This window comes from Aplidium turbinatum, chromosome 18, assembly GCF_918807975.1.
Source record: "Aplidium turbinatum chromosome 18, kaAplTurb1.1, whole genome shotgun sequence".
Classification (NCBI taxonomy): Eukaryota; Metazoa; Chordata; class Ascidiacea; order Aplousobranchia; family Polyclinidae; genus Aplidium; species Aplidium turbinatum.
In genome coordinates this window covers 16,912,790-16,984,878 of record NC_137489.1, presented here as the reverse complement: position 1 = coordinate 16,984,878, position 72,089 = coordinate 16,912,790, and the positions used below count along the sequence as shown (strand labels likewise).

At 38.3% G+C, this 72,089-nt stretch overlaps 2 protein-coding genes and 1 pseudogene across 2 annotated transcripts; 1 reads left to right on the top strand and 2 right to left on the bottom strand.

Moving 5' to 3' along the window:
- Positions 1 to 20,083: 20,083 nt before the first annotated feature.
- On the bottom strand, positions 20,084 to 20,686 carry LOC145787219 (protein CFDP2 pseudogene; annotated as a pseudogene).
- Positions 20,687 to 24,800: 4,114 nt separating this feature from the next.
- On the top strand, positions 24,801 to 65,728 carry LOC145787302 (cadherin EGF LAG seven-pass G-type receptor 2-like). The gene is made up of 36 exons (XM_082599022.1): positions 24,801 to 26,193; positions 26,541 to 26,737; positions 29,630 to 29,798; positions 30,191 to 30,578; positions 31,189 to 31,358; positions 31,930 to 32,060; positions 36,152 to 36,327; positions 37,173 to 37,292; positions 37,964 to 38,157; positions 40,089 to 40,231; positions 41,688 to 41,937; positions 43,870 to 44,074; positions 46,159 to 46,334; positions 46,692 to 46,970; positions 47,179 to 47,368; positions 48,565 to 48,762; positions 49,271 to 49,387; positions 50,107 to 50,287; positions 52,675 to 52,937; positions 53,232 to 53,393; positions 53,960 to 54,225; positions 54,819 to 54,982; positions 55,416 to 55,682; positions 56,355 to 56,477; positions 57,178 to 57,271; positions 57,717 to 57,881; positions 58,336 to 58,467; positions 59,151 to 59,337; positions 59,629 to 59,774; positions 60,163 to 60,296; positions 60,654 to 60,883; positions 61,148 to 61,276; positions 62,017 to 62,079; positions 62,402 to 62,609; positions 62,980 to 63,085; positions 63,316 to 65,728. Exons 1-36 carry the CDS (start codon positions 24,863 to 24,865, stop codon positions 63,338 to 63,340), a joined length of 7,479 nt encoding a protein of 2,492 aa, XP_082455148.1. The 5' UTR covers positions 24,801 to 24,862; the 3' UTR covers positions 63,341 to 65,728.
- A 2,796-nt stretch (positions 65,729 to 68,524) lies between these two features.
- Positions 68,525 to 69,121, bottom strand: LOC145787218 (protein FAM200C-like). The gene has a single exon (XM_082598942.1). The coding sequence runs from the start codon at positions 69,119 to 69,121 to the stop codon at positions 68,525 to 68,527; it is 597 nt and encodes a 198-aa protein (XP_082455068.1).
- Between the last annotated feature and the right edge of the window lie 2,968 nt (positions 69,122 to 72,089).

Here is a 72,089-nt window from a genome sequence, read left to right as displayed (position 1 = left end):
GATGCTTTTCCTGAAGAGGTCATTTCAGATCGCAAAGTGGAAGAATACAAAGACAAATTGCAAGAACTACCTTAGGCCTACTGAAAGATTTCCAAGCCAGATTTCAGGATTTACAGGATTGATTGATTGATTTTATTTCGTTGTAGGTAAATATAATACAATAAATACAGCAATAAAAATGGAATTTCCAGCAACGGGAATCTGCGAAGAGACCATGGGTCTTCGAGTCAAGCAGATAGGCTACCCCAGATTCTAATAGAAGTTCTAAAATTGCGATAAGAATAATTCAATAACGAAAATTGAGACAAGGTGTTAGAAGATGGTCACAGAGAAATATATTTAGTAGTCTATCGGTAGCATAAAGGTAATACAAAATTAATCGTGCTAATATTTGGCGATGAGTGAATATTTGTGTTGTTTTTTAAAAGAATAAAATGACAATTTACGCAAGCTAGTTGGTAAGGAGTTCCAGACTCTTCACACAGGAGCTAAAGCCATGCATTGTAATCCTTGTAAATCCATTCAGTGATGGCTGTCTAATTCGTCAACCTTTCGCTATTTACATGTCCGCTGTTGTAAGATATTTTCTCTTCACTTTTCTAAGTTTTGAAGTTCACGTGTTTACGAGTGATAATATATTGATAAATGCCCTTCTTTGACGGCATAGTAGCTTTCTCCTGGCGATTGTTCTTTGACGGCATAGTAGCTTTCTCCTGGCGATTGATCAACCGCAATTGATGTACTGGAAAGTTGCTTAGCTTAAAACAATATAGAAAAAACACTTTATTTTGGAAAACATTTTGGTGATTTCATATGCCCTTGCAAAACACGGTGGCTCCAAGTTTATTGTGACGTAACAATTTATTGAAATCATCGCCCCTTGGGATCTTAGTTTATCGCGTACGGAAACAACATTCCATGATTCATCGAAAATATTGTGTTCGATTTGTTGCTTCTTTATTATAATTTGGGAATATCAAAACATGTAAAAATTTATCTTAAATAGGCGCACTTGTGCCTGAAATATTATCAGACAGTTTGTAGCCAATTGTGGGGCAAGAGTTCTGTTCAACTGTGAACTTGGGTTTGTGACTACGTTTGTGTCAACCAGTTCGGACTTATTTAGTAAGTCGAGATTTGTAGAATTCGGACAAGCAGCTTTAAAGAGATTGCTTTGATGTGAGTACAGATTGTTTGCTTATTTGTAAATTTGACTATTGCTTTGTGTTAAAACGTCTGACATTTCAATCATTCTTGTACGCGCTGTGTTCACTTAAAGAAGGCTTGCTGACACAGTTTTATTGCGCATTATCTACGTATCGTAACGCGTTATTTTCATTTGTTATAGCTGAATTGTAACCGCATTGGAATCCTGTGTAAAGAATTTCAGACTGTAGCTGTTGCCGAAATTCACCGGCTTACTTGGCAAAAATTGGTATGGACAATTGGACATTTTAATTATGTTAATTTTATTGCTGGTTTAATGTTGTTTACACTATCTGTTTCGTAAAGCTCTATCGACGTATTCACGATGGATGTAGCAATGTAAAAACTCACATTAATCATTATTGCCTTGTAGTTTTAGGCAAATGCGTGATTTGTGCTTTTATGTTATTTCAGAAAACGACTTCTTTGATCACTGTTCCTGTTCTGATCACTCGGAATTGTGGTTTGAGGGACTGTTGACAAAAACGTCAAGTATCATTGTAATTTCGCTCCAATTTAATAAACCATTTCCATCTAAATTCGACAACAGTCGGATTGCCTTTGCGGTCGAGCCTAGTGATAGAGGATAATATCACAGCTGTAGAAATGGAACTGACTTACTGACTGACATGCAAGAAGATGTGGTCCTAAAAAATTTCAGTTAGTGCCACTCTACCATATAATTGAGTTCTTGCGACAGGTTCCAGAGAAAAAATATCCAGAACTCAAAAAGACCAGTGCACGACTCATTTCTGTTTTTTCTACGACGTATTGTTGTAAATCTTTATTTTCTGTAATGAACTTTGTAAAATCGAAGCATCGTGCAATCTTGACAAATGAACACTTGGAAGAATTAATCTGCATTAACAACTTATCGTTCAAGTTTTCAGAGATTAGCAAATCAAGTACAAAACTGATATGGCTAAACAATCATTGTGTTTTTATTGCTGTTATGGTATTTTGTGTCAACTGATTTTGCAGCGCACTGGTGTTTATGCTTTATCCACAAGCGGCTTTTCTTTCTTTGAACAAGTTTGCCCATCCCTGCCATACATCAATGCAAGTCCCTTTTTTTAAAATAATTTTTTGGCAACTTAGCGTTCAAACAAAATGGAGGATTGGAATTCTCCATACAGAACGGTGACAGTGTTTCAGGTTTTCATCTTTGAGAGTTCGAAGTATCATATACAGTAGGCTACTGTACTTCAAAAGCCCATTATCTTAAAGGTTTTACTTTGGTGTGCTATAATAAAGAGAACTAACTAATAATATTCAACTAGTGTAATTGAGATCAAAGATGAATTGATTTGTGCTTGAAAACTGTATTTAGAATAGCCTATGTGTATTTAATACGGTACGGTATACCGTACCGTATGTGATACTATACTGTAGCCTATCCTATAGGCCGGGGTTACTCAACTAATGTTAACAAAGGTTCAGTTTGACACGTTGAATATTGTTAGCGGTTTAGTGAATAAGTAATTTCACATGGAATCACGAAAGTTATACTATCAGTAACTAGTACCGGCAACAAACCATCTTATACATAAAATGTAGGCTACCTCGACTTGGATTTTTGACAAAGTGTTGGAGGTCTGGGGAGCGAAACCCCCCAGCTACTAGGATAATCACAGAAGAAATTGCTTTGTTGCGGTAGAAATCTATTTGAAAGAGCCCTGAAACATTGCAATGAAGTTATTCTTTCATAAGTTCGAGGTTCACTACACCCTGGTCCTGATTTGGATCGCGGTCTGGTAGTTGAGTAGCCCTGTTATAGGCTACAGCAAATGGTCACTGATTGTATTCGGTATACCACCTTATAGCCTATACTAATGCGATTAAAAATGGGTGCAGGTTTTTATTGTCACTATTCAGATGTTTTCAAAAGAAATCAGTTTAATGTATTTTTAGCAAGGTTAACTTATGTGTTATAGCTGTATAAGATAAAGGTGGTCCCAAACTTGATTCAAGTGTTGGGTATAAGAAAGGCTGTGGCTATATTTACACTATATAGTGTAATAATAGCCTGAATAGTGTTGCCAGATAAGGAATTCTGCCCTAATTTGGGAAAAGCTTAAAGCTGGTAAAAGCAAAAACTCGTATTTTGGAATTTTTTTTAGTCCTGGTAAGATCAAAACCCTTATCTTATTCCTAACTCTAACCCTTACCTTAACCCTTCCTAACTTTAATCCTAACTCTGGCAACACCTGATTGTGGAAAAATAGCCACTTCCAAGAAAGATAAGATTCTCATTGTACTCAGCCTTTGGCACTAACGAGAATAGGGTGTGTTTCTCGGCAGTCGAGTGTAGCAGGAACTCAGTGATAGACACGTGTATCACCCATGAGGCTGGGCTCATCAGTACCGCACCACTAGTTCCTGCCGCATAGCTCTCAACCGCTGCTTTTGTCAGTCAATTGAATTCTTACCTTTGTGGAAAGAAAACAACTAAACCAACTGTCGCCAAGGATATGCACTGAAATAGCGAAACACAATGCTAGCTGTTCTATAGTGAGTAGTCAGGTAGTGCTGACGCCAGGAAGACTGCTCCTTTTCAACAGAGAATAAGGGGGCCAGTTCCTTTCTCTCCGCTGCCTTTCCTGCAGCAATTATGCCCACCCAATTTATTACACCCTAGGTAGAGGTGAGCAGTGTTTTCAACAACCAACTGAAGCGAGAGTCGAACCAGGTTTGCATAATTGGAAAGCCAACGCTTTATCCATTGCGCCATCCCATAGCCGTGTAGGACTGTAGCCTAGGTAGCCTACACCTAAATACTCATTGTTACTTTTGCAAGATGTTTTTAAATAGCTTAGCCATAAGCAGATAAGGCCTAGCCACGACACAGTATTTCACAATCACATAATACAGTAAAATAAAAGTCAACGTTTTCGGCTATTCCCATGTTAACCCTTGTCAAGCAATAAAATACTCAGTGGCTATTCTTACCATATGATTGTAAATATAGCCTTTGAGGCTATATGCACTGCACACGTTTAGTCGTCCACTCAAGCATGATGTATTTGTTTATTTCATCCCTTTTAAATAAAGTACGAGAGAAGAATAATAATAAAAAAGTGAGTACCGTATCCGTATATAACTTCTAAACTCAACATTTTTTTACAACTGCATTGGTGGTGGGTAGTGTTGGGCGATATATCGGATTTTCGATACGATACGATATCTTTTCAATATCGATGTTTATTTCAATATTGGGTCATTCCGTGTCAAAACACCGAGGGCTTCCCACCCGACCCTCCCAGATTTTACTCAAACTTTATCAGAATGTTGGTAAACATAATTAAGCAACATATGCAACATTTTAGCTCTTCATCACTTTTCGTTTAAAAGTTATGCCCCCTCAAACTTTTGCATCCCCCCGAATCACTCGTTTTCGTCTCATTTTATAGCGTTTTTGAAGGATCATATCTTCGAATTGAAGTGAGCTACAGTACTGAAACTGGGAATTATGGTAGATATTTTTCCACTGATTTCAGACATGTATTAGGTAAAAACGTAGTGTGTTACAAATTTGAGTTACATTTCTTTGAAAATGGCCCTTTCTACACATGAGGACGTATTTTTTGCAAACTTTGGAGACCTGTATCTCCTGCAACAAGTATGACAATGCAACGAAACTACTGTTGGTTTTCACTCATATATGTAAGATTACTCTGATAAAGTTTGAGGCTTCTAACTGCAGTGACTTTGCAGTAATGAACTTGAACAAACCAGACATTTTGCGAAAATGGTGAAATTGCGCCATCCTGTGTGGACCATTTCATAATGTGGGCAACATTTCAGAAATTTGAAAATTTCACAAGAGTGTGTCTTTGACCCAAACTTCAGCATAGAGATGTACCGATATATCGGTATCGGTATCGGTGATATCGGCCATTTTTTGAGTATCGGTATCGGCATCGGTATCGGCAAAATTTGGCCGATACTAAACATGTAAAAAAAGGCGTTTGCTGCGGATTTTTGCAGAAGCAAAGATATTACATAGATTTTTTAAAGTAGTTACTAACACCACATTGATATAGAAAAATAAAAACCTGTTCAAATTTTTGATACCTCACACTCCCATGACTTCATGTGCGTACCTCTTGGCATTGTTTGCTTACAGTGATTCTTTCACTCAAACAAAACGTTTTGTTTCAGCAGTTTTGCGTTGTTCGATTCTTAAGTTGTGAAGGAGACTCAATTTCTCCAATATTTATCATGCTTTTCTTTGTGTTTCTTTTTATTTCTCAGCAGAGGATAAAACCAGGCCAAGACTACCCAGGTAGCAAAAATGTATACTTTTGCATCGTTTTTACGTTGCTAAACGTTTAAAAAACCATGTAACTTGGTTGTTTTTAGTAAGCTGGTTTTATCAGTTTGTGATTTAATATCCACATTTCGTTGTAATAAACTCACCAAGCTTAAACAATGTCATGGCAGAGTAAGTAGACTTAAAATGATAGCAATGGGACTACCAATCCTCACTAAACTAATCAATAAATGGTCTTGTTGCGCCTAAGATGACAACCTCATTGTGAAGAAAGGAGCGTTCTTCCCGGCTATCAGCACAAGGCTGAGCACTCATTAGTACAGCGAGCTGTTGCGATTCGCTAACCATAACGGTGTAGCTTCCACGCTAGCCATTTAGACCATTAAATCAACTATATGTTTCTCGGCAGCCGTTTTGTAGCAAGAATTGACATCGACAAGAATTGAAATGGCTAGTGTACGCCCGGACAGCAGAATAACTAAGTGTTATGATTTAATTTAGGGTGCTTTAAACAGAACATTTTTGCACGTAAAGCATTAAATTACCACTTTGGGCCCATAATTTGCTTGCAAAGCACTCGCTTACCTTTCTGGGCCCTTTTGCTAGATTATGGGCCCCCAGGACTAAAGAATAACAACTTTAATGCTTGAAATCAGTCGTTTAGGATGGTTTTAGCCAAACATTTTTGTGTGTAAACTATAAAACCACAATTTTGGGCTCTCCCAACAAACACAGGCTTGGGCCGTCAAGGGTACGCCGTACCCTCCGTACCCCCTCTCATAGGCCTTGGTCATTTTAGGCGCAACAAGACCATTTTGATTAGTTTAGTGAGGATTCGTAGTTTCATTGCTTTCATTTTGAGCATACTTATTCTGCCATGACATTGTTTAAGCTTGGTGAGTTTATTACAACGAAAGGTGGAAATTTAATCAGAAACTGATAGAACCAGCTTACTAAAAACAACCAAGTTACACGGGTTTTTTAAACGTTTAGCAACGTAAAAACGATGCAAAAGTATACATTTTTGCTACCTGGGTAGTCTTGGCCTGGTAAAAGCTTTTCAACCGAACGACAAGCGCCATTAGGTTGCACATTACTTGTCGAATAGTTTTTGTACGACTACACAAATCACTTGGTTTACATTTTACATCTTATTATCAATTATGATAGCCTAGCCTATTTGGAGAGTTTGCGCAAACACTTTATTAATTTTTCAGAAACCCCAATTATGATGTAATGTTTCTTCCCTTATACCCCAGTCCTCAATTATGGTGGCCTTTCATTACTAAAACCTACTATTATGACACAACAATGCAGTTGAGATTGGATTCTTGAATCTTTAATAAGTTATGCCAATTGAAAACTTTTTTCAATAGTTTTATGCAAATAAGGTAAAACTTAGCATTTGATATGATTCCTTGCAAATACCAAAATTGCTTCTTTTTGTAACACCAAAGTATCGGCCAAAATATCGGTATCAGTATCGGTATCGGCCTAAAAAAGTGATATCGGTATCGGGATCGGTATCGGCCAAAATATTGGTATCGGTACATCTCTACTTCAGCATATACAAATTTTAAGAATGTGTCTCAACTATAAAGTTGTTTTTTGAGGTCATGAAAGTCCACCTATTTTGCAGAATTCGCTTGCAAATTTTCCCTAGCAACGACACTCTGCTTGCTGTAAACCCCCACTATAATTACATTTTTGGAATTTATATTGAAAATTCAGCAACTTGCACCTGCTATGAAGCAAATTCTCATCAAAATGAACAAAATGTCCGTTCCCCATAGCTCAATTGGTTAGCGCGTCACTTCTGGAACGAAGAAGCTTCAAGATCAAGCGGCGCTGGTTCGACTCTCGGGGTGTGCGCTTGAGCAACACATTTCAGGACTGCTCTCCATTCAGCGGCATCTAATGGATGGAATAGTTCCCCGGCAACAAGACTTCAACAATCGGAAACTTCACTCTGTCAATCTCGGTGACCGGGCCGCAAAATATTTTTTCCTACGAGATTTTTGTCTCATTTACATATTTTGGTAAAAGTTTGTATTAAAACCGTGTGGAATGCAACAGTTTCTCGTTGGCACGGTTGGTTCAGTGGTATCATCCTCCGCCTAGTAATCGTGAGAACGAGGGTTCGACGCCCGTCGAAGTCAAACTTTTTTTTTCTTTAAATTAATTTTTGCGGTGCACAAGAGCTTTTCAAAAAAGTAGGGTTAGGGAAAGCTTATATTTTATTATCATTGCAGAATTTTATTGGCAAATAGTTATTTCGCAATCTGAATCAACCAATCTCTCAAACACTTTCGGAAAATCTTACTTTTAAAGTGACTAAAATAAATGAGACAAAAATCTCGTAGGAAAAAAAATTTTGCGACCGGGCCTGCGTCAGTGATTCAAAGCCTCTACAAGTATGCGAAACTGCCAGGATTAAGCTCTGCAAGAAGCTTTCCCAGTCCGAGGATAAAGATTCAATCAATCAATCAACAACATGCATGTACAAGTACAACAAGGGGAGGAAGTTAACTGTTTAAACCAACAGTGGGCAAACTGCGGCTCGCGAGCCACATGCAGCTCTTCAACATAAATTTTGTGGCTTTTGTATTGAATCGTAATATTACAAAAAATTAAGATTATACATTATAAATATGTCATCTCACGCTGTCGACTGAGCAATGGCATACCTAGGGTATGGTAGGCATGACTCGCATTGATAGGGGCGCGAAAATCGGTTGGTAAAAATTAATATTTGTTACCTACACTTTCTTTAAAATCTAATTTGCACCCAATACAATACAAAGATCAAAAAGGAGTCTCTCTTTTACTGGTAGCTATTGTTAAACAATGGAGTTGTGACGTTGTAAAAGCAACATTGTGCCTCCCCTGGCTCATTTTGTGTTCAGTCAGCAACAATTGAAAGTTTCATAAAATCGCTAAGCAGCGATTAGTTGAAGCTTACAAGTAGCACTAGACTTTTCTTATTCATTTTTATAAGAATTTATAACTTTGTAAAATCAAAACATCGTGCAACCTTGATAAATAAACGCTTGGAAGAATTAATTCGCACAACATTAGCAATTTATCGTCCAAATTTTCAGAGATTAGCGAGTCAAGTAGAAAACTAATATGAATAAACAATCACTTTTTATTGCTGTTATGTTATTTGGTGTCAAACTGATTTTGCGGCTCATCAGTGTTCATGGTTTATCCGCAAGCGGCTCTTTCTTTGAGCAACTTTGCCCACCCCTGGTTTAAATGTTTGCATGATATTGAACAGCATGAAGCATGACAACAATGCAGTTCATGCTTTTATCCAAATATCCATACAGCACTTCAATACATTATCGAAGAACTTTCTTTAACGTCGAAAGTGATTTATTTTAGTGATGGTGTTGCAAGTCAATTTAAAAACTTCAAGTATCTGCTAAATATGTGTCACCATAAACATGATCATCATCTTGAAGTGGTGTGGCATTTTTTTGCTACCAGCCATGGTAAGTCACCATTACAAAATATGCAACAGTGAACCATTATCTTGCAAGATCTCCACCATGAGATGGAACATGTTTGGACATATTCTGAGACTTCACCAGGACTCACCTCCCCAGAAAGCCCTTGAATTTGCGATAATTGGCAGCAAAAAGTACCAAGGCCGAACCGGACGTCACCGTACCGACTTATTGCAACTGCTGAGATCTGACATCAGAAAAGCTGGCCTGGGATCCCTACTTAGCAAATCACATCTCCATCGATTGCAAAACATCGCAAAGGAAAAAACAGAATGGAGATCCTATCAACCTTGTTGAAAGGCTGATCGAAGCCAGTGGCTGCCAAACGATTTGGCTACACTGGCGGCGGAGACAGTTACAATAATAATAAGTCACCATGCGATAGTTTGGTTGGTACAACCAAACGGCTTGTGGCAAAAAGAGCAAGCTTGCACTTGCAGGCAATAGAATTAAACCAAATTTTGACGCCCTTTCAAATGTTTACATGGGTTGGTCAGCAACAGCATATTACTGACATAAAATACATATTTATATGTCAGTGGAAGTGAAATCACAAGCAATTCCCGGGACTTTGACCTAGAAGAGCATTATTGTAAATGTAACATCATCCCTGGAACTCGTTCACATCACAGTTTTATCTCTGTTTCTGAGTCTGTCATGGAAATGAAGAGACTTTCTTCTGATACTGCTGGAGTGCTGGTACCAAAGTTTTACTTGGAGAAGTTGAAAACGCAGCAGCATGCTCTTCTGGCATAAGATCAACTCAAAATAATATCAAATTCCAACCTTCACAGTATGTAGCATGCACATATGATCAAGAATGGTATGTCGGAATTATTACAGAGCGGTGTGAAGAGCAAAATGATGTATGATATACATTAAATTTATGCATCTTGACCAAAACAACATATTAGCATGGTCCCAACATGCAAGAAATGAATGCTGGATACCATTTCAAGAATATTATGCATTGTGGATGCCCTGTACTTCAACATCAAAGTGGTCAATGCTACAAGCTGAGCAGCGCAGATCAAAGCCGAATAATTTGATTATTTAGATCTGAATATTTTTTTCATACCAGTTGGAAGATTGAAAAACGCCATGATTGATCACAGAAACCGTCAGACTTTTATTTATTGTTCTATGTTATACAGAACTAACTGACTTTAAGTGATCATATGAGAATGTTGTGTTTCCGGTATGCTATTACCTGAGCTGCAATTCAGAGACTATGCGAGAGTAAGAATGGGTTGACACATGATGATTAAAATAATGTAGCAAGAATAGCTAATCAGTATTTTATTAGGCTGGCAATATGATGAGGGGCTGAGTTTAATGCATACTGGGCACTGGCATTGAAGGGATTAATTTTTGCATATTTATATATATATAATAACCGGAATGGCCCGTTTTGGTGAGTCCGATTCGGTGAGTCCGATCCCTTAACGGGGGATTTTTTAATTTTTTTTTTAAATTATTGGGTACCGTAGCCTAATTATTATTGCCGTTTTAGGGTTAGGGGTTAGAGGTTAGGAACTCACCGAATCGGACTCACCGAATAGTAGCAGACCCATATATAACGGCAGACAGTGCACACCGTTTCGACCTTCTGGTCTCGTCAGTACAGTGTTTACACTGGAATGGCCATGAAGGTATTATATATATATATATATAAACACAAATGTAGTTATTACTATCTGAAGCCTTTACAAATTGTTTCACCTAACGGATCATATATGATATAATCATATAATGATCCGTTAGGTGAAACAATTTGTAAAGGCTTCAGATAGTAATAACTACATTTGATTTAATTCGCTCTGCTTTGCCTTTTTGCTTGGCATTGAGCACTTTTTGTAGTATTAACAGTTTTCATTGTTTTTATATATAAACACAGTTGTTTTCAATTAATATGAATGTGATGCTGCAATGCTTGAGTTTAATGTTTACATACAACACAAACTAGAATGCCAGTTTTGATCCTGCATAACATAGTGTGCAAGCCTCCAGGTTATGTTTGGGGTATAGGAAAACAATCAGTATATACATACATGTTGTTCATTTTGATGAGAATTTGCTTCATAGCAGGTGCAAGTTGCTGAATTTTCAATATAAATTCCAAAAATGTAACGATAGTGGGGGTTTACAGCAAGCAGAGTGCCGTTGCTATGGTCGTTGCTAGGGAAAATTTGCAAGCGAATTCTGCAAAATAGGTGGACTTTCATGACCTCAAAAAACAACTTTACAGTTGAGACACATTCTTAAAATTTGTATATGCTGAAGTTTGGGTCAAAGACACACTCTTGTGAAATTTTCAAATTTCTGAAATGTTGCCCACATTATGAAATGGTCCACACAAGATGGCGCAATTTCACCATTTTCGCAAAATGTCTGGTTTGTTCAAGTTCATTACTGCAAAGTCACTGCAGTTAGAAGCCTCAAACTTTATCAGAGTAATCTTACATATATGAGTGAAAACCAACAGTAGTTTCGTTGCATTGTCATACTTGTTGCAGCAGATACAGGTCTCCAAAGCTTTCAAAAAATACGTCCGCACGTGTAGAAAGGGCCATTTTCAAAGAAATGTAACTCAAAATTGCAACACATTACGTTTTTACCTAATACATGTCTGAAATCAGTGGAAAAATATCTACCATAATTCCCAGTTTCAGCACTGTAGCTCACTTCAATCCGAAGACATGATCCTTCAAAAACGCTATAAAATAAGATGAAAACGAGTGATTCGGGGGGATGCAAAAGTTTGAGGGGGCATAACTTTTAAACGAAAAGTGATAAAGAGCTAAAATGTTGCATATGTTGCTTAATTATGTTTACCCACATTCTGATAAAGTTTGAGCAAAATCTGGGAGGGTCGGGTGGGAACTTTTTTGAAATTTCGGTGTTTTGACATGGAATGACCCTATTGTTCGATATTTTAACTGTCACAGCCCTAACTCGTAACTACATACCCCTACAAAAAAGAAAAAAAAGGTGCCTAGCGTTCCTCCACCTCCATCCTGTACCGCTGTATCACGAATCCAATGTGCTAACCACTACGCCAACGGCAGGTGATCATCATCTACCGTTAATGGACAGTTAAGTGCAACGTCATGCTGTAACGATCATACGATTGACCCGCAATGAAAGAGAATAAAGAGAAAAAGAGAAAACCACCCGATAGTCTCCCATCACCTGCATAGTCCAGGCAGAGCGTGTTAGGCATGACTGTGCAGGGACCCGTGCTGAATATCCATTGTTTTCAATCTCGTGCAAAATGCTTTTCTCTTATAATATTTGCGTTCCTTAAAAAACTCAGGTGTTGTGAACATACTTGATAAATCGTTTGCCACTCAATAACCCAACGTAGCTTTCACCAATGATTTTGTTCAATAGCGATTGATGGCTTTCCAATTTCTCTGTTTTAGCAAAACGTTACATTATGACGTCAAATCAATGATTTCATCAACAATAACTTTTAAGAAATAGCTTCAGTTTCAAGTTGTTGTGAAGTAACAACTATTCAATTATCTCCGCAATTCACCTCAATAAAGAAATCTTACCATGAGTTCACCCTTAAACATATTGTTGTGTTGAAAATGAATTCCTAGTTCCGCCCGTGAACTCACATCCATAGATGAGAAGTATTGGCTAACAGAAATGAGAACTTTAATGAACAAATGATACCACCCAGTTATCGTAGACGTGCGAAAATAGCAAGACAGTCTGACCCTCGTGTCGTTATCTTCTATCGTTGATCAAGGTCTTTCTGTAAACGAAAAAACCGTGGCTACTAACATGAAATAATTGCGCATAGAATTATGTTATAAACACGTTCAAATCAAAGCAATCCATAGAACGTTAAACAAATCGACAAGAAGAAGAAGATTTTTTATTTTGCAAATCGATGTTACGTCAAAAGAACCGAATTATTTAACATTTTATCAAAAAATGTGCTTTGTTGATCAATAATTAAAAAAGAATAATGAAATAGCTATATACATTAGGGTGCGGCTGATGCCCCGACCTGATGCAAAACACCCTAACTTTTTTTTATAGGTGACACTTGGTACAAAAACAATATTTATGAAGTTTAAGACCAATCTATAAATGTTTAGGGGGTCCAGATTTGAATTGAAAATTGAGAAATTTGGTACCTAATTGCCGTAATCGTGTAGTTTTACAGTGCTACATAGTCCTTCATTTATCATGGTAAATTCTGTATTTAAGGTGATTTTTGCTCCACAGTTGCAATGTTTTACACAGTAGGCTATTATTATGTTCCCATACTATTTTTTAACAAGTAAGGTTTTACAAGCAGACAGCCAAACACTAATTTGAGAAGTTACGTGACAACCTATTGCAAAATATGCTTGATATGTACTTGCTGGAGAATGCAAGTATTAAGCAGTAGAACAACATAGTCTGTGTATTACTATTAGCCAGTACAATACACAACTTTTATTAAATGTGAGTGACTGAAATCTTCCTGGTCACTATTGTCAGCTTTCCCTTGAGAATCGCTAAAAGTGAAAACATGCCTATGTGATGTCATAATACCTTCAAAATGACTTACCACTGTTTAGCTCAGTCAAATACCTCCAGTTTCAGTCTAGTAAGTGCAGATCATTTCTAAGGCATTGTTCCCAGGTTCAGAATAAGGTTAAATGTAAGTTAAATGTAAGTAAGAATTCGGTGCTGCAGTGCAACACCGAATTGGCTTAGGCTGGGCAGCATTTGAAAAGAACAAAAAGATTCTAACATCCAATAGACTCCCAGTCAAACTGAAAGCAAAAATTTTCAACACCTACGTTTTATCAGTCGTGCTGTACGGTCTAGAATGCGTAAATTGGACATCATCAACAATGAAAAAACTCACTACCTTTCAAAATCACATCATGAGAAGCACGACCAACAAAAGGTTACTTGATTACACAAAAATAGAAGATCTTCTAACTATGACAAAACTACATCCAATTGCAGCAATAATAAAATCAAAAGTTTTAAAAACTGTTCGGCCACACTAAAAGATCACAATTCAGAATCAGCAAAGTTTGCACAGAAGGCAAAGTAGAAGGAAAAAGAAAACGTGGCAGACAACCAAAACGATGGCAAGATAACATTCAATCATGGACCGGACTCCACTTGACGACACTGGGCGAGTTGGCTCAAAATCGCCACTTTTGGAAGCAAATAAGCCATGTTGATGCGCAATCTGCCGCAGGCGGAGATAACGACTGATGATGAAGGAGTCGTTACAGAGCACTTCTCCTATATCAAGACAAGGCTCCTAACCATTTTAATTGTGACAACTTAGGAATGGTGAATTACCTTAGACATTTAGTATGCTTTGTGGTGAAACATGCATAGAATCATATTTATCAATTGCAGAATGCAGTCCAGAATCAATACGTGTAGTTTGTATTCAGTTGGTAGGCTATTTAATCGAAAAAAAGTTTGCTAGGCTATGTCTTCTTATGCACAACATGACCCTCGGTATGTTCTACTTGCTACGGTTACCACAAAAGCAGATCAAGGTATCAAACGTAGCAAGTTACCAACCTACAAGCAAGTGATTTTCAAATTAATTCAAACAATTTTATCAGGAAGGCAGGTAATTACAGTACAGTTTCAAGAGCAAGTTTTTACGTTTTACTTGTGAGCTAACATTTTTACAGTTGCAAAGCAAAAAATGTCAGAAAAAAATAATTTCTTTTTACAAGCAAGAATTTCAAATGAAGATTAAGAGAGACAAAGGCAAACCACTAAAAATATACAAGAATTTCAGAAAAAGCTTAGCAAAACCTTACCTTTCTGGCCACGCAATGTAATGAAAAAAATAGCAATGAAGAAGACATGCTATTCCTTATCAGTATACAAGGCAACCGGGAAGCAAGTATGGCTGGAAAAGATAAAGTGTTAGAAGCAAAAGTTAAAAAGATCAGTACCAGGCCACAACAACAAGATAGACGAGTAGCAAAGCCGCCAAAGGAGGAGACCCGAGTTAATGGCATAAATAATGCTATTCATTTAGAAGATGAGGATGACGTGGACAACGAGCTATGCACATATTCAATGATTTGTGAGGTAGAGGAAAAACACTCTCATGAAAGAAGATCAAAAACAGGAACAGCCATGTTCATTTCTCATGACATAATGAAATCTCCAGGATTAGTCTCTGCAGCAATCAGAAACAGCATTACACCAACTGCCTTATCTCTTACTCTCCATTCTATGGTTCAAGCTTGTTCTGGAGATGCTTTGAAGCTAAATCTCCATCCATCTCAGTCACACAGACACAGAGTTGAAACAGCGCAACATATCTCATAAAAAATGCTCTCCGCATGGTCACCACCTGCTGTTGGTGCTGTACGTTGGGATGGAAAGCTTCTGGAGACTTTAACCAGCAAGATGAAAATCTCCGAGTTTTGATATCTGGCATTGGTGGCATTAAATTGTTGGGTGTTCCAATAATTCCAACCCATTCAACAGAAACAGCGGGAGCACTTGTGTCCAAAGTTACTATGCAGTTGCTTGAAGATTGGAATTGCAAAGATTTTGTTACATCTCTTGATTTTGACACAACAAGCTGTAATACAGGGCATTAAAACTGGTGCTTGTATACAACTTCAAGAAGATATAGGTCGCCCCTTACTTTAGGCTGCGTGTAGGCACCATGTGGGTGAAGTAATTCTTTTTAAGGTGAAAACCTGTGGTGAAATGATATGCAATTATGTATTATAGAGTACTGAAATACAAATGTTAGAATGTCACTTCGTAATATCTAAAGTTTAACTCAAAAGCAATAAAGGAGTGTTTATATTAAATTTATTATGGTTAAAGCCTACACAGCGCTGTGGTAAACGGCATTAAAAGTATAAAACACTGATTTTCTAGTGTCAGTTATGGTATGTTCTGAACAGGCTATTCATTCAAAGAATTTGCAATCCAAAGACACCATTTTTGAAACTTTTTGCAAAGTATGTTTCACAGATTTGCCTAAACTTAGAACGTTTGCCATAATTCTGCAAAAATTTCAGAAATTCCATTGCACAAAGTATGCAAAATTACCCCTAAATTGACACACTTGTTCTAAGTGAAACCTAAGCTTCTGTTCACAGCATAAAAACTATAATTTGCAATAATTTACAAAAAATCAGCTGGTATCACATGAGCAATGAATATACAAAAATCACTCAAATTTTTTTTAAACATAAATCACTCAATTTAATGTCAAAATTGAAATTTGGGAAAATCGATAATACTATAAAAGTTTGATTGCAATCTGGACCCCCTAGACCTTATTCTATTTTGCTGAAACTTTATATTTAAGCTTTGTAGACCAAGCCTCACTTCCAAAAAAGAGTTAGAGTTGCTACAATCAAGTTTTAAATTTTACGGGGCATCAGCCGCACCCTAATATACACTCACCGAAATTTTGTGGGGCGATCCTTATAACTATTAAATAAATTCTTGACAGAACTGGTACGTTCATGTACCGTACTGTAGTTAACGAATGTTACATTAAAATTATGAAGTTAGCTACAAACAGACGTCATTTATAGTACGAAAAGAGAAATGATTCGAATGATAACATCATACAGAAAAACGTACAAGCTGCCTTTGCTGGCGCAAACTTCTAACTACGTTGATTCAACGTCACGAAATACAGAGTCGACACAATGTAACATTTTGTTGAAGCTGAAGGACAAATAAACGACTAAACGAAGCGGCATTCACAATGTAACACAATTGGCATTACGTAGCTGCTTTAACATCAAAACAAACCAGTCAGTTGAGGTCAATTGCCCAAAAACTCTATTTGTGGCACAAATTATCCACAGGGGTTATCAATCAGTGGGGACATTCTCTTTAAACGCTCGAAACAAAGGAAATAATTTGTTTTTATTGTTTAGACATCGACTTACGATTTTGAATCTGGAAAACAATGATGTAATAAGGGTGCGAACAATGAACATAACACATATTGTTGAAAAATGCCAATTTTAAATTATGTAATTACTTGCCTTTTCTTTTATTTTGAAAGAGCTTTATATACCTCCGCACAAACAAGTTTTACACACATTATTTTATTTTAATTACTGCACGCTTTAAAAAATGGCATCAGGCTCAGGAAAGGCTTCGCGTTCAGCAATTTGGAAGTATTTTGAATCAGTAGAAAATGAAAATGCGTCTGTTGTGCAGTGCACAGTATGTAAAATTAAAGTTAAGCGTGGGAATAACACTACGAACATGTTTTCCCACTTGAAAAACAAGCGCCCAACACAGTACTCTGAAGTGTGTAAAGTATCTGCTAGCGCAAATGTAACCAGCACGACATCTGCAGTCAACGATCAACGAACACTAGATTCGCATTTCTTTAAGGCACAAGTGTATGCCTCTACTAGCCGTCAGCACAAGGCAATTACAGATGCAGTGACAAGATTTGTGTGCAAAAACTACGCACCCCTGTCTAACACCTCTCCGAATTTGTGTCCACTTGCTCAGCTCGCCATCTATCCGGACTGCTGCTGATTGATCCCAGTAGAGATTTCTGAGAAGTCGGAGGTCTTTACCATCTGTGTCTAAGCTGTCAAGCATCTCCATGAGTGGCTCATGTCTAACGCGGTTGAAAGCTTTGCTGTAGTCCATAAAGCAGAGGTACAGGTCTTCCCTGTGTTCTATCGACCTCTCAGCAAGTGTTCTGATTAGGAACATAGGCGCCGACTTTTCAAAAAACCTTGGGTGGCGAGAAAGGTGATGACGTCATAACCATAACGCTATTTTACTCAATTAAAATAGTCTTTGGTTAAGCTTACTGTCTTGTTTATATTGACACCTAGGTCGCAAACCGAATTTATTAGAACCGCTGTTTGAAACGAGTAGTTTTACGCATGCAGTATGCCTAGTCGTAAAAATCTTGATATTGTTAGCTCAAAATTGGAACAGTTGGAAAACAAGCCCATTCATTACCTTTTCGTGCGAGTGAATAACAACGATCAAGACAGTGAAGTTATCGAAATAAAACGATAAAAATCATGATCTCAAGCAGAGTGGAAACCCGCTATCAGTTTTATTAAACTCGTTTCGCTCGTTTTGCTAATTACTTACCTTCAAAGCATTAACAACGGCGAAGTGTTTTCTCTTCTGTTTTTTATCGAAAGTCTTTATAGTCTTTTATCGAATATCGTATATTCTCGAATATAGATCGAGATGTTCACAAGTGATTTTCACCTAAAAAAACAGGTTCAACTCATACACGGGACAAGCTGTTGTCTCCAGCTCGGCAGTTTTCAAAATGAACACATGTTTGCTGCGGTAAAATCATTGCCGAGGTAGATTATGGAGTGTGAAATGGCGTCGGCCGAAATAAAAGTTTTGAATGGGTGTATTTGCAGTGCTTCAAACTTAATTTTCAAATTTAATGTTTTCTTGTCAATTCTAAACTTTATGCACTTGTTGAGCAATATGCAAAGCTCACGAGACAAAACAGCGGAAAGAAGCTGTTTTAAGAGATCAATTTTTTTTTGTTTTTGCGTGTAGGATATAATCGTTCTTATTACCTAACATTCCATGATCGTCGATGTCAAACTTTAGCGGCCACATAAAACAATGATGTCAGGTTGGCTAGGTGACAATAGCGGTAAGAGACGTCGTTAATGCAGGCAATATCTGCGACCAAGACCTTTTCTTTTATCGGTTTTCGATTTAATTCTCACACTAGCGAACAAAACAATGCGTTCTGTTGAATCATAATTGACCTCACAACGAGAAGACCTCATTGAAAATAGCGCGTTTGATTTCGCTGGTTGACTTAATATTGCAGTGGATAGTTACGTGACTATTCCAGCAGCGTAAGTTACTCTACTACTTTGAAATTTCCATACTTTGAATTTTCCATGAGAAAGCCATGCGATCAGCAGCTGCTGTTTTGCGGGCAAGAGCAACGTAGGCTATTTTTCGCTTTCGAAACATTCAAACAAAACACAAAGCATTCTTTAAGTCCGTTCAAATGATCTAAATCTCTTTCGCAAAGTGTTTTATCTTTGAAACACCACTTGTAATAACCATTTTTGTTGCCCCTCAACCATAAATTTACGGGGGGCGCCGGCCCCCTCGGAAGTCGGCGCGTATGATTAGGAATGTGGCATTTCTAGTTCCTTTGTCTTTCACAAATCCACATTGCACATCTGAGATTTCGGGATTGATGCATCTGCGTAGTCGATGGAGTAAAACGGTCAGAAAAATTTTGGTGACATGACTCATTAGACTGATTGTGCTGTGTAGTTCGCAATCAATCGCCCCGGGTTTCTTCGGTAATGTGATGACGATCGATTGTAATAGGTCCTCCGGAATTTTTCCGCTGTCATAAATCTCATTTGCGATTTCAGTCAACTTTTTTATTCCAAAATCATCTAAAACCTTAAGGGTTTCTGTATGCACAGCATCAGGACCTGGAGCTTTTTTCAATTTGGCTTTCTTTATAGCGTGACGTATTTCACTTTCTAGAATCGGTGGTCCATCCATCTCTCGATATCGCAGGTTTGTTTCCACAAGCATCGTCGAACAAGTCTTTGATATATTCAGCCCATCTCTCAAGGATTTCATCTTCAGGATTTCATTGATATATTCAGCCCATCTTCTCCAGCAAGATGTTACCGTTCTTGGCTTTAATGCAGCCTGTGCAGGAGTGCACAGAGTTCTTTTGCATCTTCTTCACTTGGATGTGAGCAATGGATGGTCTACGCTCAATCTCGTCACACTGTTGGTTCCACCATCGTTCTTTCAGTTGCTTACATCGAGTTTTGATTTCCTTATTTAGTGAGTTGAAATTTTTCAGATCTTTCTTCGATTCTCTTCTCTTATCCATGAGCTTTAGAACTTCGTCGGTCATCCATACTTGATTGGCAGCTTTTGCTTTGTGCGGTATAACTGCTTTGGCTGATTCTGTGATGGCGGTACGAAGAGCTGTCCATTTTGAAGACAAGTCGTCAGAGCTTTCTTTATTCATAGTTGAGTCACACAGGGCAGCGTACCTGTTCTTGACCTCTACGTTGTAGTCGGATTGTAATTGGGAGTTTGACAATAACTGCTCCTAGTCTAATTTTGGAAAGTTTTGTTGTTTGTTTATTGAGTTCTTGCATAGTTTTACCCGGAGCGTGGCTACCACGGGGTTGTGGTCGCTGTTACAATCTGCGCCCGGGAGCGCTCGACAGTTCGAGATAGTGCTTCTGAAACGCTTGTTTATAGTGACATAGTCAATTTGATTTTTGATATTGCCTGCGGGGCTTCTCCATGTCCAAAGTCTTCTCGGGTGATTACGGAGCCATGTGTTCATTACAGTCTGTTTGTTCGCATTGCACCAATTTGCCCAGGTTTTGCCAGGTTCATTCATGATACCAAGGCCATACGGCCCGATAACATCTCCGTATCCTCTTTCGCCTACTTTGGCATTCATACCGCCCATAACGATCGTAATTTCTCGATTTTTACACTGTTGTTTGGCGGTGTCTAGCTGGCGATAGAATTCTTCAAGAACTTTCGGTTCTGCTGATGATGTTGGTGCATACACCTGTATAATTGACAGATTGAAGGGCTTTGCATTTAATTTAACGAGTAAGATACGGTCAGAAAGTGCCCAGTATCCCGCAATGCACTTTTCTATTGCTTGGTCAATGATCATACCAATTCCGTACATGGCCTTGTTACCTCCGGAATGAATGATGGTGTATCCATCCCAAATGCTCTTACCAGCTCCTTTCCAAATTGTACTATGCTTTATTGTGTACCGTAATTAAATTCTTTTCTTGCTTTCCTCTTCGTCTTACTTTACTACTATCGCATTTAATTAGGTCGCAGAGCACCATGAAATTAATGCCACACAAAACAATGGCAAAATTTAGATGTTTGCATTGATTGTCAGTTTGCCCGGTTAATACCGGTTAAAACCTGGTTTAAACCAGGCAGTTTTGACCACCTATTACTGGTCAAAACCCCTTTAGTGTATGAACCAAGTTGCTTTTCAATTGAATTAAAAATATTGCCCTCCATGTTTGGTAATGATGTTCAACTATATTTTGTTTTGATCAACAATAACCTAAATGCTGGATTTGGAACTAAAAACATTCAATTTCTCTGTTTATTTTTGATATTTCAATCAGTTGGTTATTTTAATTATTGAGAAAATTCAAATTCTAAAAATACGTTTCTGATGAACCAAAAAATGCTTGGTAGAACGATGAACCATTTGCACAGCCAACTGAAGTACAAGAATTTATTCCAACAATTTTTTTTTATGAAAAACATTTGCCATAAAATTTGCGCAACATTTTCCCTCCCGTCGCGTAGCACATAAGACGTAGCACAACATGTAATTAAGGTAGTAGTCTTAACGCTGTTTGAAGTCTTGTTTTTGGCGGTGCTGAAACAAAATTCAAGATAAATATAATCTTTTGTACGAATTTTACAGGCAGCCATCTGTGGTTGCCTTACAGGTCGGTATTGGCGGCCATTAATGAAAGTTCAGGCGGCCATGGCCGCCAGCTATTTCGAGGCTTGCATATCAAAATGGTCACCATACGCGCCGACTCCCGGGGGGCCGGGGGGCGGCGCTCCCCGTAAATTTATGGTTGAGGGGCAACAAAAATGGCTATTACAAGTGGTGTTTCAAAGATAAAATACTTCGCGAGAGATTTAGATCATTTAAACGGACTTAGAGAATGCCGAAAGCGAAAAACAGCCTGCGTTGCTCTTGCCCGCAAAACAGCGGCTGATCACATGGCTTTCTCTGGAACGTGAATTACTACTGAGATGCGCACCGCACGCACGCTCACAGTCACACATTGCTTATATTCCCGCGCGTGAGGAGCAACTTCAAAGTCCAAACGCGTGGTAGCGAAAATGCGAATGCGAGGGTGAATAATTATTCTCATTTCACGAGTTATCCAAACGTCCGTTAGATTTTTTGTGACTTCAAACATGAAATCGATTTTAGCAAACTCTATCGAGTTGAAACTACGACACACCGAACAATTACGTGAATACAGCTTGGAAATCATACCGTATGGAAATTTCAAAGTAGAGCGTAGAGTAACTTACGCTGCTGGAATAGTCACCTAACTATTCAGGGCAATATTAAGTAAACCAGCTAAACTAGACGCGCTATTTTCAACGAGGTCTTCCCGCTGTGAGATCAATTATGATTCAACAGAACGCATTGTTTTGTTTGCAATGTGTGAGAATTAAATCGAGAACCGATAAAAGAAAAGGTGTTTAATGGTCTTGGTCGCAGATATTGCCTGCATTAACGACGTCTCTTATCGCTATTATCACCTAGCCAACCTGACATCATTGTTTTATGCGACCGCTAAGGTTTGACATCGACTTCAACGATCATGGAATGTTACATAATAAGAACGATTACATCGTACACGCAAAAATAAAAAAAATTGATTTCTTAAAACAGCTCTTTTTGCTGTTTTGTCTAGTGAGCTTTGCATATTGCTCAACTAGTGCATAAAGTTTAGAATTGACAAGAAATCATTAAATTTGAAAATTAAGTTTGAATCACTGCAAATAAACGTATTCAAAACTTTTCCTTCGGCCGACGCCATGTCACACTTCCGTAATCTACGTTGGCAATGATTTTGCCGCAGCAAAAATGCGTTAATTTTGAAAACTGCCGAGCTGGGGACAACAGCTTGTCCTGTGTATAAGTTGAACCTGGCTTTTCGAGGTGAAAATCACTTGCGAAAATCTCGACCTATACTCGAGTATATACGGTATTCGATAAAAGACTATAAAGACTTTCGATAAAAAACATAAGAGAAAACACTTCGCCGTTAACGCTTTGAAGGTAAGTAATTAGCAAAACGAGATTAATAAAACTGATAGCGGGTTTCCACTCTGCTTGAGATCATGATTCTTTGCGTTATATTTCGATAACTTCACTGTCTTGGTCGTTGTTATTCACTCGCACGAAAAGGAAATGAATCGGCTTGTTTTCCAACTGTTCCGATTCTGAGCTAATAATATCAAAATTATTACGACTAGGCGTACTGTATGCGTAAAACTAATCGTTTCAAGCAGCGGTTCTAATAAATTCGGTTTGCGACCTAGGTGTCAATATAAACAGGACGGTAAGCTTAATCAAAGACTATTTTAATTGAGTAAAATAGCGTTATGGTTATGACGTCATCACCTTTCTCGCCCCCCAAGGTTTTTTGAAAAGTCGGCGCCTATGATGGTCACAACTCACAACTGCTTTTATATTTCCTAAATAGCCCATCGCCCAGGTAGCCGACCATTTACTACATAAAAATATTTTTTTGGGTTTTGACCGGTTTAAACCTAGTTTTCACCGGTTAAAACCAGATTTAAACCACTTAGTGGTCAAAACCAGTTTTGACCACTTAGAGATCAACCCTGCATTGGTCGTCAGTTCGCGTAAGTCGTCACTTTTTCTGTTCCCCCTGGGGTGAAAAGGTATGATGTGCAATGAGTATCCAGATTCCAGACCAGCTATCATTATTGTTACAGTAGGCCTATCCTTGGAAAGATCTTTGTGATTATGTAGTATTCTATCTAATTTACAGTTAGTACCTGAGTTCTTCATTTGATCATGCAATATGTTTTCATCATTATCATCAAATTCTTATGGTTTTTCAGTTCTGTGATAAACTATTGATGATGCTGTTTAGATGGTTACAGAATTAAGTTTTTTTTGTTATGTGAGCCAGTGGAGATGAACCGCTCACAGTTACAGTTCATCATCATCTTTACGTCTTTCTCTTTGTGTTGGAGCTATCGTTTAATTATCCCACAAACCCTCCCACATGGTGTTTGTGTTTTCAATTTTGGTAATGCAACAAATCGAACATTTTATGAAAGATACTCTGTTTCATTACATTATTCTCATGAGTATCATATGAGAGGTCCATTCGAGTTTGACGAACGAAGAGGATGTTTAAAATATGTCCCCAAAGAGACCTTTCACCAAAAGTCTGAAATTGATAAACAGTATAAATTTAACATCACTTGGAGAAATGAAGATTACCAAGCAGTCGTCCTTTATCCTTTTGAAATAATCATCATTTCTCAAAATGCATGGTTAAGATTAATTCACTTTGGTCCTGAGAATTCATTCAAGTATACAACATCAGCTAAAGTTGATGCCATACGCTTCAACACATACTCTCCTGTCAAAAGTGCAGTGGATTTGTTCAATGTAGGACATTGCCCAAGTATAATATTGCCAGAGGAAATCTGCAATTGCAGGGTAAAGTATGACTTTTTATTGTCCTCTGAAAAGACTTTGGATATACACCAAGCTATTTTCAACTGCTCCGTGTCTAATGTTTACATCCCAAAACAAGTTGTTGTCGTGAAGTTTAGACATACCATACCGCAAGTGAAAAAAACCTATGATCAACATACTTTGCATCGAACAAAAAGATCACAAAATTTAATACATTTCAATGCGACAACGTTTTCTGTGCACGTTAAAGAAAACCTGCCAGCAAACACTTTGGTTACAACGATTCAGTCATTTGATGCTGGAGGCGAAGTGGCATCACGTGTCGCTTATTCTTTATATGCTATGGCAAATCGTCAAAGTCTTACAATGTTCAAAATCAAAGAAAGCACTGGAGAAGTTAGAACAAAAATTTCTTTAGATCGTGAGAAATTTCAAAGACACAAGTTTGGAGTGGCTGCTTCCCGAACAAGATCAAATCAACCTCAGTGTATACTCAACATTCTCGTTGATGATGATAATGATAATACACCCATTTTTCAACAACCGCAAGGTTACGTTGCATCTGTGCAAGAAAATCAACCTTCACAAACTCTAGTTGTAAGAGTTACAGCGTATGACATGGACAGTGGAGAGAATGGAAGAATCAATTACTATATTCAAAAGAGTATTCCTGCTATTGGGAGAAGACTATTTGACATTACTGAAGATGGAATTATTGAAGTAAAGGGGAAGATTGATCGTGAAGTGCAGCAACAGTATCAGCTAACAATAGTAGCAAAAGACAATGGTCATGTATCAAAATCAAACAGTGTGATTGTCAAAATTAACATTGATGATGAAAATGACAATACTCCACAATTCACCAAACCTCAATATGATTTTGATGTTCATGAAAACATAGAAACTGGTGAAGTGATAGGAAAGGTTATAGCCACAGACAAGGATTCTGGGTCTAATGGAGAAGTTACATACAGTGTGCTCCGGGGAAACAATAAATTTGCCATTGACTCAAAAAGTGGTGCTATTTCAGTACGGTCACAACTGGATTTTGAGGAAGCGTTCAGCAGGTATCAAGGTGTTTATACATTAAATATCCGGGCATCTGACGGTGGCGGAAGATCTAATTTTACTGGTGTAGTAAAAATACATGTCTTGGATGACAATGACAATGCTCCTCAATTTTACCAAACTCCTTACCATTTTTATGTGTCCGAAAGTGCTGGGATCAATACCGAAGTAGGGCAAGTTGAAGCTTCTGATCCAGACAGAGGAGAAAATGCTAAAATTACATACACTATGCTACATGTCACCAGAAATCGGGATAGAATACCTTTTCGTGTCAATCGTCAAAGTGGTAGGATTACAGTCATTCATCCACTTGATCATGAAAAGCAAACTAGATACGAGTTCACCATTCAAGCTTCTGACAATGGTGAAACAAAGCTATCTGCCAGTACTCCTGTTACTATTGACGTTCGTGACGTAAATGATAATGCCCCACAGTTTAATGCAAGTCGATACTTTGTCAGAATATCTGAAGACAAGCACATTGGCTCTAATATTGTGGCAATGAAAGCAGATGATCCTGACAGAGATGCAACTGTTGGAATCAGTTTTATGATTGTTAGCGGAGACCCCGAAAAGAAATTTAGCATAACAACAAGAGGGAGTATTGGAGTAATTAGACTAAGCAAGCAATTAGATTACAATCACCAACGTAGCTATAAATTGAACGTAACGGCTTCAGATGGAACTTTGAAAAACTCCACATCAGTTGACATTGAGATAACAGACACAAATTCACATCAACCAATATTCGACAAACCCAGTTATCCTGTTTTCATGAAGGAAGATGCCAATATTGGTGCATTGGTTGTTAATGTCCATGCAACAGATAATGATGTTGGAGATAATGCAAGAATAACTTACTGTTTCACTGATCAGATAAGGTTTGTACAATAATTTTTTTTGATTCTGCAATCGTAGGCTACTGCAATTTTAATAGTTGTTTTTAATGTACAGTAAGTCATAAGTCGTCAATTGGTGGAAGAACTACAGTTTGTGTACACTTGCAGTTACATCTTAAGTTTGCATGAGATAACGTTATTATGCAATGTCATGGTAAAATAGTCAACTTGAAGTTGTAATAAATGATTTACAACAACCAAGCAGTTGTTAGCTTCCTTAATCTGCTTTAAATCAAAGTATTTATTGTTTACTCATGCATCACAGCAAACTAACAACTTCCAGTAAGCATTCATTGCTCATTTGTCTATCTCAAATTGTTTGTTTTCAGAGATTTCAAAATTGATGCAGAAACAGGTAACATAACGGTTGCAAGAAAGTTAGATTATGAAAGTGAAAAGATCATCATTCTTAGTGTGCGTGCACATGACAACGGTCTACCACAGAAAGATGATATCACGCAAGTTATAATTAATCTGCAAGACGTCAATGACAATCGTCCAAAGTTTGAAAAACAGAAATACAGTGGTAAGGAATAGTAGCAACATTTCTGGATTAGCTTTACATTGGCAGTGCTATTGTTGAACAAATGAACAAAATTAAAATACAATTTGTTTAGTGTTTATAATACAGACTAATGTGGTTATACTGGTTATGATAAGTAATCAATGTTAGCCACTCATGTAGTTTTCAAAGCTGACAAGTTGAGCCAATACAGTAAATTTGTTATGGTGCTTGGTCATCTAAAGAACATATACGAAGACCAAAATGCTGAAACTAAGCCCATGGTTAGCAAATGTTTTAAAAACGTTTCATCTGCATTGCTGCAAGTCGAGTCACTGAATAGTGTACGGCAAATATATGCGAAATGGCCCGTTTCGGCTAGTCCGATTCGGCTAGTTCCCTATTCGGCTAACAGTCCGCTTCGGCTAGTCCGATTCGGCTAGTCCATGGCGATCCATACTACTGGTCTTCCCAATGTGGCAACAGCCAAATAATGTGGGGGCCTATTAAGTTTTGGCAACTATCAGGTATTAGGCGTAAAAAAGGCGTTTTTGCATGAATTATTACTAACAAACAAATACTTCTCAATCAGAAAACGAATTTTTAACATACTGAGTGTTTTGAAAGTTGGGTCACTCTTGATTTCGTCTACCTTGATTCTGTTGATGTCTTGATTCTCATGGTATTCTTAACATGTAGCTATTGTCCTGCTTTCTTGCCACTTATTTAATAATATTACATCTTAATTACGTTTTGGCACTGTATTTACAATTTTTAGGCTAAAAAACATTACTTGACCAATGAAAATTGCTGATTATATGTTGTAACACTTATCAGTTGGTAAATTGAATTTTCGTATAGGCCCCCCATTATTTGGCTGTTGCCACGTTGGGAAGGCCAGTAGTATGGGCTAGTCCCATTCGGCTAGTTCCCTATTCGGCTACAGTTTTGAATTGTATTTTGTATTTTATTCCACAATATCGTTTCTTTTGCATTCCGACAAAGAAAAATAAATTAAAATGAAATTTAGCGCAAAATGTTTGTCCTATTAAATTGAAATGTTTGCTCACATAAAATCGACATGTATCCTACGTCACCGTCTGTATGCAAACTTAGAAGATATTAGAATCCTCAACTATTACAAAATTCTAAATCCAACGACGCCTTCTGTTTACTTAGAGAATGTTGTATTTTATTCCACAATATCGTTTCTTTTGCATTCCGACAAAGAAAAATAAATTAAAATGAAATTTAGCGCAAAATGTTTGTACTATTAAATTGAAATGTTTGCTCACATAAAATCGACATGTATCCTACGTCACCGTCTGTATGCAAACTTAGAATATATTAGAATCCTCAACTATTACAAAATTCTAAATCCAACGACCCCTTCTGTTTATTTAGAGAATGTTGTATTTTATTCCACATTGTCGTTTCTTTTATAGTTGAAATTATCGAAGCTTTAGATGAGTGGGGTTTAGACCTAACCACTGAGATCTTAAATCATATTTATGACACCGGAAACATTCCTAGTAATATGGTAGTACGTTCCATACTCATAACTTTACCAAAGAAAACCGGAGCAACAGAATGCTCACTCCACAGAACAATTAGCCTTGTGAATCATCTAACAAAGATCTTACTCCGAATCATGATGATGAGAGTGAGACCAAAACTAAAATCGGAAATTTCAACAGCACAGCTTGGATTTGTTCCAGACAAAGGGACCACAAAAAGGAGTTTTTACATTAAAAATGATAACAGAGAGATTTATGTCTGATTCTTCTGTTTATTTAGAGAATTTTGTATTTTATTCCACAATATCGTTTCTTTTGCATTCTTGCATTTTATCCACTGTTTACCTTTGAGTGCCTTCCCAGACGGCAAAATTCGTCATTTTTACATTGATTCAACGTCTGAATCAATGTAAAAATGACGAATTTTGTTGTCTGGGTTCGTTCAAAATAAGTGTTTTACATCAAAACAACATTTTTCATGATTAACAATAGAGGTTAATGAGATAAAGTCTCAGCGAAATCGTATCAACGAAAAAAGTACAGTTGCCAAATAGCGTTTGACATAAAAGATGAAGTTAAAACCTAAGTGGCAGTTTAGAATAAACCTGGGTTTCGGCGTTACATGATCTGGAGTTCCTTTGGTTACTTCCTTCGTTAGACTCTCAATTGATGTTACTTTATCATGGCAGAGGAATCGATTAGTACGCAACGCAAAAGTGAGGTTTTTCTACATGATGGCTACATGTTTCATTTAGCTCAATATAGTTGGTATTGCTAGTTGGTTGGTATTGGTAAGGCTCAAGAAATACTGGCGTAAAAATGATTTAAGATCTCAGTGGTTAGGTCTAAACCCCACTCATCTAAAGCTTCGATAATTTCAACTATAAAAGAAACGATATTGTGGAATAAAATACAGAATTCTCTAAATAAACAGAAGGCGTCGTTGGATTTGGCATTTTGTAATAGTTGAGAATTTTAATATATTGTAAGTTTGCATGCAGACGGCGACGCAGGATACATGTCAATTTTATCTAAGCAAACATTAATAGTTCAAAAATAAATTTAATTGATTTTGTAATAGTTGAGGATTCTAATATACCGTATTCTAAGCTTGCATACAGACGGTGACGTAGGATACATGTCGATTTTATGTGAGCAAACATTTCAATTTAATAGTTCAAACATTTTGCGCTAAATTTCATTTTAATTTATTTTTTTTTGTCGGAATGCAAAAGAAACGATATTGTGGAACAAAATATAATTCAAAACTGTAGCCGAATAGGGAACTAGCCGAATCGGACTAGCCGAATAGTAGCAGACCCGATAAAGGGTGATAAATGTGTGTCTAAAATTGCTTGCTTGCAGAGATAATACTACAATCTTTTGTTACAATTATCAGGTTTTGTTTCGGAAGACGCCAACCTCTATACACGATTGCTGTCTATCCATGCCACTGATGCTGACTCTGGACTCAACAGGCAGATACGTTACACTTTTGAAAATGGAAATGATGGCAATGGAGATTTCTCTATAGACCCAAGCACCGGGTCAATACAAACGGCTCATCTGTAAGTGTAGTTCAATTTGTTGGTTATCGTGGTTGCAAATTGAAAGATAGACATTAAACAATATATCTAGGTTTTCACATGTCAATGTTTCAATAAACTTTTTTCGTGTTAAATAGTAAATTTTGTATAGTATGCTCCGTATTGTTAGATTTATGCTTTTACAAATGTCATAATTCACAAATTAAGATGTTTCAAAGCATTTGCGATGAATTTTTAATGTTTGTTAAATTCTAGATGATTTTTATTGTTTGTTTTCAGCCGTTTTTTATCTACAATTATAGAGCCAACACTTGCGATGTAATAAAAATTTCAAATATCCAATTTGTCAGTTTCATCCTTTTGCAATTGCATACAATGTATTTTGTTTCAAAGTGATTATTTTTATGCTTCAGGTTGGACAGAGAGTCAGTGAGCCGGTACCGCTTGGTTGCTTATGCAGTGGATCGTGGCGATCCTGTCCTAAGCTCGTTACCGGTCATTATCACTATTAATGTGGGTGATGTTGATGATAATGCTCCCAGATTTGAGAATGACACTCTAGTGTACAGAGTACGAGAAGATGTCTCACTTCAACATGTGGTTGCTACTATAGAAGCCACCGATCCAGATTTGATAGAGACTCCTGTTTTGTACCGTCTTGGACACAATTCGGACGTATTGCGCCACTTCCACTTGGACCAACATACCGGGGTGCTGAAGACACTGCACAAGCTGGATTATGAGACGAAGCAAAACTTCACCCTAACCGTCACTGCCGAGACAGACGGTCTTCTGAGCCATGTTCGTGAGAGTGATCTGTATTTCAACATTGTTTAATGCTTTTTTGGCAACATAGGAATTCTTCCTTCCCATTGGTAGCTTATCCGACAATGCAGGCATTGCTTGACAGCCAGCATTTTAGTCATTTTTATATTAAATTAATGCCATAAGTACAGCTTTTACTGGCTGGGTTAATAGTATCTCAGTCAATTCTTGTAAACGTTTTTATATTTTTTACGATTCACCTAACAGCCATGTTTGCCATAACGTTTTGCAAGTTATCCAGTGATAACGTTAAAACTTGTGTATTGTGTAAACATATTCTAAATATGTAGGACAGTTCCGCATTGTGGACAGTGTTGAACAAAGTGTGGAAAGTAATTTTGCTCATTGGATGTGTAGCTCTGTTATGAAGTTAGGTTTCCAGTCATGATATTTGCTGCCAATCTTTTGTCTTTCTGTACAAAAATAGAATAATCTTTATGTTACATGCAGAAAGACAGTCCCCTCTTTTAAATGTGAAGAAAAATATCACCTGTCTCGATGTTGAAATTAGCCCTCTTACTGTTTGTTGTATAGTGTATACCACTGATAGATTATTGCAATGTAAACATTGAACACCTTCTTTTAGGCCACTGTGCTTATTCTGGTAGAGGATTGCAACGACAACTGGCCAGTGATTGACCACTTCGAGATCGTCTTCAATAATTACATCACTCGCATGGGAAATTCCTTCCCTACCGGTGTGATTGGCAAAGTGCCAGCTTATGATCCTGATGTTTCTGACAAGCTAACATACAGGTAGGACTGGTAACTTTGTATCTGACCAAGTTCTTTGTATTGTATCGTAAATAGCTATTGTAACACTAGTCAGGTAATTTCAGTTGTCTGTCCTGTATATAAACATTAACAAAGTGGTAATTCTCGTTTCATTAAACTTTTTTCCTTGCCTGTTCACTGAAAATCAATCTACAGTACAAAAATATGGCTCTCGCAACTATTGCATTTAGACTAAAAACTGAAAAATTGCAAGTTCTTGTTGAATTTTCCGACTTAAGAACGAGAAACTTTTTACCATGTATATATATATATTTTATCTTTATATCAGTTGGATTACTAACCTTAGTTCGTGGAAAGTTTGACGACTGTTGAATGTTGATGCACGGATTTCATTTGAGTTTTGACAGACTTTGTATGTTCATGTGGAAAGGGATAGCCTAAGCACCATGTCAGCAAAATGTTATGGAATTTTCAATGCACGCAGTACCAGTATTTGACTGTTCAACGTTTAATGTGACCGCTATGGCCCATGGATATGATTTGCAATTGACGTGTAAGGTATTATTATCAAACAATTGTTATTGTTTTGAAGGTTTACGTCTGGGAGCAAGAGCAGCGGGAGCCTTCTTCTCATGAACACAAGAACTGGTGAACTTTCCCTAAACAGCACCTTGGATGACAGCAACCGAAGGTTCTCAACGGTCATAGGAATCGAGATTTCAGGTATTTTGAAACGTTGTCATAAAATACCTTGCTCTTCGGGATGCTTGGATGTATTTGCTAGGTTATGCATGTGCATGTATGTATGTTTGTGTCTATTTTAAGTTCTTTCTATGTTGTGATATTGCCAAGTTTGAGCTATTGATGAACTTCTGTACAGCATCATCATTTTTTCTAAACCGTCGCTCACAGAAAAAGATACGCATCTAATGCGATTACATTTTGCCAACGGTCATAAAAGAGTGTTTAAGTTTTGTAACAGCGGAGTATGCACTTTCGCATATTTTTCACGTGTCTCTATTGTGAGATAGTTTTCGCGACAAAGTGTAACACTAACAGTTAACAAATGCTTTTATTCTTTCCTTCAAAATATTTTGTCGTTGTTGTCACGGAGCGTTTATAATTTGACCTCAAAAGTGTTAGAAAACGAGAAGATATTAAATTTCTGCTTCGCCAGCAGCGAACGTTAATCTCATGAATTACTTTGTTGTAAGGTTAGGTCAGGCACCCAGCCAAAAAATTGGTATTTTTTGCATCGATTCAACGCCTGCATGCGTTCCATCTATGCGAAAAGGATCGATTTTGCTGTGCTGGGAATTGCCATGGTTCATGTCTATTGATGCTTGTTAACCCTTTCTCAGCAGTCAGGTCGACCTGTTATGCTTCTTTGATCTTAGGTAAACAATGCTGAAACTTAACAAAGGCTTATTGATAGAGGGGATGTCTGGTTGGTTTCGAGCTTTGGTTTTTCGTTTATTCACACAGCCTTGTTACTACATTTAATATTTCACACGCATTGTTCATCTTTCTCAAGCAAATACCTTTCAAACCAAATATCTTTTTTTGATATAAAGGAACCACTATCGTTTTGGTTTTAATTTTGTGTTTAACCTTTGTTCAATGCTTCTCGCCCAATCGATACATGTACAACAATCTTAATTGAAATTAAACACAATGTTAGCATTGAATCAACTGTCGGTTTAAGCACAGTAGGCCACAAGTAGAGATTATTTATATTTTTGTATCATTCCAAATAACTTGTAGTTGTTACGTCTGGTCACTGTCGTACTTTGAAAAAAATACACATCGGCTTAAAAAGGCGCGTTTACGGAAAATGCACAATTCAAAACCACTGCTTCAGCGCATATGATCGTCTGACGTGCATTGGACAAACTAAGAATATCTTCATGCCACATCTATGGAAGTATTGGATGTTGTCATCAGACCTGCAAGTCGAGCAACCACTTTGTGAGAATGAAGCATTTGACTTAATTAGTTGCGAAAAGGAACGTTTTCTACTGAAATTTGGCATAAAGCTCAATCAATAAGTTTTTTTTTTGTATTTAATTTTGATTGTAGTGGAAATGATCTGTTTCAGGCATAAAGGTGTCTAAAGTTACAAAGGTCTGTTTTGTTCTTCTTTTTTCTCTTGCGTAGTTTTATGTCTGGCCACTTTCCGTATTTCTTTGGCCACACGTTTGTCACCAGCGCAACATATCGCACAGTAGGACACTGGCCTCCTCGTGACACTGAGTATTCACCAACTCAATTCTACTTTATTCTTAGGGCTAAGTTTTGGTATTAACTTGATCTGGTGTCAATCCAAATTCTACTGGCTCCACCCACAGACCCAGAGGCATAGTGGTTAGAGTCATCATCACGATAAGCCGATGCAACAGACTTCAAAAGTTTCTATCTCTAGCTTGTAGCTCTCAGAATAAAGTTGTGATAAACTACCACAAGAAGGCCAGTCCCCAAGCAAAGTGGCAATCGATAAACGTAAATGTTGAGAAGGAGCGATCTTCCTGGCGTCAGTACTACCTCGACTGCCGAGAAACAAATGTAAATGTGTCAATGTTTCCGTTTTTGCAATCTTTGACGTATTTCAGTAAGTGGTACTAAGCAGCTTAGAGCCTTATATGCGATAATTCCCTAACGACGCATTTCTTTGTGGAAGTCTAAAAGTTAATCGTGTGTGATTTGTGATAATTCATGTGTATGCCGAAAACAGTTGTTTTATTAGTTTTGCTTCATTTTATTGAACCTCACAGGTAACTTGACTGTGCTTGTTTGTTGCTTAGTTCTCTGCTATTAAGACATGCCGTTCAATAGTAATTTGTTGACTTATAATTTGATGTTTTGTTTTAAGTATACAGCGTACACCCACTACATGTCGGGCCTGTGCTTATTAACAAAGTTGACTCACTGTCTGAAGTGATAAAATTTAAACATAATTGAACGTTGAGTTATTGCAAAAATATTCAAAATGTGCTGACTTGGTTGGGTGGTAAGAATTCGCTGTATTTTTCTTGGAAAACTTACCCAATAATGTCCCAAAATTCGTCATGTCTGCAGACGTTGAATCAATGTAAAAATGACGAATTTTGTCTGGTGTTAAACAGTGGAGTTCAAGACAAATACGACACGCAGCAATTTTGCAATTTTTCTTATCGCATGTCAGTCGCCCGTTTGTCCTCGACTCGTTTCATATTTTTAGTGTTTGAACCCTTGCTTACGTAGTTGCCATTTTACGTCAACTTGGTGTCTGGTAACGTCCAAGTAAGGATTCAGATACGTGCGTCTTTCACCGCCTATAGACTGTCGCCTTGAGCGCTGTCAACCACAAACGGCGATGTGGCGAAAGCTATGATTGACCGAATGATATGCAATCCGTGGTGCAAAGCGGCTAATGTAGGGTTGCATTCTTACTGCCATTGAATGGCATTTGTTCGCAACAACTTCCGAAACGGGAAGTTATCATCAATAATGGTTCCTATTGTCTGTTACGGTAGTGATTTAATGTTCATAACATCTGCCAAGACTATTCAGCAATAATCCTCACCATTTTAGACGGCGTTTTTCGAGTTGTAGTTGTGAGGTAGTTTCATCACACCTAGTGCTGTTAAACCACATGAACGGAAAAGGTATATTTTAGTAAACAATAAATTTGAGTTTCTTCTGATACAAGCCGATCTATAACTTGATACCGTGTGTGTGGACTAGAATTACGCCGTGTTCAATGGTTTGAAAACACTTTCTTAGTTTCAATCATTTATTTTTTTCTTCACAAAACCTTTTCTTTTTCCCCGTTGACTTGCTTCACATTGATCTAACGGTATCGAGTATTGTGTCAACGTGCTAGAAAAACAAACAAGGCACTTATTATCAGTTGCCTCGATGCCTTTATGTGCTATCTCACAAGTGGCATTTAGAGATAAGCCATTAGTCAAGCTTGTAGTATTCTGTCAACTCACCCACCGGTTGACTTGTGTTTGTTTTCTGCTGATATGCGATGATGATTGTTCTTATTCCAAGCATTGTTGTCAATTCAATCGAAGCAATAAAAAATATGTATTATATCGGTTTTATAAAGTCACTTGACGTACTACGAATGCTAAATGAGTGGACATTTCTACTTGCTTGCCACTTTGCCTGTTTTGTTTGCTTTGCTATGTAAACAAGCACGTCGCTGACAAGTTATCACTCTCTGGAAATGTTACTGTGAGACTTCATAGAAATCGGCAAATAGAAAAAGTAATAGCCATGGCACACCGAGGCCACATTTATAGAAGCTCACGTATGCTAAATCAATGATCATCACATTGTCTGGATTTTGATATGTAGTGCAATACCGGAATGGCCCGTTTCGGTGAGTCCGATCCCTATTCGGTAATTTTTTCAATTTTTTTTTTAAATTATCGGGTACCGTAGCCTAATTATCATTGCCGTTTTAGGGTTAGGGGTTAGAGGTTAGGAACTCACCGAATCGGACTCACCGAATAGTAGCAGACCCTGCAATACAGCCCCTCAAAGGTTTCTCTATTGAACCACAATGTCAGTTTTGTCGAATTATTTCCCAAAGTTACATTCATGCACTGTCTTTGGTGTTGACGGTCGTCACCAAGTTTTTGACAGATCAAACAAAAACAAGGTTTCTATTGGAGTCGTGTTATAGTTCATTTCATCGTACTCGGTGGCAGAAAGTAACAGCTTTATAATGTATTATTTTTTTTCGCTCATTTCTCTAACTCTTCTGATGAAATGGAAAGCTGCCATCATCGTATTAAAACTAATCATAATCAAATATTTCTCAGACGGAAAGCACAAAAGAGAAGCAAACTGCACTTTGAAAGTGACCGGGATTACTGAGGAAATGTTACAGCACAGTATCACTGTGCGTGTGCTGCACATGAACGCTTATAAATTCCTTTCCCCTGTCATGTACCAGTTCATAGATGGCTTGGCTCACATACTCAACATCACAGCAAACGTAAGCGTTGATGGAAACTGTTGTTCAAAAGCGTTGTGAAATTCTGATTGCACTGTTTCTACTCACGAGTGTATTCTGTGGAGTACGAAAGCATAATTAATTTTTATGCATTTATTCAATATCTGGAAACTATTAATGTTTTAGCAAGGCACAACAACACAACAGGTTTGAGCATTTAGAATATATTTTAGATAGGCTATTTCAAACAGCTAACTATTTGTAAATAGAATACTGAAAAGTTTGGGTTTTCATCAGGACAATTATCGTTTCTAGCACTGTAAATTTTATTTTGTATGTTATTCACTCTGAGGAAGCGCATTGACATGGTGCGCGCAACGTCAGTGAAACAATAAATCATCCTGTTTGTCTTTGCTTTTACTTTCAATTTCATCAGATGAACGTTGCAACTAGTGCTAGAAACGATATTTGTGAATATGTAAAATACATTTTTATAATGCTCAACCCTGTAGCTGTAGTATTGTTGTGCATTGCCTGTATGTGGTACAAAAAAGCGAACTCTCTTCCGAAACAATTTTAAAATATGAATATGCAGCTTACAGAGAAATTTCATACGAGAGAATGCCGAACTGTTAAATGGAAACCGATGTGTATTACTATGGGATCATAAGGGTTGTTTTCTTATGAATAAAACTCTTTTTCGTTGTCAGACCATTGTACTTTTACCACTCCCTTTGCTGTCTCATTCAGGAAGGTGGTTTATTGTCTTCAATTTCCGAACCAGCAAATCAGACTTTTCCTATAATTTAACGTCAACGAACGTTGAATGAATGTAAAAGACTGACTTGCTGGCTCTGTCGCAGCACAATCCAACGTTGTTGTTTCAGAACATTTACGTGTTCAACGTTCAAAACGACACTGACGTAGACCGCGAAGTTCTCAACGTCAGTTTCTCCGCGCGGGAAGATCGCAACAACTTTTTCACTTCAAAATACTTGCAAGATCAGGTAGGCACAGTTCTGGTCCACGATCCTACACCATTTGGACAGTTCACGCTCTCCAGTCAGGAAATCATTACTTTTTTGCATTAATTCAACGTCTGCTGACGTTGAATCAATACAAAAAAGAATTGATTTGCTGGCTGGACATGCCCTCTAGACCCCTGAGTGCTGCTGCAATTACGATCGATGACTCTCTTTGACATTGCGTCATTTGCCGGAGTGCCGGACATCAAATGATAACTTTTTACATTGATTTTACGTCTGCAAACATTGCATCACGGTTAAAAAAGCATATTTTTTTGGTGGATAAGGTCTATAAACTCAGTAAATATGATCGCCTGTAGTTATTGGTTGTACTTTTAATCTTCGCTGTTACTGTTAACGCCTCATCTTGTTTAATATTTCTAAAAAATATCGATTTGATTCACGTTGTTTGTAATAGATAGAATTTTAGTCGCACTGTCACCAGGGTATGAGTTCACCGAAAGATTTATCTTATTTATAATCGAAGCCCCTTCCTTCGATTATCATTTTCGTTACATGACATACAACACATTGTGTTGTAACTGTGTAGCCTGCTTCAGCTACAATCATCGGATACGTTTTGTAACTCACAGCCTCATAGTTCGAAAAGTTACGGATTTTTTACAATTTCGACCTTTTCTTTGCCAATTCAGGTGTATTTGAACCGGCAAACCCTCGCAAATATAACTGACAAGATTGTTCTTCCATTTGACGACAACATATGTTTGAGAGAGCCATGCCAGAACTACAAGCGGTGTACTTCTGTCCTTACCTTCAACAGCACTGCTCCGTTTGTCTCATCCAAGGTCATGATATTCCGTCCGATCTATCCCGTCTACAAACTAAAGTGAGTTTGGTCAGATTTCGAATTTTTAAGTCCGTTTCATCATACTAGACGTTGTTGTGGTTGTTTCATAAAAGTGAAGTTATGATTGGTCATCCTAAAGCCGTGGTTCTTAACCGGGGGGTTCTCAACCTTTTTTCATGGTTGCCACGAGCTTTCCAATGATATCTAATCTTTTTGCAGTCATTTCAATGTTCTGAACTATTTTTTTTGCCATTTATATTTTTTAAGAACTGGAAGTAACAGGTAGCCTAGGACTACATGCAAACGGAGCATTTGTTGCTCTTGTTCTGCAATCTGGTTTGGTTATATTTGAAAGCAAAACGAGTAAAATCTTGTAAGTGAACACTCATTGCGTTATTTATTGAAGAGCCTTAGCCCTCAACATTTTGCCTCCAGTAAAGCAACAAAGGGTGTCCTAAACTTAATTACCAAGGTAGTCAAAGTATTTCGCAAAAGCAAAGTGCTTTGTAAAAAGATAGGCCGCTTGCAGTTGTTTTTTCAACATGTGTAAGGAGATGCAGCTTGATTGTAAATAATGTATAATGTGGTGTATTTTTTTACACGAATGGTTGATGATTGTTTAAAAGTAATGCTATGTAGAAGTTTAATGTCCAAGCTATAGGCTACATTCGGAAAACTGGAGGCAACAAGGAAATAAAGTGAGCTTCAGTGGTCTAAGTTGAACGCTGCGCTCGCAGATGGTAACTTTAAGATTGCGTGGACTGATCAAGCAACAGCTCATCAAACTGCCTTGAAAGTGAACAGCATAAAATAAGTTTCAGATGCGAATGAAAACATAGCAACCAATCAAAAAGTTTTTCAAGAACCAGAAGAAGAATTGTAATTAATGCTAAAGGGAGGCTTGCCGCTTGCCAAAGAATAGGTTGCATGCCAAGTTGCATGTTTAAATTTGTGTTTCTAGGGTTTATCAAAACGCTTTGTTTTTGTAATGCAACTGTAGTTCTTTTTATATGCGGACTTTTGTCTGGATCTTAAAGATCTAGGTATGTGGTTTTAAACTTTATGATGGTATTGACTGTGTTTGTACTTTAATGCCAACCGCAGTTGTTCCATTGTCATATTCTCGTCATGTGACGTCAATAAACTCATTATTACATCTTTTAATAAAATTTTCATAGACTGCCCCTATTATGGTTTCAAAAAGGAATTGGGAATTTATCGTGTTTTTAAAAGATTTTGTAAATTTTGTAGCAACTAGTTGTATGTGGGTCATTAATACTTAATAATAATTAATAGGACGCTTGGCATAGAATGTGGGTCATTCTATGCCAAGCGTCCTAGACCTATCAGTTTGACCCTCTTCGATTTTGCTCAAACTTGGTCAAAATGTTATTTGGCATGATTTAGCCATGCATTACAAATTTTAGCTCAGTATCTATTATAGTTTTGGAAATATGATGCTTTAAAGTTTTAGGTACCCCCTAAACTTTTCCGCTTTCGTTTTTTTGGACCATTTTCAATTAACCATATCTTTTTCTCCGAAGATTGTATAAAGTTTATTTTTGGTAAAATGATTCACTTTTAGCTATATTACATGATTGCATTGTCAAAATGCAATTAATTTGCAGCATAATGGAGTAATCAAGCCTCAAAGTAGCTCTTTTCTTCACCAAAAACAAATTTTGTGCCATATTTGGAAGTCATAACTTTTTTATGAAAAGTAGGATGGTTATTATATTTATCATGTATGCACTTTCCCTACCAGGCAACAACTTCACCAAGTTTGATAAGTAACATTATATTTAGTTGCTCTTGTTCTGCGATACCGCAGCCACCTTCTAAGTCAACTTATTGTTTTGTGTACAACAAACATGCTGTACGAGCGGTTAGCTAGCTCAAGCACTTGATCGTATTGACACAACGACTGCTACAAGCCAACAGTGACTAACCGCGGTCAATTGATTGTGTAGGTGTGAGTGCCCGATAGGTTTCACAAACGACGAGACGTGTTCGGATGAAGTAGACCTATGCTTTTCCTCTCCTTGTCTTAACGGGGCTCGTTGCTTATCCAAAGAAGGGGGATACACATGCGTTTGCAAAGAAGGCTTTACAGGTAAAAAGCTGGTTGTCTGTCTCTGATAATTTCATTTTGAATTACGTTGTTGTGTTGTTCTTTTTTTATTTACGTGAAATCAACGGTAAAGAAATAAGAAAAGTTTTGCCAAAGGATGAGGTTTGTTACGTAATAATATGTTGAGAGATTGGATGGTCGTGTAGATGCCAGCATTTCGAGCGGCCGTGGTGAAAGAAAATAAGAAATCGAGCACAGTTTCACAACATATTGAATTATTCAAGCAAGTTCATTCTGTGTTTTACTGCCTGTATTCGTATTGCTCACTATAACCTTCAGTCGTTGCTGAGCGAGTGCCCCACTAACTCCATCTACGTTTTAAACGAATAAATGGCGTGATCATGAAATGCAATGAATAAGTTTAGGCTTGCAACAAGCCAGCATACTGCAAGGTCAGTTCTTTATTTAACAGCACTTTGGTGAATAGAATCCTTCGCAGCTACAAGGTTTCCAATGCCAGCAGAAACCGCGATGACCAAGTCTGCGTAAGCCGCTCAGATACTGAGCCCACAAGTATGCGAAACTGTCAGGATGAGGCTTTTTGAAGTAAAGTTCAAGATTTCTAGTTAAAGGTTCTTTCATCCAGTCAATCAAAGACCTTACGTCGGAACCACAGATTGTATAGCGTCTTGTAGCCTCCACGCTACCAAATACACATCTGTCCAATGTCCATTATACTCTAGTCTAGTCAACAGCCGACATCATGCTATGTTGAAGGCAATTCTTGGTGTGAACTATAGCAAATGGCATGCTGGAGAATGTTAACTGCTCCATACACAACTAAATGAGTAAATGGCTCATGCTAAGGTGACATTTTGAGATAGCCAATCCACCTGTGAAAATTCACATTTGCGATTAAAGTGCTTATAATGTTGCAGTTTATGTGGGTTTATTTTCTGACCACTCCACTATAAAGCTGGATAATCAAGCCATTGACTTGGTTTCAGCAGCCGGGAGAAAAGAAATAGGGCAACACAGTGCAGTAATTTGAAATGTGCGCTAAAAAGCAACTGCTGAGCAAGTTATGTTGTAAGCCTGTACACTGTACACTGTGTACAGCTGTTAAACATTCGCAGCTAACATATTATCCGTTTTATCTGTACATTGATTGAACGTTTCCGGAGATCTTTGGTTGTAACAGATGAAGACATTGGATAAAAACTCTCTTCATTGTCGCCTGGTCTACTTGTCTCTAACATCAGGGTCGACCGGTTGTTTCTATACAACGATAATTCAAAGAAATTAGATAAAAAAAATTGACAATGTTAAATTTTGTAATGAAAAGACTTAGTTGTTGTTCAAGAGAAGATATGAATATGTAGAAGAGAAAAGAACGGAGGATTTGCCAATAGGCGAAAAACTATTAACCATGATATGAAAGTTACAGATGTTTTTGACCAAGCGGTTGCATTGTGTGTCACAATTTCACTTTTTACAGGCGACAAGTGCGAGATCAATCTAAAAATTGGCCAGTGCGATTCTCATGCGAGTGTTTGCCAGAACGGTGGCAAATGCACCGATACCGATGATGGGCGTTTTCGCTGCGACTGCACTGCTCTTCAAGTCCAGCCAACATCAGTGGCAGAGGTGTCACCTTACTGCCACTTACTAGCCCGCCACTTCAAACCCGGCGATTATCTGACGTTGCCCGGCATAACCAAGCAGTGGCATTTTACTTTGTCCATCAGGTGAGGGTTGTAGTCTCACCATATGGAGATTTTTGTTGAGAGGTGATTCTGTCTTATGTTTGGTGAATATGTTTTTGCAGCTAAAATCTGAGCCTTTTGTTGAATATGCGAGCGGTTTTTGGTAACTTTTGTGCAGGATTTCTATTTCCATTGTTGGTTGGTGTATTTATATGTTGTCAGGCTGGTGTTTTGTATCACGGGCGCGTTAACGCCATGAAGGGAAGTTGATTGACGCAATCATCCTACCTTGAATGAACAGTGAACGCAACCGACTTCGCTTCAGTGCTGCAATTGCGGTGGTGGTTGTACAGTACAGCCAACAAAAGTTTAAACTTGTTTCAGGAATTTTGATGAAAATAATAACAAAGTATTTATCTGCTCGTTATAGCTGGCCAACGAATTTTTCGCGCTGTTCAAAAGTCCTAGTTTGTTTGAAAATCATACGTTTACAAAGCTTGTATTTTCACTCGACTCATTCCTTCATGTGACAGCAATCATCTTTTTGAAATGGCATAAAACGCATATGACACGGCTGCTAAATTTCTTGCCATAAGAGTATTGAAGAGTCCCCCGCACGCATTCGCGCACATTTGTACAAACCCTACTAAAAGAGTTTGTTAGAGGTTTACTTTGTTGCTTTTACTAGTATTTAGAACTAAGCGGCACCACGCGATGTAAGTTTTTGTCACCGTTTCGTACAACAACAGTAGAACGATACGATAACATGGACGAGATAGAGCAACTCATCATTTTTGAGAGTATGGATTTGCATCTTGGTGTTTACGTTGGTATTACATTGTAGTTATCCAAGCTCAACGTTGGAGCGCATATTAATGACATCGGAGAAGGGCATATATTTTTTGTTCTTAAATAATTAATATGTCGTCTCTTTCACAATTGCTCTTGATAATGTCTGCACTTCCATCAACGCCCAATTAGAGTTTTGTAATTTTTACGTCAAACGAGCATCTGAAAACGCAAAATAAATCTTAATATGACTCGAAGATATCTTTCATCATGCAGTAGCTTAACTTTCACCAGTCGTCTCCCGCAGATGGTAGCTGAATGCTCATTGAAGCCTAAATTTGCAGCAAAACAGAATGAATTCTTTTCATGTCTACTCGGCGAGGTTTTGCGTCTAAAAGATGTAAAAGTTATCTCTGTTTTTGCGCGTTCGGTGGCGAGAGACTCCCAATTACACGCGGACTAAAGTTTATTGTTTTCACGAAAGCGCTTTACGCGAAGAGGTTTTTGGAATTTTTTAAAGAAGCTTTAATGTCCATGAAGATGCTTTTCCCAGCTTATAAAATCTGTCCCTTTTGTATTGATTTAACGTTGCAGTCGTTGAACAAATGCAAAATAAACGGATTATGATGGTTAGGCTGCTGTGTCTCTGATGATAGTGCATGGGGTCGGAAATAAACGCATCCTTTATTGCACTAAGTAGATTAACTTGATTCGAACTGATAAAAAGTAAGCCTTCAACTTTCGTCCTTGCTTGTATTGTGGGGATCTTATTATTGGAAAGCTTGGTTGTGTAATGTGTATCAGGACCAATTCAGTTATTGTGCTATTATTGCGAGTTCGGTGGCGGTGGTGCCGATGGTGATACCGATGACGGTCGTTTTCGCTGCGACTGCACTGCTCTTCAAGTCCAGCCAACATCAGTGGCAGAGGTGTCACCTTACTGTCACCTACTAGCCCGCCACTTCAAACGCCACTTCAAACCCGCCACCTTCAAACCCATGTTCAAAATCAAAAATCTCGACGTCACATAATTTCTTTGTCTTGCTTAGCTGCTGAGGTCATGAACTTAGTTGCGCCGCTTCAGTCACTCCAATTGGTGATGGTTTTCAGGTTGATGAGATTTCTTGCTGCTGAATGCTGATTGAGTGTAGAAACAGCGACTGAAGTTTTGACATTTTCTTTCAGTTTTTCAACAGTTCACAAAAACGGCTTGTTATTTTACAATGGACGCTTAAACCATGAACATGACTTCATGACCTTGGAGCTGATCAATGGTCAAGCACAGTTGAACTTTTCAACTGGTCAGTCTTGGACAAAGGTGGACCCGTTTGTGAAAGGCGGATTGAATAATGGCCAGTGGCATACAGTCGAGATGAAATATTACAATGAGGTACAGTAGCATATGTAATATGTATACGATACGTAGTTGTACTGTAGTTGTGTAATGTGTATGTATAATACCCCGTATTTCCCTTCTTTAGCTGCTTAGCATTCGACATTACTTGCCATCTGTAGCTTATGTGGCAAGCGTTGATGCCTTGTATCTTGACTTCCAGTTCATTCCACTGTTGAATGTACGGAATACTTCGATCAAAAACAGCGATCGAGAACTTTGTAGCATTATTTAGTGGTGAGGTACTGACGAGGCCGTGTTGGGTTAGCGGCTAAAACTGTTGGGGTTGTGATTGACGTGTGAAGGAAGACATAGGAACACTAGTGTATTGTGTTGATATGGATCGTTTTAAATGCTCTGGCAATGAATTGATTTTACAACAAACTAAATTAATAAAATAGCAACTCAACCGTAAAGTTGAATCAACGGCAATCGACAAAACACCAGACTATGTTTCGTTTTCATTGAATTTGTGGTTGCAGTCTCTTCAATTAGTAACTGGCCTGTTAACCGCAAGTGTCTCAAGATATTTAAAGACTTTTCGAAACGTTAGTGTCCTTCAGTTGAAGTACTTTTAACAAACATCGGTCATTCTCTCCATGTTTTTCACATACCCTTTCACAGGAAACAGCACTGAGTAAAATAGTCATGTTGCTTTTACATATAATCAACATCAGCTAGCGTCAAATTGACTCAAGATACAATTCCCAACCTACTTCAAAGCGCTACTGTGGGACCTGTGGCAAACAATTGGCTTGTATTTTCTTTTCTTCACCAAATGACTTTTTGAACCGCACAGCAGTCGTAATGTTTTATAACCGCCGCATGTGAGTTTTCATTTTCCCTTGCCGTAGTTTGAATGACTCACATTGATCTAAGTGATCTGGTCTGTCCTGCTGCGTGTTGCCTTGCCAGTTTAATAGATCCATAAAATAGTGTAAGATTGTTCCATAAAACAAAGATTCTTTACTTTAATGTTTTGTTTTTCTAAGGCATCACATAAATGAATTCTTTTTCGATTGAAATCGTATTTGAAACATATAAATAATATCGTAGTTTCTAACATTTATGAAAGTTTTTTAAGCGTTTTTTTTCCATTGTGGTTTGCGCAAGTTAAGCTATCAGAAGACGTTTTCAAGCTAAACCATAACCTGCATCTTTTCTAACGTTGCGCCAATGAGCCAAAACTGACAGGGCTAGGCATTTGATGGGTATGTTTAGAGCATTGGCAGACCAAAGAACCATGCGTCTTGCAACAGTTTGCTTATTTATCATCGCAAGAACGTGCCGTGATATAAACTAGATGTCAGGTTAACAGTGTCATTCAATTTTGGGCTTTAATTTTGTATAATACCGCAACTGTATTTTATGCATGAATGGGATATCCTTTTATTTTTTGTATTGTAACATCTTGACTGGACACAAGCAAAGTCGCCTGCAGCGTTATTCTGGTTATGGAAATATGTTGTTGGTCGGCATCATGAACTTATAACTTACAGAATTTCCATTGAACTCATGAAAGAATTTCAACACTCCACATTATTGCTTAGGCCAAAATCCATTAACCTCTGAGTCATCTGTTATAGGGTCCACATTAATAATTGCGTCTGAAAGACTTACCAAAAAGTAATGTAATACTCATAGGTAAGCGTGTTTGAGGCTTTCGGGATCAATTGAATTGAAGAAATTGTCTTGGTTGTCTACTAACTGAAACCAGTTGGGAAATCGTGAACATTTCAATGATTTTATCACTCGTTGCTGGGGAAATAATATAATCGATGTTTTAATGCACATCTCGAGTCTTTTATTGTTTTAAAAGTAGATGGACACTAACCTACTAATCTTCATCGTTTCTAGCGCTAGTTGCAACATTCATCTCATTAACGTTGCATCTATTGCTACAAACGATTATTTTGATGAAATACCCAAAGTTTTCAGTATTTAAATAACCTTCAGTGAACACGTCTTTGGTTTTCAATGTTACAATACTGCTAACTTCAGAATTTTCTCGCAAATATTGAGAAAATACTAATGTTGTTGTTAAAATGTCTAACTGGTTCTTCATTCTGTATCTTACACAGCCTAATCCGGAGCCTCTACCTCGTGGAGTGCTGAACAGACAAGGCCCGTCTTCGACAAAGATTGTCATATTAACCATCGATCCCTCCACCTGTGATCCTGTGGTTGCTTCCCATTGGGATTCTGCATATGGAAACTACACCTGCTCTATGAAAGTCAACCAAACCAGTTCAAAGCAGTAAGTTTGCTTCTCGTTAAATGTCTTATCAATTTATATCATATTGAAAACAAAAGCTTTACTTTTTTACTCCAATTTTAAACTATGTGAGAGTGGATTGTCAATTTATGGAGATTCTGTGCTCCATTTTTCACCATTAAGCTAAATTGCCTCAAACAAGAAAGATACACTGCCTGATAAATGACCAAATTTTTATTGCTGGAAGGAAAGTTATCTTGAGGGTGTTGCCAAGAGGTAAATGAGGTTGAAAAGGTTGCTCAAGCTCATTGAATATTATGATGTTTCTATAAATTAGTTTCACTGATATTCTACTGACAGTAGACCTTATGTATGAGAACGCATGTATTTTTGCAACAGCTCCTTAGACCTCACATCTCCTCTGCTGCTTGGGGGTGTCCCAGACCTCCCTGAGGACTACCAGGTCCACTCCAAGTCATTCAGTGGCTGCCTACGTGACCTGGTCATCGATGGCAAGGGAGTAGACCTTGGCAACTTCATCGCCAACAACGGATCTTCTCCTGGTTGTCCTCCGATGAGGTCCCGATGCACCTCGAAAACTTGCTACCATGATGGAGTGTGCATCCCGCAGTGGAACAACTATGAATGTAGATGCAAAGATGGTTTCACTGGTCGGAGGTTAGTTACAACCATTACAGTAATATGGTTAATGCTATGTATGTGTGGCTTTAGTGTATTTGCTATTGTTTAAAGAGCCGTGTAATCTTCAACCGATTATGATTTACTACTCAGAAAATAGTATCCCAAGGATTTCGTTCATATTTTGTTGCCAATGTGTAGTGTGTAGTGGTGATGTTGACAATGACACCGCTGCCTACTCCTTCAGGTGTGAACACGGAAACCTTTTCGTCATCCAACTAAGTGGGAGAGGTTGCTTGTCCTATCGCTCTGTGCAAGATATCCAAGCCTTCACCCTTCCCTGGCACCAGGAGATATCCTTCAGGACTTTATCCCGCAGCGCAGTCTTGCTTCATGTCGTTATTGGTACTGGTGGTTCGCTGAAGACAACGACCAAGGTTGGTTCTGGCTTCTTGATTGGGTTATTAATTTCCTGCACTTTTTGTAAAAACCAGAAAAACTTAATTTAATGCAATGATTCTTGAAAATATGATGGTGTACACACTTAATGGCATAATTGTGCGTTGAAATTACATTCAGTTTAGACATTGAAGTTCGTTAAAATGCAAGAATACATGCAGCCAAGCCCGCTCTATTTCGTTTTCGTATAGCTTCTGATTTCGGTACACATTTTTCAATTGTAAGTTTGGTTTTATTTATACAGTTTTTGTTCTCAAAATTAAAAATAATAACTTTGGCAGACATTTTTTTTGTCTAAGCAATAAAATTTTATCCTGGGGTATATATCTATAACTCGAGAAAGGGAAATCTCGAGTCACTAAAATCTCAAAAATTTCCATACCCTGGTTCCAACGGTTCGACCCTTAGTTATGGAAAGCAAGTTCGAACAATCCAGCACCGCTCATCGTGCTATGTAGGAGATGGTCATGAGAGTGCAATGGAAGGGTATAAGAACTCTTTAGTACAATATGGATAATTGAGTGCAATTTGCCTGATTGACGTAAAGAAAAAAAAATCAAAAGAAATGGCTTCACTTGAACTGCAGTTTCTAAAAGACAAGACCTGCTGTTTGAAAATATTTTTTTTCTGACTGGCGTTTATGTGCATATTGCATGAACATTTAGCCCGTGTCCATGATGTGGTGTTAGAAAATGCTTTTTCGTTGCATTCATGTTTTCCCTTCGCTGATTAAATGATTTCCCGGTCGAGTCTTCATCACACGGTCCATGTTTATGTTTCAATTGAAGCAGTCCAACCAATTACGTATCACCACCGTGCACAGGTGGCCGACTAAATTACAGGCAATTTGTCATATTTCTTAAACATATCCAGTCGGTCAAGGCCACAGCGTTTAACAATTTGAAAAGCAGCTGTGAGAAATTACCGTATGGTTAGTTGCTGGTGGCTAAGTAACGAAACGTGTATTGTATGGTTTTGTTGTGAAAGGTGAACACATTTTTGGACGTTTTTGTGTCCGCTCGAATAAATAAATAAAACATGGAGTCATCAATGTAAAAGTTTCGATTTGATTCTCTTTTGGAAGACAAACATTATTGAAATATTCTTTGGGTGAACAAAAGGAGATTTTCCTCCTATCTGAACCCACCACCGTCATTTCCATTCCTCAATGCAGATCTCCAACGGTCGAATCGTTTATGACGTCACACGCTATATGACGCGAACGAGAATCTCCACGTCACATCAAGTGTCTCTGACTCAGACCGATGTCAGCGACGGGGAGTGGCACGTCTTGGCCGTGGACTGGGACTGGACAGTGCCCGGATCTAGACAGGTCCGGGTCACTCTAAGCTTGGACCAACGCCGGGAAGTGGTGAGTTATGTTTTGTTTTCGTAACTAAACGTTGTTTTGTACCAACAAACTGTTGTTTGAGACGTTACTTTTTTATTTTATAAGTTTTTGAATCGAAAGTTTTTGATCTTGAACCAACGTCATTTCTTGATAAGTTGATATAGTTTGATCACGCAAAAACTAATCTGGTAATGTGACAACTGGTTTATAAGACAAATATTGTTGTGCTACTATTAAAAACTCTTGCAGCATACTTTAAAGTTAAACAGTTCCCTAGGATAAGTGGTTGGTCGAAATATGATGATAGTGTGATGAAAGAAAACGCTTAACCACTATCCAAGTATCCAGTGTATTTTCCATTTTAATTTTCCAATATTTATTGGCTAAACAGCTGTTTATACTACGATTGTATCTTTTGTCTGTCAGCCAAAAGTATTGTTGTGGATTCAGAAAATGACACTATTGTATATTTGGCGTGTATGCCGAGTGTTGAGTACCGATTTATTCAACCTGCATATATTTTTCTTAGTCGTTTGTGGATTTCTCATCTACGTCTTTGAACCGCGCGAAGATCTCATCGCTCTACGTTGGCGGAAAGATTACTTCGGGTCAAAGAACCCAGTTGCCATTTGGCGGTTGCTTGCAGGTGAATGAACACTCTGCTGAAAAGTTCACATTTACAAATACACAATAGCTTTAATGTTGCGCGTTATGTAAAAGCTATACAAAGATAAGTCATAGCTAGAAAACCATTAAAGTTTGAATGCTGGTTCAATGCGAAAAGCACAACACGCCCATTAGGGTGTACCAAAAAAAGTTTTTTTGGTACACCCTAACGCCCATCTTGCAAATCAATCCTCTTTTACGCCGATTCAACGTCTGCAGATGTTGAATGAACTTAAAGGGACCGATTTTCTTGATGGGTTGGGCCGCCACTGTCCTTGTCTGCTGGGTTGTATGCTTAATGCTTATTTGTGTGGACAGCTGTGTATTAAGAAAATGAATTGAATGTTAAACTTGGACCCGTTTGTGAAACTGGTACATCAATTTTAAGCAACTGGTTCTAAGTATATGTTTGAATGCAATCATTACAGGAGGGTTACGTTTTGATAAGACTGCTCACTGCGTAGCCTTGGAGGAACTTCCTCAGCTTTCATGCGTTTTCATCTTACTTTTCTGTAGTTGTTTTCAGGATTGACTTGAAAGATATCTTAGAAAGTAGTAATGAAGTGGTCGATTTTTTCGTTCAGATTTAGCGATGAAACAGTCTTGACCATGCCTTTTGCAAGAAGAACAATTTGAAGCCCGATATTTTAGTTTTAAATAATATTTCTAAACGCTTTTTGTCATGTCTTCTTCCCACAGAACATACAAATAGGACCAATGAGCGAAAAACATCGGCTTGACAAGAATAAGTTGAACGGCATCCGAGGAACAACCTTTGTTGATGGTTGTGCCCCCAAGAAGGTTTGCTTGTCTAACCCCTGTCCTCGCAACAGCCGCTGCATCGATGGGTGGTCGACACACAAGTGCCAGTGCGATAAAGGTATATCTGATACTCATTATGTTCCAATTGGTTCAACCACGTAAAGCTTTTGTTTGTTCTTCAAACGAAACCATATCGCTTCTTGTGCACTGTAGATGTAACTACGTCAGCAAGCATACTGCACAGTAGGGTGGGTCGATTTTCACATAAAATTGTCGGATTGTCGCCTAAATCGGTATTTAGGTGAGGCTTGCCATACTAAATAAACTGTTAAAATTTCAATGTGATGGTGTGCTCCTAACCACTTACCCCAGGTGGTATGAAAAAATACAATTTTCTAGGCTACTTCACGGTAAATTATATTCAATAGGTAGGCTACAGTGAAAACGAAACGCAATTGAAATGTAATGAGTTAAAGCCAAACCTGGATGTTAAACTAAACAACAGAGTCTTTCTTTGATTCAAATATAGGCCGCTGCTTCCTTGCATCTAAGATAGAATAAATCATAGAGTTCCTTTCCGACAGTTTTGAGGCTGACCTCAGCGACTACACGAATCATTCTATCAACGGCTTGAGTCTGTGGTGTGTATGACGACTTAACTGGGACTGACTTTATTGCATCCCAAAGTTCATTTCTTAGATGATAATAATGGAGGTTCAGTAACGTCAATCTGTGTCCAGTCGATCATATCAATATGATCCATTGCATTAAGATTAACTTGATCAGCAGGGCGATGGAATCTTCATATTATTGTAGATGAAAGCTTTCGTGCTTTCAGAATTCGCCTACAGCTACTTCACGAATGGCAGGTCTATTGTCATGAAACATGGCATATAGCAAGTTTTTGGGGTGAGCTGCATAACAATTTTGCTTGATCGATTTGTCGATGACAGACTGCACTTCTACTGGCTCAAGTCCACGACTGAGTTGTATCATAAGGAAAAGTGCTGCTGGAGCATCGCTGATATCTGTGGGCCATGTGGCCATCTTAGTGCAAACCTTACAGGCCCATATACAGTTGCAATAAATCGTGTCAATGTCTTAACAGCTTCTGATGGATGGGTTTGACTGACATAATAGCGGCACATTCGATTTGCTCCTGTGAATGATTATACTGTATTTCCCAGGATCTCTGTGTAAGAGTGTTTCAGAGCATTCCTCAGAACTGATTGCATGGCAGATTTCCAAAAGGTACTTTTGGTCTGTGCTTAGATCTTTGAATTGTCCAATTTTGGAAAATGGGGAGTTTCAATTTTATCAAACAATGCGATCTCCAATGCTATAAGGTTTGACCACAGAATATCGCCAATTTCACCAATGAATGTTTCTGGACCAGATGTCTTTCCAAATAATCCAAATAGATGCTGCAATGGTACGGTAACTTATTGATGGGCAGCATAGGCCAATATATATTCCACTGAACTTCATACTAGATAATGGATATGATCTTCTATTCTAGCAATTACTCCATTACGATGCCCAGTGTTCACTGCTGTCCCGTCACAACCTGTTATTCGAATTCCATCCATGTTCATATTCTCGTCGATCATACATTTTAAAATGTCAACTGAACGACCACTTAGTTTTGTGACATGAGAGATGTAGATGTCACCAGGTTGTGTCAGGAAAACGTAATGGTATTTTATTTTTCTCCTGTGGTGGTAGTCATCAAAGACATAATTATGATTCATCCTTTCTCCCATCGAAATGAGCGATATAAAATTATTGACGACATGTTGGGTTGGTTTCAATCCAGTACGCCTCCTGACTCGGCTATGTCTCACTTTCCGTGGGTCAATAATGATGTCTGTGGAGAAGTTTTTTCCTAACACATCCTGCAAAGTAGCAGTGGCAATAGCAGCAACTGTTTCGTTAGAAACCATCTTTTGATGGGCTTCCCTTGCAACACAATGGATTGGGATGGTATTGTAGGCACTACTTGTTGAGACACTCTCCATGAAACTAGGATCATTATCGGATGAATAAGATAAAGAGTCATTTTCACAAAGTTTTTTTGTGGCGTGTTAAACCGCACAACTATTAGAAGTTCGCTCACTGCACAGGATTGCCGGATTGGGCGAAAAAATGAGACAAAATGACAAAAAATTTCCGCAACTTTTCACTCAATCTGGCAACCCTGTTACAGAAACAGCGGGTCATTGGGGTAATGGGTTGCTGTGCACAAAACGATTTTAAACTTTGAGGAAATGTTTAGAAGGTAAAGCCTCACCTATGTTCAAATTTATATGATAAATGGAGAAATCGACCCACCCTACTGCACAGTACACAGGGATTCTCAACTTATTTGCGTCACAATGCTGTGTTCAGAAAATGATTTACATGGCTTGAGTGGCACTAATGCAGTAAAATGGTAGTTCTGTACTTTTTATATGACGTTGTCAGTTCATGGTTATGATTTCACATGCTTTGTTTTCACAACTACAGGTTTTGTCGGCAACCGATGTGCTTCTGTCTGCTCCTTGAATGTGTGTGAGAACAACAGCACTTGCACATCCGACAAACGCTCCAAGGATGGCTACCGGTGCACCTGCAAAGACGGCTTCGTCGGGGAAACCTGCACGAAACCATACACCGAGACCTGTCCCCCTGGCTGGTTTGGCACCGGAATATGCGCACCATGCGACTGCTCTACTAAGAAAAATTACGACACTACGTGCAATAGAGAGAGCGGAAAATGCGTTTGCAAGGTGATTAGTTTTGTGACGTATGGTTGGTGAAGGTTCGGTAGGTGGCTGGTTCAATGCCCTGCTGTGTCACGTTTTTTTGGAATGACGTATCGTCACCAACTGCACCATCTTTTGCTCACCAAACAGAGCACAAGTTCTGTGTTTCTTGGATGATGAAACCTAACGCTGTCTGGTTTCTATTAGCTCCTCCCTGTAGGCTGCGAATGATTGTCCGCCTGGGATGATAAAAAGACCCTCCTGTCCAAAGCTCAAATGAAGAAGAATCGCTAAATGCTTTACTTCTTTTCTTTCCAGAAACATCATTATTTCGTAGAAGCGAGCCAGTCGTGTGAGCCATGCAATTGTTACCCACTCGGTTCAGAGACGCTGGCGTGCAATAACAACACGGGACAGTGTTTGTGCAAGCCCAGTGTCATCGGAAAGCAATGCAATTTATGCTCCAGTGCATTTGCTGAGGTATCTTAGTTTCATCTTTTGTATAGATTCTTTTCTAACTTGGATAATAGAAGCACCTGCCTTTAAGTTATGCACCGCAGACCCACTTGTCACACCAAATGTTTGAAAACGTTACTTTGTTTGTCGTATCTAGGCTTACACCTGGTGGTTGAAGATTTAGATTAAGTGGACGGGAAGCAAGGAAGCCAATCTTGGTGTCCACCTTCAGGCACGCATTTAAGTGTCTTGCCAATGACATAGCCGTGTGGTCTTGAGCGGTGTCGAACCGGCCCCCGAGTGCTCTCCAAGGGCTCTCACCACTCGGCTATGCAGCCGACGAAAGTGATACTGATTTCCCGAAATATTCAGAAGTGCATTTTCTATTTTTCATTTTATTCAAATATTTCGTCAAATTATTTCGTAAAGAACGAAATAGTAAAAGACATCATTGTTTCAATGCATTCCCACAGTTTAACCGAAAAGAGAAACTTTCTTCTAACGCTCAAAACCTGGAAGTTCTTCATTGATCCAAGAATTGTGTCTCGGCTCAACATCGACTTCACACAATATCCAACTTTTTTCTCCAGATTACCAACACAGGCTGCACTGTCCGCTACGAGAAGGAGTGCCCTCGCTCGTTCTTCGAGGGGATGTTATGGGACCGAATTGAATACAACAGGCGCAGGCCCAACAAGTGTCCTGGGCAGGCAGATGGGATTGTGACCCGCAAATGCGACCCAAAGCTCGGTTGGCTGGACCCGGATTACAGCGGATGCACCAGTTTGATTTTCAGTCGGTTTGGAGCGGAAGCTGACAGGATCGCTGAAGGGGACGCCCCCCTCACATTTCAAAGGTATGTGCCGATGTGAAGACATATTTTGTACTAATATGCTTGTGAAATTTGTAGGTACAATGGTACATGCAATAGGTACTACAAGCGCAACAACAAGATTGCCCAAAGCACAGCATAAATGCATCGATTGGAGCAACCGGTTAATTTAAAAACCTCAACAGCCTGTCTCGCCTTAGAATCGACGGAATGAACATACCGTCATGATGCAACCAATTCTTTATTAATAATAATCGTGTTTTATTTTGCGCCTCAGTTCCTCCATCTTATGGTGGTTGGTATTTCGTGTTTGCTTTGCTGGTAATGCAGTTTAGCAGTGAATAAAGCTTCCCTCGGATTCGGAAGAGCCAACAAATACTTCTTCTGACGACTTACAACGTTGAATCATGCTAGTTAGATGCTTGACCTTGCTAACTCGCAAAAAGGACAACTTTTGTTTTCTCGGTAATATCCACGATGCTAAAACACGGCGATGTGTGCCACTCAGCGTAGCTTAATATTAAGCTGGGTGAAAATCTTGCAGCTTTATGGGGAAATGTTTGAAGTTACCGTTGCAGTGGCATCACATCCGTCTTTGAAACTTACTTTTGATGCAGATGCATTCAATTGGCTTATAACCTGAGTCATACTACCACTACAACCCCCCTCATCTACAAAAAGGATGTGTTGAGCACCTACATGCTAGTCAATGAAATCATCGACTTTGAAAGCAAGCAGACGGCATTCGGCCTCGCTAGTTTCCACGACAGCCAATTTACAGGTATCAGTTTGTCATGTATACTTTCCGATCTTGGGCGTTCAGTTGTCAGTTTGTGAAATATATTGTACATTACTTTAATATCATTAGACGTAGAAGTTCACATTTGCGTTAGAACGCTGTGTTTGCGCTGTACGGTTTCTTTTTTGTTCTTATTATCGTTCGTTATTATACCTTTTCATTTAACTTTTCATGCCTCACTTTTAATTATTTATCAGCGCTTTTCATCATCATTATCAACCAATTTTGATCATACAGGCTATGAATTAATCCTCATGTCGAGGGTCTGGCCTGTCTGTCAAAAACGAAGTCTTCCTCTCGTCCATGGGGTTGGCAGAGTGCATGTGCACTGTTCAGGGATGCAAGGGCTACATATCCCTTAAGCAGCACAATATGTTTCAACGGTTTTACGTTACTTTACATCACTTTCTCGCAGACAATCTTGCCAACGTCTCCTCCAGGCTCTTGGATGACGATCTGCTTCATTTTTGGAGCGGAGTAGGAGGCAACCACACTAGAAGCAAGAGGAGCACCGGATCGGATGTTGCTCTGTCCGCTCCTTGGATGGTACGATCATGGGAACAATACATCAGCACTTTCCTGAAGAACCTCAACCAGATTTACTACCGGACTGTTGTTATTGACACTCCCAACATGAACATCAGAGCGTGGAGGGTACCGATGGGCTCAGTGCAATCAGATGGTAAGGTGTTGCGGCCATTGTGTGCTTTAGTGAAATGTTGCAATTTCAACATTAAGTTTTTGTGTTATTTAAGGAAAAGTGGATTAAGTCCTTTTCAATAAGTTGGTGCGAAAAAATACAAACTTGAAAAGAAATAAAAATACTAACAAATAATCGCTTTTGTATTTTTTTCAAAATAAGGTATACTTTCATGTGAAGTTAATTCAAAAACCATCTGCATTGTTTTGTTTGTTCTTGGCGCCTAATATGATGATTGCAAATATAGAAGGTTGCAGGTTTTGATGACAAAACCATAAGCATCTTTCTACATTATTACGCATAGTTTGCCAGCAGCCAAGCGGCGCATTTCATACGAAGTTGCTAATTTTGGGTGTTTTTTGATGAAAACAACATTAAACGATCGCTTTCAATTGCGTTTAAAGCTTATACTTTAAGTTAAATATTGTTCAATTTACCACAGTTGAAACAACACTCTATGAGTATCAAATATGTAACGCTGGTTTTACTATTTTGTCTTTTATGAGCTCCAGGAATCATAGCCAGGTTTTACTTGTGGACTTCTTCCTTAATTTCAATGTTGGCTGTTTAGGTGTTTAGTGTTTATGTCATTGGTGTAACTTTCGACTGGTCCGAGAATGGATCACTAAAACAAACTTGACTTTGTCATTTCAGGATTTTCATTTTCCAATACTTTCTCCGCGGACACAGATGCTGCTGCGGATGTGACTGTGATCCTTCCTCAATATCTCTTCACCAGAGCAGGAACATCTTCCACCAACTCATCGTATGCCAATGGTAAGAATCATCAACTGCTTTGTTATATATCATTATGTTCAATTTATTTTTTTGTATAATGTACAGTACAAATTTTTTGTATTTGTATTTTGTGTGCTTGAAAGCTTTGGTTACGCTTTTGTCATGAATGTCAGAGTTGTCCAACTCTATCATTATAGTTGACAACATTTAAGCGCATAAAGTTTTCACGTGACATTTCATTTTTTAAATGATGATGCAATTGATTTTTTATCTATGAAACTTGACTAATAAGAACTTAACACCTTCTATCAGTCGTATGCATGACAAACAACTAGCAAAGAAATTGTACATCAGCCAGTTGAGATCTAAGTCAGGGATTATTGAATTTTACCAAAGTAAATAGTTCTCGAACAACCACAAGACCTAATGACGATAGTTCAACTTTAACGCAATTCAACAAGTTCGCTTCACAGACGGCTTGTAGCGATCGATTGAGCAGCATTAAGTGGATAGAACACATCACCAAGGAAACATCAATCAAACAGTTAACCTCGGTGACGTGTATCAGTGGTTCAAAGTCTCTATGAGAGCATGAAAGTCCAGGATTAAGCATCAGAAGTTGCTTTCTCATTCCAGTGATCATTATTTCCTTAATGAACTTTATGTGCTCTCGTACTATCGTTGTATTTGAAACTTCTGAGAGACAATATCTTGGTTAACATCCTCCCTTCATCAACAGCCCCAGCAGCGGTAGGCATGGTTGCCTATAGCAACATACAACAGGTGTTTCCAGAGTCGTTTGCGGATGACAGAACCTTCCGAATACCAAGAAAGTAAGTCTTATATAATAGCCGTGATGTAATGAAAAAGCATTAAATGAAAACTTATTTTACCTTTACCACTCTATAAGTACTTGCTTATGAGTGATGTATATGTTAACCTCAGTAGTTATGTTTTTAACGTTTTCATCTGTAATGTTTTTGCTATTATGTGTTGTTTGTCCAGTGTCAATGGCGAGCCTTGAAGTCCCACCAACAGAGGAACGTTCTGTTTCAACTTTCTGAATAAAACCTTTTTAGAATAAAACCTTTTCTTAATCACCAGAAGTGTGACATGTTTCAAGTGCAATAAGATAAAATAATGTAGTGTCAATGAAGTCAAGTAAATGTCAAGCAGTAAGCAAAACACCCGGTTTCTGTCGCTATTTTTACATCACTTTAAGGTATAACGATGTTAGAAAAAGATCGGCTTGAATTTATTTTATTTTATTTTTTTCAGACCTACCATCAACAGTGAAATTATATCCGTTCAAGCCTACAAGAGCACAGGGATGAGGAGGAGCGGTATGTTCCACAAACTCACCAATCCTGTTATCATTCACTTCCGGCTCTTCAGCACCAAAGCCATCGAACCCAAATGCGTGTTCTGGAATTTCACAGCAAAGTCAGTACCACAAATTATTCTTTCTCGCCTGATTATGGCTACGAACCAGTTCACTTGTGTCCGTCATTTTACGAGTTATTCCAATCAGGCTGTTTATGTCTGAGTAGTGAACCGTCTCCAGGTAATTGCATCATCATCCAAATTCGATTTTGCTCCCTCTAATGAGTGTGGTCGATTTTTCCTTGCAGCGATTGTCTTCACTTTTTTTTCATCTCATTCTGTCCTCTGCATCCTCATTCTTCAGTCTCAGGCTAGTTTTCAATCTAAGCTCTAATTTTCAACATGCTGCATGACTTTATGACTTTTGAGTTAATGTTTAATGTTACTTTGGGAATGGCATCTTCCGTTCCGATTGACTTGTCACAATTGTGAAGTATTTATTCTCATGCAGTTTTAACGATACTAAAGTAGAGTCAGTTAAACTTCAAAACTAACCCTCCGAATTACCCCACAGGAGTTCCGGCAGCAAGTTGGGAGGTTGGTCGCACACTGGATGTATCAGGGAAGCTTACAACCACACTCATGTGGAGTGCCACTGTTACCATCTTACAACATTTGCTGTTGTCACTGACGAGGAAATACTGAGGTGAGGATTTGAAGTTTTTTTGGTTGAGAAAATAACGTTTATTTACGCTGATTCGTTGTCTGCTTACAGTATTTCAATATAGAAAATGTAAATATCCTAACCCTTTAATTCATAAGATGCGTGTATTATATTAACAGTAGTTGGTTAGTGCCGAATATTTATCCTGCTTTAGAAAGCCTTCTTGGAAGCTTGTTTTTTTATACTTGTGGACGTGGAGCCTTCGAACCTTGGTTGACGTCTGAGGTTAAGTATGTTGCATCACTACGTCATAGAGCTTGTGCTCGTCGTCGTCGTATGAGCCTCTGAGACCGAGGGTCTATTCTTTTATCACTCCAGATTCACGATTTTTAGCTGGAAGGCTACTAGAGAGCAGCCAGTCTTTTGTTTCATCATCCAAGACAAGCAGACCTTCCACTTCCTGAGGTGGCTTGAAGATGATGCAATCGTTGATGATGTGGTCCACGGTCTGTTCCATATCATTAACCACGACGACGAGAGCTTGAGCTCAATCTTGCCTGCATATTCTAAACTGCACAATACGCATGCAACCGTTCAATCACTTTCTATAGCCATCCAGCCTCAGTAAGCAGCTTGGTGGCGTCTCATAGCCATAACTTCGTCATAACGCTTTAAGTTACGTAACAAATCGGGTCCACAACAATAATTTTTACCAAACACTGCAGCGCCTCCTCGCAACTTCCAGTTCTCGTGGTCATGGCTCTCTGTGTGGCGATGTCGTCCTTTCTGCTCCTCATCCACGTTGTCGCTTCCTTCTTCTTGCCCAATGTGTCTTCTGTCAGAGCAGTTGTCAACAGGAATCTATCCATTGCCATCATAATGGCCAACCTTCTCTACGTCATTGGAATTCAGGTGGTTATCATTTGCTTTGCATCACAGCGAAATCCGAACATTCCTTGATAAAAAAGAATGTTGCTTGGCTTGTGTAAACAGCTTTTACAAATTTAAGGTTACTTTGTTTTGCTTGGCTATGGTTCAAAAATGCAAACTCTCTACCAAAGCTTTATTTTCAAATTAGCTGCATCCTGCAACAGATTTCGTCAGTTAAAAAGTGTTTCGCCTGTTTTGTGTTTTTGTTTTCTGCATCAAACGAATTCCAAAATTGTCGCAATATTCTTGACCCAAACTAACATCTTTTTGCAGCAAACCTCCAACATCTACTTGTGCATGGCGATAGCAGTGGGTCTTCACTTCCTCCTGATGACAACTTTCTCCTGGATGTTGGTAGATGGGCTGCATCTTTACAGAAAGCTGACCGAACGCAGAGATGTGAACCGAGGCCACACCAGGTACGTTGTGTTGTGTAGCTGCGTCGTGATTGGCCCTTAAGCTAGTAGTTTGATTGGCCCTTCGTGTGTTACATTAGGGTCTCGCAAAAAAGCAAATGACTGGTTTCTATTATTTAGAGAGGTGATGCTTTGTTCTTGTTTGTTTTAAAAGACGGATTTTGTGATTACGTTTTGTGTCGGTTGATTTATTGATTGTAACAGTTCGATTGCTTATCAACTTTTGAAAAGGGCTTGAAAACTTTTTCGCTCTTCTTAAACATCCATTGTACACTTTTTGCTGCTTTTCAAACTGGTTCTTACATCATCAAAAGTCTAGTCTTACCACACGGCCTTGCCTGGCCACCAGCCCACCACTCCAACTAAACAAAGTGTCTGTGTTTGTTTCCAGAGTCTACTACATACTTGGTTGGATCTTGCCCGCCATCATAACTGCTCTATCGGTCGGTTTGGATGCGAAGGGTTATGGCAACACATCCTTTTGCTGGATAGCCATGGACGATGTTCTCATATGGAGCTTCGCTGGTGAGTGCCCTGAGGATTGGTTTGCAGTTCAGCAAAGTCTTGGTGAAAGAAGCCATATTTTTTGCTTAGAAAATACAATTTTGTCTAACTTTGCGTAGTTCTACTGCATCTGTAGCAACGTCCATAAATTTTTCTCGTTATGAAAGTATCTGGACAAAGCAATATGGTGCGGTCAACTCAACGAAAACAAATGGCGCTGCAACGTTTTGTTGTCACCTTGTTTCAATTTAATAGACTTTATGAACCATTTTTACCGTACGTGAGTTGTTATCCCTGCCAACAAAATTGTTCCATTTTACATTACTTCAACGTCTGGTTACATTGAGGCGGCGGGTTTAATTTTTCTTCTTCCTCAAGGTCCCGTTCTTCTCTGCTGCATCGCTTACATCGTGCTCTTCATCATGTCAATCCATGCCTTCCTCTCCTCCAAGAGTGTGAATATGAAGAGGAAGGAGCTCTCGTTTGAGATGCGAGCATCGTTTTTCATCTCTCCCATCATAATGTGCACATGGGCGTTCGCGACACTGGCCGCAAACCTGAACGCCCCCATGTACTTCTACCTGTTCGCCCTCACCAACGTCGTTCAGGTTGGAGTTGTTTTTCTAGAAACTTAATTTTTTGTTCTTGTTAAAAACCTGAGTGCTGAACCCAGTGATTCATTGTTGTTTTTAGGATTAGGTTTATCGAAATTAACCCACTGGGTTATGTGGAGTCACCTTTTTCTGTTTTCTGAAGCGAATCGTTGTTCTGTCGCAACCTAGATAGACTGATTTGCTGTCTGGGAAAGCCTTGGACACATTTTTACACTGCTCCAACATTGCCGTCTCTTTAAAAACAACTTCCACTTCCAGGGTGTTGTGATTTTCCTCTTCCACTGCTTGTTCAGCAAGGAGGTCCGGCAAGGATACCGGAAGTACCAGCAGAGGAGAGCAACCACGAGGACGAAACTTAACATCACCGCACAGCACTTGCTACAATCAGTACGTTGTTTCAACGCTTGGCAATGTCTTGTCAATGTTAAGCTGTCATGCCAAATGCGTGTTTGAATGCTGCTTTCTAGCTAGTAAAATCCGCCTTTTTTTTAATCGATTTAACGTCTCGAGCTGTTGGATCAATGTAAAAATGACAGCTTTTTGATGGATATGTTGGGTTGTTTCCTTCATTTGTTTTCTTTGTTTCGAACCGAGTTTCCCAGCAAAGGATTCCCCTGTTACAAATAGAATCCTAGCATTACCCGAGTACTGGCTTAATAATATGACCGCATCAGTGTTTTTTAACCTATTGGTTATCATTGATTTACATTTAATGTACAACTGATTCTCACTTCGTGTGGCTCTCGCATATGATTGTTTTCTTCCCTCGACTGGGAAGTAAACAGTTAAATTTGAAAAAAAATGTTTAAATGTTATTAGAATTTGAGCAGGAATTTGTTGCGTGATTTTGATTTCGATAAAAAAACGTTTTTTTGATGTCTTTTCTCGAACTTTCTTCGATATAAAGATTTTATGTAATAGAGTGTAATCAGTCAAACGATAAAGTGTCGCCATATCTTGCCAATATTTCGCCTTTGCCTTGATGTGCTGCAATAATATACAAACCACCGTCCTTTCCAATAGACGCGAACCGTTTTACTTCGCTTGTTCTTAAAAGGAAGTCGGGAAGTGCTAGAAACGTAGTTCATCGTTGTGATATTACTTAACACTACTGTAATTACTTGCAGTCGGTGGGAATCACTCCAGAATCATCCACTAGAGGCGCCCCACATCGCTACAATGATATGCAGGTATGCGTCACGTGACACTAGAATCAACTATTTGAAAATAGCTTTCGTAACGTATGGAGACCAGGTAGAATGCCTCGTCTCTGGTTGCGATAGTTTCTTGGCGGCGCTGCACGACGTAGATTGTTTGTTGCCGTTAAGAGACGCGTTGCTAGATGCCATGCTACTCTGAGGGATGAACACGAAACGAAGTGTAACTTTTGTATGGTTTTGATGAAGTAGCGTGGAATTGAACATCCATTTAACTTAGAGATGAACGTACATGATCGAGACATTTTTGATATTTCAACGTTGTTGGACGTCAACGCAACATGACTGTTTCCAGGAATCTCCGATGCTTCCCCGAAGATACGACAGCGACTCCGAAGCGTCGGATAGCTATGATGACGACTCCTCCGACAGCTCCATGTCCCTGGGATCCTCTTCCGAAGACAATCAGGTGGAGATTAACACTTACCGAAACATCAGGAACACCAGACCGGATTACCAACCTCCAAAACCGAAAAATAACCTGAGCGTTGTCCAAGCAAAAGGTACGCGACTCCTTTTGTAGACCGGGGGCGGCTGGGGCATTGGGATCATACGTAAGCAGTTTCTCCAAGATTTATTTCCGTTGTGGGATATTGCTAATGTTTTAGTTTGAAACTGTTTTACGTGATACTTTAAAATTAATTTTTTCTGTTCTATTTACCAGCACGTTCCCAACTTCCCAGACAGCAAATCAGTCGTTTAACTTTAACTGTTTGTTTTCTTCCCTTGACTGGAAAGTAATCAGACGCGCTGATTTGCTGTCTGGTTTACTGTTGCCTTGCTCTTGGCTCACAAGGATCGATTCATTGTGTCACGTTCAATTGATGGTTGATGACGTTTTGATGGCTACTTCTCTAAGCAATAATGTTTCAGGCAATGGAAGACTCCCCAACGGCAGCAATGGCAGCTCAAGGTTGGAAGGAGTTAATGCCAAGAAGCATTGGATCCCTGAGAAGCAGAGCGATGGGAGCTTGTCTGAGTGAGTGAATTGTAGGCAAGTTGTCTATGACCGGTGTTTGTGAAGTCACTGTCGGTTATTGTTATTTGAGAACTCATGAAAGTAAAAAAGCTAATTTTATCATGAATAAATTTCTCAAAAACTTCCCGTTGTTTTATGAGCAAAATAAATTTATGAGTGTAAAAATATAATTGATGGAAAGTGTTGGAAGTCATAACCCTTCAAATGTCAACCCCAACTTCTTCTTGCAGTGGCAGCAACGAAACCTCAGTGTGACGTCACACTTCTCGTCACCTGGTTTGCACCAACCAAGCACGTCCTCGGGAGAGAGCAGGACTTTTCGCAAAGGACTTTTTGCACTATTTGGGATCATTTCTGTTTTGTTTTATTGGAAATTGAAGGGAGCCTGCCACGAGAGGTCGTTAGACGATGAAGAGCAAGCTAAGCAAATGCTCAAGCAAGAACTAATCTTTTGGTTTAGAACCAAGTGCTAGTGGAAATCAAAGCTTTGTGGTGTTTTTTTATTATTTTTGTAGGTTATGTTAGCCTGTCCATAGCAATGGAATGGTGGTTATAAACTGTGCCCGTACCACGCAAGCAATCAACAACGACTTACGTTGTTGGGAAATGTTCAGTTTTAATCCTTTGTTCTGGCCAAAACGTTTTGGCCTGCACACCGAAGTTGTTAGTTTGAATCCCACCCTGGCCAAATAAACTTTTTATATTTTGCTTTTCCTCACGTTGTCGGCTGTAGAGCATTGCCTGCACTGCCTCTCAAAGCACCGCGTCATAGATTTTGTCACAAAACCTCTTTGCACTCCCCTTACATCTCTCTGCACTCAACCTTTTGTTGAAGAATTTGTTAAATTTTGATGAGTTTTGTTTGACTGCATTCGGACTTTAGTCTTTCCTAATATTCATCTTTGTGTTATCTTCACCTCACTTCAAACCAACCACAATCGTCATGCTAAGTTTAAAAAATCAAACATCAGGCAACGTTAACTCAACGTGAAACTCGTCTTTGCCTTGACGCAGCTACCCAGACAGCAAATCACTCCACACAAGGACCGAGTTGCTGTCTTCGATAAACCTACGTGGTTGTCCTTGGACGTCATCGTAATAACGTTTAATAGACTTAATTGACTTGTGATCGTACGTACTAATATGGATCAATGCGTTGTTTAGTGTTAACTACCTTTTAATGAAGTAATAAACTATTGATTGTTATACATCATTTTGAGTTTAAGTGAATGAAATTAGCGAATCATGAAATCGCTTGTTTCGGTTCCCTACCGAGTTCGATAATCCAACCATTTAGTTTGGTCGAGGTTTTGCTTTGAAATCTTTGCGTCACATCTCCAGCGGCTGCTTTTTATGTGCATTTGTGACAAGTTTAGACATGTTCATTTATTGTGACACGTATTTTTTAACCAATATTTGCAAAAAGTTATTTTTTATCTTTGATTTGGACCATAATGAGTTGGACCTGCTTTATAATCATTGTGTGACTTGTGGTACCTGAGCAATGCAACCGACCATGTTGCTATTTCTTGCTGTTTTTCCTGCGATGTTTGTGTACACGGTCACGTGTTCAGTGTGTTGCGTTATTTTAGTGTTAGAAAACATTGAATAAGCGTCAAAATACGATTCTTTTGTTGTATTTTCTTTCGTCAACATTCGTTTGGTTTAGGAATGCTTGATAATTTTTATCTTGCTTGTCAAGTTAATGCTTTTTAAACCACTTTAACAAAGCATATAACACATTCACCTCAATATTTGGGTTTGTACTCAAATGAAATCTCTCTTTAAAATAACAATCCATTCGAATCGTTGCGATTTTAATTTTACAATTTGTGATTTTCATAGTTCCCTTGAGGTTGTTATGTAGTGATGATAAATTATACTAATCTGATCAACGAAGTAAGCCGCAACTTCGTATCATAACTGATCATGATAGATCCACAGCTTGTTTCCCAGGCAACAAAGTCCGCCGTGTTTAAATTGATTCAACGTCTGAATCAATTCGTTGAATCAATTTAAAAATGGCGGATTTTTCTGTCTGGGTTTCAAAGCTTTCTTTTCAACACTATCCACAGCAGAGGATTTTGTTAATTTTTTAAAGTATGCAATTGGATGATTCGTATTGGTCGGCTTCTGGCTGTCTCTAACCTCATGATAAATCACTTTCTTGAAACAAGTCGGAACATTGGATAACGTACCTCATATACTCATGAAAATCTAACATCAAACGTTTTCTTCGTTTTTTTCCTACTTTAATTTTTTACGATCTCAATTTCAAAACCCCCAATCAACATCAACGTACTGGCAGTGTGCTGCTTTTGTGAAATATCCATCATATATATAATCGTGTGCATTCTTGAATTTACTCAACGAGGCAGTGACAATGTTGGCTACTTACTACTCAAATGATTGTTATGAATTCCATAGGGTTGTTGAAAAAGTGTTTTTTCATGTATAAGCTTTGAAGTAACGAGTTTCCATTTTTAATGATTGTTTTTTGTTGATTCGCCGTATAGTGATGCTACTTTGGCGTAACTTTATCTTCTGAACGTGTTGAAATATTGTGCCGTTGTATTAGAGTTTGGTTGTTTTAGTAGTTTGATAGTTTTTTTTTGTATTTTTGCAAGAAATAAAATTTTACGCCGAAAAGTTTGAATGTTCTCGGGTTAATTCCTTGTAGCTATCTTTGTCATTCCAATAACGTTTAATAAACGCAAAAGTAATAGATCCAGAACATTTCTACCATTCTATAAATTAAGCATGGAGGCTTTATCTTCAATCACAGCTCTGGAAGAAGCTTTTTTAGTCCGAGGACGAAGCTTGCCACTCCAGACAGCGAATTCTAACGTCTGTAAATGTTGGATCAATGTCGGCTGCATAGCCGAGTGGTGAGAACACTGGAACGGCAATCGAAAGGGCGCCGGTTCGACACCACTCAAGAGCATGCGGCTGTGTCTGTGGCAGGACACTTGAAGGCATGCCTGAAGGTGGACACGAAGATTGGCTTCCTTGCCTTCCCGTCCACTTAATCTAAATCTTCAACCACCGGGTGTAAGCCTGGATACAAAAAAACAATGTAAAAAACGGCTGATTTGTTGTCCAGGACATTCAATCAATCATCTGTTCTCTATCAACACATTTGCTTCAAATCAACGAAAAAATACGTTTTATCAACCAAAATTGTTGACAACACGATTATTTCAACGATTTACTCCATCCCCCTATATCAGTTGTTTTTACATTGATGCAATGTAAAAAAAGATGATTTGCTGTCTAGGGCGGTCTCCTGATTAGAACACAGTCTAGCTTGGTTACTAATTAACAATATTCATTAATCACGGGCGTTTCCACCACACGTTCACTCAGGTTTGTTTGCACTGTGGCGGTTAGAAGCATAGGCGTAGTCAGGGGGGGCGAACGGGGCCATGGCCCCCCCCAAATTTTCAAAGTTTGGATTCCGAAGTTGAACCCTTCGTTGAAAATATAATATAATTTGTATAAATTTATATTGTTTTCGAAGACATCTGGCTATTAACACCCCCCAGGACTTGTTTTAGACACACAGAAAGACACCAATAAATTTTGCAAATCGTAAATCGCGCAAAGTTTACGCGATTTACGCTTCTTTTAACTAATCTGTGGAAGCAATTTCAGAATCGCTTACTCTGTAGGGTTTTTGTGTAGCTGAGTTTTTTGTGTTCTCTAATTTTAGCCGCAGTTTTTGCCCGTTTGTGTGTAGATAAGAGCTACCTTTAATAAGTTAATAGCTGTTTATCTGCTAATAAGTTTCATACAAATATTACCCTGAAAGTGTTTACAGAAAGCGTTATAATCCATTATTTAAGTGTAATTTTGCAAAAATTTTCCGGGGGAGCATGCCCCCGGACCCCCCTAAAATATGCGTGCCTTCGGCACGCTCTAACCCCCACCAGCTTTATTACTTCCCTTGCTTAACCCACCAGGATGCGCCACTGCACATCAGGTGGCGATGTCTTAAATCAAACATTTTGTCGTTCTCTTCAATTCATCAAATATTTGGCCCCCCCCAATTTTTTTTTCTGGCTACGCCACTGGAGAAGTCTCCAGTACGTTGTTTCCACGTTTGGTTTTCATTGGAAATTATTTCAGTCACTGAACAGAGTCCACTCGATTGCGGATTTTGAAAATCTTGTTCCAATGAACTCATCACACCAGCACTGCTTGTGTTGAAGTGAGTTTGGGCGACCAAATCAACTCATTTTTATGTTGATGCAACGTTTGCACTGCATACTCATGTATGACGTCACAATTATATATATATCCTCCAGTAGTGCAGGTCACCAACGGATGTGACGCACCTTAGTGCAGGTCACCAACGGATGTGACGCACCTTGTCTCCTGCCAAGTCGAAAGTGAAAACTAGGCTCATTTTTTGCTTGTACTTAGGGTCAAAAATGCTGCAATTAAATTTAATTTTCGTCGAGTAAACGTTTCAGAAATGTTAGACCGGCCTGTCCATGTCAATTTAAAATTCTTGAAAGATGTTGCTTCTTTTAGTCAAGTAAGTTACGCCCCGCATATGCCGTGGGTGCCAGATGCAGACGTGTACAACTGTACAAACTCTGGTTTTTTGGGATTCTTGCTCGACTCCGAAGTTTGTCATTCTAAATCCACTCCTGCTCCAAATGTTTTAGGAATATTGACTCCAAACCACAATTCAGTCCACATTTTCTGTATAACATAATTTATAGCCTACCTTTCACCAACCTCCGCCTTGGGGCCCACGCATATTTAGTTTGTGCAGCGTTTTTCGGTTGTAATTTTCCCCTAATATTTCATATGTATTTTTTTTTTCCATTTTGCAAAATTTTCTCGCTCGCTTTACTCGCTCAAACAACATTTTATTCACCCAACTAGCCCGCTTCGATATTGATAAGTCGGTATATTGATAATTCTTGAGCATGCACAGTTTTAGAAGTAGATTAAATGAGTAAAAAGTTTTTTGTGTCCCACAAAACTAACAAAATATTTTTAAACTCCGAAGTAAAAACTGTTCACTCAAGTAGCCTAGTTAATTAATTAACAATTATATTGATAAATTTCATTGTTAATGTAGATAGGCTATAGAGCAGGGGTTCTTAACCTTTTTTGTCTCGTTTACCCCTTGCCGAATGAAAAAAGTAAAATTTACCCCCACCGCTTTGGTGGCCCCCTTGTGATGTCATCGTGTCCAGTCAACCATGCGAAGTCAAAAATGCAAAACATCCTTTTGTATCTGGATTTAACTTAGCAAATATCAAAAACAGGCTGTTTATTTGCTGAAGACACGATTGTTCTTGACGGATTCTGTGAAAAATAATGTCTACTCAAATGTCCTAAATAACTATGATAAAAGCACACAAGAATGTTTAAGTTTTTTTTTTCTTTTATTAATAATTGACACGCAATTTCAACAGTCAATCAGTGAGACTTTTGTGCTTGCTTTCCACGAACAATTTTAGAAATTCTTGGAACAGTCCTTGAAAGAGCTACTCGCATGTCGTCTTCCTGAACTAAGATAGCTCGAATTTCATCTGCTACCTGATTTAAAATATCCTGGGACATGTCACTTATACGACAACGTACTGTATCGTTTGACAAAGAAATTTTCTCAAATTTTCTTTTTTGTTTTACTCCACAAACAAGTTCAACCATGTCCATAGCGCACGGTTTGATAAGTCGTTCACAAATTGTATGTGGCTTCTTTTCTTTTGCTATTCTATAAGCAACACGATATGATGCTTCCAATCCTGATTTGTCTTCGGAACAGAATCCTAACTTAGGTAGTGTTTCTGCAGCACGAAATCGAGCACGTTTAGCGAGCAAAGACTTATGGTCGTCATGCACATGTGTGGAATGGCATGAAGTAAAATGAGCTTTTAAAATTGACAGCTTCATGGAACCATTACCAAGCCCATTCGAGCAAAAGATACACTGAGGTTTTTGAACATCATCTGTCGTAATAAAGTCGAGCCCAAAGTCAACATATGATTCTAAATAAGTTCGCTTCTTCGACATAACAACTGCAGGTTATTTAACTTATTTATTCACTTCAAAATAATTCATTTTCAAAAGACTTTCATTTATATTAGACGTTCACTTTAATTTATGATTCAATAAATTTACCCCCTCGGTAGGTGAAATTTACCTCCAGGGGGTAAATTTACCCCCGGCTAAGAACCCCTGCTATAGAGTAAGTAAAATCTGTGGTAAAAGTACTATAGGTGAAGCGAAGGTGAGAACACCTCAGATAGATTTTCAAAGTTCTAGTCTGCGGTAAGGCTACAACTATACTAGCTTATCCAAATTTTCAAGAAATAAATTATTAAAATCCTTTTGTAGTCGTGAATGAAGGTTTTTTGAAATGGCAAGCTAACTTAAATTTTAAACCAAACCTACTTATTTCCAATTTTAATTTCATGCATTAGGCTACATACTAAGTGTGCATCCTTAGGCTATAAAAAACATTTTTGCGCCAAAAATAACAAAAGGCGACCAAAAAAGACCATATTTGACAAAAATTTCCGGGGCTAAGCCTCCCCACCCCTTATTCAACTTCACTTTTTAGACTTTAAGTTTTGCATTGTTTATTTATTTTATAAATTTTGCTTTGTTAACACTCTGGTCTTTTCCCAAGTTTTTTCCAGGTCCGTTACTGCATCATAATTAGTTACAGTCCTCATAATTAACTTATTATTTTCTTATGAGAAATCTTGAAGTTATTTAGCCTACTTTTTCCTGAAATGATGAATGCAAATTTTTCCCTGCATTAAAAAAGTTTGCGGCCGTAACTTGACGCCTTCTTGTCCTATTTTGAAGCGCCATCAGTAGCCTAAACATAGAGGCTCACTAGTGGATTTTAAGGAGAGGGGGAATGGTACTCACATGGCCCTGATGTGACCTATTGTCAAATTAAAAATCTATTATGGGGTTCATGTTGAAAAAAGTTTTTAAATTCTTGCCTAATAAGTTAGTTATAATATAAAATGACTTTAAAGTGAGACATTATTTTGGCTTTTTAATTCTGAATGATAATGCAAATCAACCGATTAGGTTACCTATTTCACTGCTTTGGGTGGTCCACTATTGCATCATCATAACTGCCCTGAAAGGACTCGAACGACGTAACTGGGCGACACATTTTACTGCTGAACTAATGAACGCAATCATATTAAGTTAATAGCCTACCAGAAATTTTTTTCTAAATTATTTTCATATTTCTACTCGCTTTTTTAAGCGTATTTGTTTGTCTTGATATCAATTTGTTTTTCAAATGTTTGTTCCATGATAAATTCTGTTTAATTTAAGTCACTTTCTATAAAATTTGGACCCGGACCCGAGATAACTTTCGGGACACCGTAACCTTTTCAAGGGACTCAAAAGCTACCGAGTAAGTTACTCTTTAAATAGAGTGCAATTTTCTTAGAAGTGTCTTAATTTGGGGCCCGAAGACCTCATTGAACCGAGCCCAAATTATTCTCTCAAAGGACTTGACTGTAGGCCAGGGGTTCCCAACCTTTTTTACACCGTGGCCTCCTTTGAAAATTTTGAAAAATCAATGGCCCCCTTATTTTTTTCAACCTTTTGAAAAAATTAAGAAACGTCATTTTAATTAAAAAACTTGTTTTTACAATAACCGGTAGTAACCGGTAGTAACCGGTAGTAAATTTTAATTTATTTTTTGTGTTATATAGTGTTGGAGTGGACTTAGAGATGATAAATTAAAAAAAAAACATTATTTTTCAAATTTTCCATGGCCTCCTTGAAAAAGGCCATGGCCCACTAAGGGGCCATGTCCCTCAGGTTGGGAACCCCTGCTGTAGGCCTACGTAAAAATTTGTCTAACTGTCCTTCGATAAATCATCGTTCAATACATTGCCGTTTCATTCATTCTCATTGCATCGTGTGTCCGACAATGTTAAAGACTAAGTCATTTTAGATCTCTTTATTGTGTTTTTTTTGTTTTGTTTGTCATATCCAGGCTTACACCCGGTGATTAAAGATTTAGATTAAGTGGATGGGTAGGCAAGAAAGCCAATCTTCGTGACCACCTTCAGGCATGCCTTTAAGTGTCTTACCAAAGACACAGCCGCGTGCTCTTGAGCGGTGTCGAACCTTCGCCCTTTCGAACGTCGTTCTAGCGCTCTCACGCTAGCCTAATGAATAGAGTTGTTGAATCTTCACTTTAACCTGATGATTGGGATGGTTGTATTTTTTCTAATTTTGTTTTTTGCTTTCAACTTCTTTATAACTGAGTTATATTGATTAGGCTAGCAAACAAATAGTTAGCCAAAAACACTCTCCGGGTTTTAAAAGTCAGGAGCCATGCGCAAGAATTATAGACTACATTTCAGCTGAAGCTTGGCGTGACAACTAGTATGCTGCGATTTAATGCTTTCTTTTACACAGATGAAATTGTAGCAAGTGAAATCTTCTGGCTTGGCTACTGTACAATGAAACAACCAGTTCTGAACACATTCCCCTCGTCATTGGCTACGCATTGACAACAGTATTTTTTGGAAACTGAGATGCAATATTAATTGAAATGAATTAAAACTACAAGGACTATAAATTTTAGTTAAATTAAGTTTTACTTGGACCTTCAAATTATCGTGCAAGGCTTTTCATAACAAAGACATGCAAAAGAGTTGTGAAGGGTTGATTGATTCGTCGTCTGTGAAATGAGAAAGATTCTTTTTACCCCAACCCTGGCAGTTTTGCATGGCCTACAGTACTTGTGGAGACAATGTTAACTCAATTGGTAAAGAATTTAATATGAAAATTAACGCTAAAAAGACCAAATCAATGATAATCTCAAAATCACCAGACACTCCAGTACTCCAAATTATAATTGACAATGAAAATATACAAAATGTAAAATCTTTTTCCTATCTTGGATATTTAATAACTGAAGATTGGAGGTGTGACCATGAAATTCTAAGACGGATAAAAATTGCAAGAACTACATTTGGAAAACTGAAAAATA

Excerpts from the sequence above, each read along its gene's own strand:
- LOC145787302 (XM_082599022.1), top strand. The coding sequence starts at position 24,863 with ATGGACAGTGGAGAGAATGGAAGAATCAATTACTATATTCAAAAGAGT. Across the intron at positions 26,194-26,540 it reads TGTTTCACTGATCAGATAAG|AGATTTCAAAATTGATGCAG; the intron begins GTTTGTACAATA and ends GTTTGTTTTCAG. Across the intron at positions 32,061-36,151 it reads CATAGGAATCGAGATTTCAG|ACGGAAAGCACAAAAGAGAA; the intron begins GTATTTTGAAAC and ends AATATTTCTCAG.
- LOC145787218 (XM_082598942.1), bottom strand. The coding sequence starts at position 69,121 with ATGTCGAAGAAGCGAACTTATTTAGAATCATATGTTGACTTTGGGCTC.